General features: G+C 35.0%; 3 protein-coding genes, 1 non-coding gene and 1 pseudogene across 5 annotated transcripts; all 5 read left to right on the plus strand.

Annotated features, from left to right (window-relative positions):
• The first annotated feature begins 13,735 nt into the window (after positions 1-13,735).
• On the plus strand, positions 13,736-17,459 carry UBP21 (ubiquitin-specific protease 21). Of its 2 annotated transcripts, none has more exons than XM_078983036.1 (8): positions 13,736-14,532; positions 14,856-14,976; positions 15,081-15,191; positions 15,322-15,494; positions 15,587-15,925; positions 16,007-16,129; positions 16,225-16,747; positions 16,891-17,459. In XM_078983036.1, the coding sequence occupies exons 1-8, from the start codon at positions 14,041-14,043 to the stop codon at positions 17,181-17,183; spliced, it is 2,175 nt and encodes a 724-aa protein (XP_078839162.1). In that variant the 5' UTR covers positions 13,736-14,040; the 3' UTR covers positions 17,184-17,459. The 2 variants fall into 2 exon arrangements, with proteins under 2 accessions (XP_078839162.1, XP_078839159.1); XM_078983033.1 differs by having other exon boundaries at positions 13,737-14,532; positions 16,888-17,459.
• Positions 17,460-38,156: 20,697 nt separating this feature from the next.
• On the plus strand, positions 38,157-39,469 carry LOC145034593 (uncharacterized). The gene has a single exon (XM_078983038.1). The coding sequence runs from the start codon at positions 38,213-38,215 to the stop codon at positions 39,347-39,349; it is 1,137 nt and encodes a 378-aa protein (XP_078839164.1). The 5' UTR covers positions 38,157-38,212; the 3' UTR covers positions 39,350-39,469.
• Positions 39,470-41,425: 1,956 nt separating this feature from the next.
• On the plus strand, positions 41,426-43,010 carry LOC145034592 (uncharacterized). The gene has a single exon (XM_078983037.1). The coding sequence runs from the start codon at positions 41,485-41,487 to the stop codon at positions 42,811-42,813; it is 1,329 nt and encodes a 442-aa protein (XP_078839163.1). The 5' UTR covers positions 41,426-41,484; the 3' UTR covers positions 42,814-43,010.
• An 863-nt stretch (positions 43,011-43,873) lies between these two features.
• LOC145035219 (uncharacterized) lies at positions 43,874-48,716 on the plus strand (annotated as a pseudogene).
• A 22,989-nt stretch (positions 48,717-71,705) lies between these two features.
• Positions 71,706-71,812, plus strand: LOC145038127 (small nucleolar RNA R71). Its single transcript, XR_013679193.1, has one exon. It is a non-coding gene; the product is annotated as a small nucleolar RNA R71 (small nucleolar RNA).
• Positions 71,813-72,089: the final 277 nt, after the last annotated feature.

The raw sequence follows: 72,089 nt of genomic DNA on the forward strand, positions 1-72,089 counted from the left end.
AAGTGGGTCGGGCTGCGGAGCCTGGTAAGCATATAGAGTTTTCGAACCACAATAAATAAATTTATTAATTTCATCAAATCAAACAAACTCGATTACACGTTCCCGTTATCCTCACTTTACGTCCCTAAAACATCTAATAGAATGGACCTAGCCTAAGGATCATCATCGGGATGAACTCTACTACTGAGGGGATTCCTCGACCATAAATGTTTGTAAGGCAACCATTAGGGGGATGGAGTACACCGGTGAACACATACATGTTGCGATCCTATTAGCGTTCCACTGGACTGTCTATAAAAGTTTGTGGTCGTCATATATACTCCGCTAGATGACTGGAACATTGTCAACGTCGAGGCCTCTCATCATTTTATTTCATCACAAATCAACCATTTCATATACACATGTTTTACCCAACATATTTGTAGATATAATATATATATATATATATATATATATATATATATATATATATATATATATATATATATATATATATATATATATATACACAGTTCAGATATGAAAAACAAAGTTTAAAACTTTCATGTAGCATAAATCTCAAGTAAACAAACAATATATATACACATAGCACATAATTTATATAAAATATTTCATATATATATATATATATATATATATATATATATGTGTGTGTGTGTGTGTGTATGTGTGTGTGTGTAAGATGTAAGTGACTACACACTCACTTCTTAAAGTGGTGATTGAGACAACACTTCGTTTCTTAAAACAATCTTATTTGATGAAACCGTGAGGTTTGCTTAAAAACTGGGTTCTGTGCGGGTAGAGTTATGAATCGAAAAACTATTTTTCTTGGAGAATTAAGGCGCTTCGGGGCTTTCTTCTAGTGCTAGGTAGATTCCCTAGGCTTCGGGGTGAATTAGGGTGGCTATAGAGAGAGAGAGAGAGAGTAGAGAGTGAAAGAAATACTTAATAAGTGAATAATGTGGTTGACCCTCGCATCCTATTTATTTATAGTCCGAGAGGTTGTTGGCTAAGCAGGGCTTAACCTCGGTACGCAGAGCGTACCGTTGTATGCGGCATGGAGGAGCGGGGCGCAGTCTGCGAGGCTCGGACGTGTCATTCTGCGGATGCAGCTATATGGCCAACTCCAGACCAAGCCCTTGTGAACGCGAGGCATTCCTTCTTGCGCGAGGTGTTCCTTAGATAAGCTTCGAATGTGTGCCTCAAAATTCAAAAATTCATAACTTTTGCATATGAGCTTCATTTTCGATGTTCTTTATATCCATGCATGGGACAGAAAAAGTCCGATAAAAATTCATAAATTATTCATACAACATCCGTTTTTGCCTGTCTTTTTATCATTGCAGCCTTTGGAGGTTCCACTGTGGAAGTGAGAGCAGATCACTATGGATTTCATCATAAAATTTTCGAAGACTTTGAGGGGATTTGATGTTTTATGGGTAATAGTTGATCGTTTGATGAACATTTCTAACTTCTTAACCATAAGTGAGGGATCTTGTGACAACCCGTAATTTCAATATTCTAAAAGTCAAACTTATCAAATAAAAGTCAAATGTGTGATTTGATGTAATATTAGGGTTAGATTAATAACCTTTTCATGTTAAACACGTAGTTAAAAGGGATGTGTAAATTTGAAATTTAAACACTCAAAATCTGAGGAGCCTCATAGGAACCGAAAACCCCATTCACAACCGTAAACATCTCGCAACCGAGAAACTCATTCTCGACTGTGAACTCGCTTCTGACTGTAAACGATTTTTAGCCGTAAACTACCCCCTATATGTAACAACCCGAAATCCAGGTAAGCTTTATGACCCTTCTATTTTGGAGAGTTGGCAAATTAGTTCCTTAAAGTTGAATGGTGGATTGGTGAGTACGCTGGGCGTATTGGGGTGTACGTCGTGCGTACTCACGCGCTTAAATTGAACGCGGACTCGCCCGGGTACGCTGGGCGTACCCAGGGGTTACGTTGGGCGTAGCGAGCCCAGATGCAAACCTTAATTTCTGGCTTTTGCACTATAAAAGGAACATGTAGTCCTTTTCCCTAGCCACCATATCCCCTTGAGTGAGTCCTTAGAGAGCTGAGATCCATGCTTTAGCTTGTGTGTGTGTGTGTATGTGTTGAACTTGAAGTTATCTTTTCAAGGTGAAAAAGTAGAAGAAGGAGCCATTATTGGAGCTAGAAGTTGAAGAACAAGTGTAGATCCGAGTTCTACAGTGGTTGGAGATCCTTTATGAGGTAAAAAGCTCAAATCTTTCCTTGTTCTTCATGAGTTTTGCTTTTTGGACCATTTTTAGGGTTTTTGGTTCAAAGTTGGAGACTTTGTGTGCAAAGAGTCTCCATGAGCTTAGATCTGACCTTTTCTAGTGTATAGTGTGTTGAGGATTCATAAAAATCCTGTCTTGGACGTAGATCTTGTGTCATGCATGAGTTATAGTCTCAATATGGAAAGAGGAAAGGTGTTTTGTGCACAAAGTGACCTTTACAGCCATGCAAAGGCTTAAAGGTTTCAACTTTATGGATTAAGTCACATTAGAGGAGTCAGATATGAAGTTTGGATGCAAGTCTTAACCGATTAAGACCTGAATGAGATGGATAAGGAAATTGGGCATTATGTTGGGCGTAATCCCAATACGCACGGTGTAAGGGGTTGCGTACCCTGATTCTGTAAAGGCCCCGGGTATGCCCAGCGTACACGTTTGGTACGCGCAGCGTAACCCGGAGGGTTGACTTTTGTTGAGTTTTAGGGTTTGGTTAACTTTAGTGTAATTGAGCCAAAGTAAGGGGTAAAATGGTCTTTTACCTTCCTGGGAGTGATTAGAGGGAATGGTCTAGCCTAGCGAAATGTGTTGATGTTGAGTGTTATTTCATATGATTAGGAGGAGGCTAGATCTTATCCCACGGAGTCCAAGATTTCTGAGTTACCGAGCTACATGAGGTGAGTCTTCTCACTATACGTTACCTAGAGTGGTATTTATGTGGACCGGAGGGTCTTATGTGTTATGTATGAGATTATGTGAATCTATGTGCTATGTGATATTTGCATGTTATATGATTGTATAGATCGGACCGAAAGGTCCAACGATACAGACCGAACAAGAGGGTCCAACGATTCAGACCGGGTCGGAGGGCCCAACGAGCTACGGGACTGGAGGGTCCCGCTGAGACACATCGACCGGAGGGTCGTACCGCAACCTCGAGTGGCGTATGTGTTGTATGTGGTATTTTGGGGAACTCACTAAGCATTTATGTTTACAGTTGTTGTGTTATGTGTTTCAGATACTAGCGAGGACCGTGGAAAGGCGTCGACGTGACCCGTACACACTAGAGGAGGGATTTGATTTGTGATCTTGGGATATGTTATGTTTTGATAACTATGGTTGAATACTTTTGAGAATATTTTTATATAAATTTGGTTGTTGAAAAATGAAAATTTTATTTTGAAAATTACGTTGTTACACTATATAGACGTTTGATTAAAATAATCCTCGCTTCTACCCTTCTAGCAAAAAACTCAAGCTTTTTCTCTCAAGATCTTCAACCGAAAACCCGTAGTTTTCTCTCAACTATCATCCGATGATCATTTGATTCACCTTCAGATCTTGATAAGAACATCTAGCATTATTCTTTTCATCAATCAGTCAACCTTCATTTATGGGTTTACAACCGTAAACCCTTGAATTATCCTTGGTTTCACCAAGAACACACACTTGGGTTTACAGCTAAAAACACTTGAATCTTCAAGTGTCCATGAATAGTTTGTGTCCGTAAACTCCGAACAGGCACTTGATTTCATTTCTAGCACTTCATTTGTAAGTAAATCGTACATCCTTGGGTGTTTCCTTACCATACTTTCTTATATATTCACTAATTGTACACATATACGCTATGTGAATTATATGTGGGATTTGATTTTGTTACGGTACTTCACTCGTGGAAATAACTACCTATATCAAACCTTCAATCGAATCACTCACACAAGATGAGTTCATACCCTTACAATTTACCTTTTTAAATGCTTTTAGGGGGGATACAAGTATAACATGATTTAATTATGTTAAACATTTACACGTGAAAACAAGCAAAATGATTTCTTATGCTTAAATACTGTCAAAATCATTTTACAAAACTCTTTTAAACTGTATTTAGAATTCTTTATATGTCAAAATCATATTCGTTTATATATTTATGTATAAATATGCTTTAACGGACTTAGGAATATTGCTAAATATCGTAACTCTTGTTTCTTGTTTGGTTGTGGGCTTAGGGTATGATCACTAGTCTGACTGCCGGCTAAATCATAGTTATACTTGCTAAATATATACATGAATATTAAACCCCATTTTCAAAGAACATACTTAACTCATTTGCATATGTTGAGCAATTGAGTCTTTTCTCCAAATCAGTTTCAGTTCAAACAAACACACTAGTAAACTATAATAGGTATAGTTTAGAGGATCAACACATACTATTTTCTAGAACAGAGAAACATACAAGAGTAAATACATACATACTATAACTATTCATTGCAAAGTATTCTATTCGTTTACAAGAACAAAAAGGAACTTACATACTATAACAATAACAAGATGATTAAAATGTGATGATACTATTTCATGGCATTGCAACATTCTTGCTATGTCACATATTATAACTATAGTCACCTGGAGGGAAAGCGTGAGTTTGTGTATAGATCTATATGGGACTAACAATCCCGCACATTGGTTGGTAGCTACAGTTGGGACCGGCAGGTCTACGGGTGACAAATGTCATATCATTTTCAACGCCTGAAGAACATCGTGTTTTACACTAGTCAATCAAGCATTGTTATAACTTTAATCACAATTTAACATTAATTAACCAATTTTGTTTCAAGGTAGTTAATGCATCAGTAGTGTATTTTATACAATACTACTATAAATCTTCATCTTCCATTACATTCATACAGTGATATTCTCACATGAGAAAATAGTATGTGTTGATCCTCTAATAAAGATGGTCTACAAATAAGGAAAACATGCATTTTATACTATTTCAAGTATAAACATACATTTTTCACTATTTTCAATAGAACAGAACATACAAACAGTCTGGTATTGGGTAGAAGACTACTTTTCATTTGAGCATAAAATATAGGATTTTATGGGGTGTATACAAACATTTTCACCAGACATATACAAACATTTTCACCAGACATATACAAACATTTTCGCTGGACAATTTCACTAGACAAATACAAACATTTTCATGAAACAAATGCAAACACTTGACACTAAATTACTTATGAACTCACCAACCTAAATGTCGGTACTATCTTTAAAAATAACTTGTATTCTTAGGGAACTAGTAGACAGGTATATGAGCACAGGTTTTTGTGAAGATGGAGCATGTTCAGACTCGTATTTTATTTTTTATTAACATTTTTGTTGTCATACTACTATACAAAGAACACACATGTATTAACTATTTTATTAATGCAATGGATATTGTTGCTTGTTTTACTATTGTGCATTGTTATGATACTATGCATGACGTCATCCACTCCCGAATGTTTTCGCCATCTTGGGATGGGGGTGTGACAGATCTTCTGCAGAGAAGCTAACTAAGATTTATGTTCGGGAGGTGGTGGGTCGGTATGGGTTGTCGACTTCTATTGTGTCAAATCGGGATGCTCATTTTACTTCCATATTTTGGAAGACGTTTTCACGAAGAGTTGGGCACCCGGTTGCATTTTAGTACTGCCTATCATTCGCAATCTAACGAGCAGAGCGAGCGGACTATTCAGACGCCCAAGGATATATTGCATGCCTGTATCATCGATTTTGGTGAGAGCTAGGATTCCTACCCCCATTTGGCAAAGTTTTCTTATAACAACAGCCATCATGCCAACATTGGCATGCCACCCTTTAAGATTTTGTATGGGAGGAGGTGTCAGATTTTGGGGTGAGGTCGGTTAGAGGGTCACGGGGAGCACTGAGATAGTGCTTAAGATGATCGAGCTTATCCAACAACTCAGTCATAGATTGTTGACGACCCAGAGTTGCCAGAATAGTTGTGCAGGCCGACGATGTTCCGAGTTAGAGTTTCGGGTTGGTGATTTTGTTCTCCTGAAGGTATTGCTTTAGAAATGTGTTATTCGATTCATAAAGAGAGGCAAATTGACCCTTAGGTTTATAGGCCCTTTTAAATTGTTGGCCTGGGTAGGAAAGGTGGCTTACCGGTTGGAGCTATTTGAGGAGTTGAGTTAGATTCATGATACATTCCATGCTTCCCAGGTGATGAAGTGTATAGCCGACGAGACAGCTCTGGTTCCTTCGAAGGAAATCCATGTTGAGGATTGCCTAAATTATATTGAGAGTCCAGTGACGATTTTGGATATGAAAGAATGAAGACCTCGAGGAACAAGGTAGTGAACTTGATCAAAGTTTAGTGGTAACGCCAGAAAGGCTCGGAGTGGACTTGGGAGCCTAAGACTGAGATGCGCGAGCACTACCTTGATCTATTATTTGAGGTTGAGTTCGAGGGTGATGTCTGATTTTAATGGGCAAGAATTGTAACATTTAATTTTCATGTATTTACATTGTTGGTCCTTGTGTCAAGATTTATTACATTCTAGTCGTATGTTGGGCGTATGTGAGGTAAGTTCAGCGTACCTGATCAAGACTTGGAATGCGAGACTCTCCCTAGTACGCTGGGCGTACACGTAGTACGTCGCGCGTACTAGGTCAGGCCATAAACCCTAATTTTTAGGGTTTGTTCCCTATGAAAATAACCTTATACCTCCCTTGGACCTTCCAACGACAACATCCACTCATTCCAAACCCTAATCTCTAGCTTCATCCTTGTGTGTGAAGATTTTGAAGCTTTTTATGATTTTGGTGCTTTCTTGTTGAATAAGAAGGCCATCCAAGAAGACGGTGTTGCACGCAAGTGCATCTTTTGAAGGTATAAAGTCCATACATTGCTGATGTTCTTTCTAGATCTCTTTATATGGGTATCTGTGAGCTTTTTTTCCTTAAAGCTTGGACATTCGTGAGTATGGGGGTACTCCAGAGCATATTGGTTGTCCTTTTAGATGTTTTAGAGTGCCTTGCTTCAAAAAAATGATTGCTTGATCGTTTCCTTTGTCACATGCATGAGTTAAGTGACTTTAAGTGTTGTCTAAGTTAAGGTTTTGTGTTTTGAGCCCTATCTAGCTGTAACACTCGTAGATCCGGGCTAGCCAATTTAGAGACGATAAGCATCAAAAATGACTTTTTGATGGAAGATTATTTAGAAGAATTAATCTTAACTAAATTTTAGTATATGTTACAAGGATTTCGTACATATAAAGAACGCCGAAATCCGAGTTATATCGAAGAAGTTATGATTTGTCGAAGTTTTGCGACAGAACCAACACGACGTTGAATGACATAAAAAGTGAATTTACGTTAGAGTGATATTTAGCCTTAGCGATCTAACCGAAATTCGTAGAGTTCGTTAAACCATGAGCGTGCATAAAAAGAACGTCTGGATCTGACTTCATATAAGGAAGTAATAATTTTTCTAAGTTTCGACTGACTGGTATGCAGCCCGAATACTCGATTTGAGACCGAGGGCTTTTTAGCCGAAACAATGTAAACGAGAATCGAAGATATCATTAATAGTAGTGAAACAATAAAAAGACAGACGGAAATGAACGTTAGATGAAGAAGTTATGAATTTATAACGGAGTTTTCCTGTCCCGGCCTACTAAACTAATATAATAAAAATAAAGTCAAAATTAGCCGACGAAGTCTAAACAAAATTTGTAGATCATGGTCTCATCTACGCGTGGATATAAAGAACATCGAAAACAGAGTTTGTATGAGGAGGATATGAATTTTTGAAGTTTATTAAATAATTAATATTAAATTTAATTATAAATTATGATATTATCCAGGGGGAGTCAGCGATCTTATTCGGGTTACGCCTAGCGTAACTAGAATTTACGTCCAACGTAAATCGAGGATCCAACCCCGTATAAAAGGGAGTCGAGGCTTCCGAGTTTCTTTGCTCAATTCCTATTCTTTATCTCCCGTTTTGCATTGTTTTTCGTGCAAGAAATATCTCGAAGCCCCGGTATCAACCCCGAGACCCGAAGCAAGTCCCGAAGCCCCGAAGATCCCATGAAGTAAAGTTTTCGAGCTGAAGCTCTGCCCGCGAGAAGCCAATTTTTGTGAAGATCTTCCAAATCTACCGAATAATACTACTTCTACAAGTCGTAGTGATGTCCGATCATCTTCTGATCAAGTGAGTGTGTGGTCACTTTCTTCTTACACATAAATATTAAGTATTTGCTATGAAATATGTGTTATATGTGTCTATATTGTTGTTTATTTAAGATGATTGTGGAATGGATGAATTATATAGGTTTTAATCAGGGTCGTCTCAACCGGTTTGGGGGCTCTAAGCAAACCAAAAAATTGGGGCCCCTTGTCAAATATGGAAAACTGAAATCTCAAATTTGTTCCAACAATCCAACTTGATTCACTGATTGTATATATTGTAGTCTTTGTAATCAATGAACAATGGATAAAAAAATTAGATAAATGAAAAAATAAGAACCGAAAAGCATTAACCCATGGAATAAAAAATCAGGTTAAGAAAGATTCATTCCCTTTTGAATCTGCTAAAGAACAAGAGATGTTGTATAGTCAGACAACTCAGAAACGATTTTGATTGAACATGGTCACTACCAATCTACCTTCAATCAGGATTTTTAAAACAAACATGATTTTGATCGAAAAAATGAATTTCGATTCCATTCCAATTCCACAAACCAAAGCCAATAACCCTAATCAGCTTTAAGTATTAACAATAATTAGATAATCAAATGACAAAATGACAGATAATGGAAAAATAAAATTTGAAAAGTGAAAAAATTGCAAATATATTACCGTTTCAGTGATACTGTGAGTATGTGACAACCTTCAATGGAGAATGGAGAAGCCGATAATGGAGAAGAATAGAATGTAATGTATTTTAGCGGTTCCGAATTCAGAGTGTTCAAGACGAGAATGGAGAAGGAAGAAGAAGAGCAGTAAGCGCCACTTGTACAATAAGAAGAACAAAAACTCTTTTGAGACGTTAGGTGTGCAACGATTCCGGAAAAAGGCGTGCGGGGAATTGGATTGTTTTTTTGGAACGGCCAAATAAAATATGGACGTGGTAATCAGACATTGAGTTAAAGTGGGGCCCCTAAGCCCTATCTTTATTTAACACTACATAAGGTTAGCCCTGGTTTTAATGAGTTAAACTGTATATGTATTTTGTATCTACAAATATGTTGGATAGAACATGGGTAGATGAGATTGTTGGTATGAGATAAAAGGATAAAGATGTTAGTTTTAGATCCGAGAGTATGGATTAGATCAAGAGGTTAGTTTTAGATCCGGGAATATGAATTAGGTAATGAGGCAAATTTAAGATCGGAGAGTACGGATGATGTATTTTTGAACTGCGTGTTCATTTGATAAGCTATCATGTGTATAGTCCCTTTTTAGGAATGTGATTTTAATACTAACATTGATTAAAGTTGTGAAATATACATATGTATGTGAATTATATGTTATTATCCGAAATATGGGTTAGATATATTTGATGATATACAACGTGCAAATCATATATGGTTCAATATGTGTTAAGATGTGTATATGTGATATTATTACTTAAAACCTTGTGTTAAGTATACACTAGTTGGCATTGCCTAAACGGAGATAGTATCAAAAAAATATATATAAACATTGTAGGTTTGCCTAGTGATGGGTTGAGACTTAAATGGGATGTTTAGTTCAATTAAGTTTGGACATTGGGTAGTCTCTTATTAAGAGTATGTGCGTTGCGAGATTGATGATCAGTGGAGTACGTCCTACGTATAAAAGTACATTTTATGTACGAAGTCCTTTTCAAAGCTTTGTGTCTTGGGTGCTGCTTGTGCCAGGGTACTATTATGTTCTCGAGTACGAGTCTTTCGCATACCAGAGTACTATAATGTGCCAGAAGTACTATCATGTACAAAGTCTTTTTGACAATTTTGTGTGTCGGTTACGGGAGTGTTCGGGAGTACTCTAGTAGTATTTCCCCATACTTTTATTTTGAGAGAGCTTTGGATTCAACGTTTATTTTATGAAGTGATCGACCGAGCTTCATATGTCAACATTTTCTTTCACGGAGTAATTAAGGGAACTTCGTAGACTGCTTAATAAAGTGTGTCGGTAATAGACCACTGCTAGGTATGTATGGTGTTATATTGCTGGATAGGGTGCGTTTCGGGGTGAAATACCTCATGTATTCAGGCCATTGCTAGGCAAAGATCGATGTTGGATAAGGAGAGTATAGGGGTATAATACCTCATGATAGTCGGACCACGCCTAGGCATTGTTATCTAGATAACTACCCCTGACTTAATTATCTTGTGGTTCTTTCTTTTACGAACAAAGGTTCATGGTTAAACTTATTCCATTCCCCTCGTTTGATGTCATTATTGTATCCTCGTTTGCTTCCAGGGAATTTCTGAAGCAACTTCGTCAGTTTGTGGTTCATATTGATTCCTTAGGCTAGATATCGTAAGATCATTGTATAGGGTTAGTATGTGGGGATCGATGGGATGAGATATATTGTTTTAGAAATATTATTTATATGTGCTTATAATATTAGTGGTTTTGCAGGATCGAGATATACTTTATTATCACATTAGTTGAACTAAGAGCTTTCGTACTATGTGTTCCTTAAGTGATTGGGTTCACCAGGGATATTCGAACTAAGTGTTCATTAGATATTTGATCTTAGTGTTCATCATGGGTATTTGAACTAAGTGTTTATTAAGTGTTTGTGAACTAGGTGTTCATTGGGTAATATTGGAACTAAGTGTTCATTAGGTGTTCTTGAACTAGGTGTTCATTAATTATTGTGAACTGCGTGTTCACCAAAGGTAATCTAAGAACCTTAGTAGCACTAGACTTTATGCCAGTTCCTTAGGGCAATCCTTAGGAATGAATAGGATAAGGGTAATCGTTTCTTATGATAAATCTTTAAGAAATAAAGGAAGATAATGGGGGATGGGTAATTGGATTGATTGTTTGATAAGTGAATATAATAATAATATTATTGTGGGTTGAAAACCCTATATGCTCACCAGGCTCCCAAGCTTGACCCTCTCAGTTTTCTTTGTATTACAAGTTATGGCACGAGAGCATAAGTTGGCTGACATGACGAGAGAATTTGGATTATAGGCCATTAGCTATGAATAATTGTTGTAAGGTCTTTTTTTTTTTTGCTTTCTGTTTATGCTTTTGGTCTGTATTGAACATGACATCCCGATATTTTGTTATATAATGAAAATACATTTCTTTAAATAAATGCTTTGATAAATTCTTATCATATTTTATTTTGGGAACAAATTCCGCAACTGTTTTCTTTAAAATATTTACCTGATTCTAAAAACAAAGCATAAACAAATTGGTATTTTCTGGCCGTGAAATTGGGGATGTCACACTAGCCATAAAAAGGTTTAAAGTTAGTGGCTTTATGGGTTAAGACTTTATATAATGGTCATATGTGAAGTTGGAATAAGCGACTTAAAGGATTAAGACATAAAAGTTGGAATTTTGGGACCATGCAGAGTATGTTGGGCGTACTCCTAACTAAGCCCCATGTAGTTAGGCTCGTCCCCGACTTCACTGATTCGAGATGTACGCCCCGCTTAGGAAGTGTATGGCCCGCATACGGACTAAGAGTGTTGACTTGTTGACATGTGGTCAAAAGATTAAAGGTTTTGGACCATATAACGACAAAATGGTCTTTTTGGCCTTTAGGGGCATAGTTGTGGGATTTTAACTTGTGAGTCGGGGTAACGACATTAATTGATTATGGTTACTTGTTGTGTTTATTAGGCGGAGTCTAGTTCCGACAGTTCGGGAGTGAGATTTATCAGTCATCAATATTAGGTGAATCTCATCGCTTATTCTTACCTGTGTGGTAGAATAATTGTATATATTTACATGTGATGACCAGCTGGGTCTAAGTGTTATTAGTATGTATGTGCTGTTTATATGTGTTGCGACTGCGAGTAGTCTCTAGGGTTGCTGATAATCCACAAGGCGTGTTGTTTCCCCACTAAGATTTCGAGTGGTCTGCATGGTTGCTGATAACCCATATATCTTATTTGTGCTGTATTGTGTGTGGTATTTTGGGGAACTCACTAAGCTTCGTGCTTACATTTGTTGATTATATGTGTTTCAGGTACTTACGAGGATCGCGGGAAAGCAAATGTTTTATTGTACACATTAACTTGGAGATTTTATTACTAGATATTTTGGGACCCTTTGATGTTTGTAGTGTTGATTTGTACTTGATACTTGTGATTTTTTGATGATTCGGTTTTAAGAACAATATTCTGGGTAAATTAAAGATGAAAATATTGGTTTGAAATTTGAGGTGTTACCATTCATCATCACAATCATCCTTAATATCAACCTTTACACCACCCATTATATTTGTCCTGTCAACATAGTCATTATATTAATTTTCATTGCCATCCTTACTATTATCATCCTTCTTTCCTCCAACCTCACTAGTTTCCAATCATTTATCAAATGCCTTTTGTTTCTTGATTTTGGTTGTTTCTATCTCTACCATATTATGCATATATGTTTCCTGATACTCATTCTTATGTGTATTACATAAATGATCAAAATCATCTATTTATAGGCTAATTATTTTACAATTGACATAAACATTTGGAAGCATACAAACGTCATGGTTAACTAACTATCTTTTAGTGGAAGTTTACCACCATCAAAGCCAATTGTTCGTGCACACTAGGATATTTCAGGACGATATAATGCAATTTGATAGGTTATTAATTCATATGAGTTTAATTTCCTACATCAATTTCCTATCTATTGTTTCTTTGAATATTACCAATATTTAATTATGGTTAGACAAGGCTATGAAGGCCTTCAATAAAAACTTTACTTGGCAACATGAAGTAAGTGTTAAACGTAATATTTGCATGTGTAATGTATACATATGAAATCAAAATAATCCACTTTTCCATGGATATAAGACCTTCAAGGTGACTTGCTAAACAACCTAACATGGTGGACCTTCAATATGCGTAAGCTTTAAAATTCAAACTTTCAACATTCTTTCATTAAGTCGGGGTTTAGGTATGATATTTGTTGTATAGTCCACACTATAAGCACCATATTTCACTACTACAAGATGCAACACAACAGAAGGAGATGATCAAGCTCAACAAAGAAGAGAGTAGAGAAGAAGAATAAAGCAATTGATGGTTTTTTAGGAGGACCATATTTGTAATGATGATTAGTCACATTTATGACCTGAGAGTATGAACTAAAATAAGGGAAATGCCCTCACTTCAGAAGCACACCTCACTCATTAACCATACAAGTCTCATGTTTGCTGCCATAAGGACCATTTTTGGAAGTTATTTATTCTTAGGGACCCTTTGTCAATAAATTATTCTCAAGAACCAAACTCTGTACATTTTACCAAACATGTAGACCATTTATGTAATTTTCTCATATTTATGGCATGACACTTAACAAAAAGAAAAGTTTGTATATAACTTTCTTCTATACATGACATTATTTCCAATCCAACTATTTCATATTAAAAAAACAACTAGTGTAGTATGGATAAAAAGAAGTAAACATTTTTATGAGTAGATTTTGGGGTAAGAACTAAGAAATAACTCGCACAATAAGTTGTTGTACGCATTCTACCGCTCTCCCCCCTCTCTCTCTCTCTCTCTTCTGCCTCAAAAAATTTAGAAGGGTGATTGGTGAAATGAAATCCATGGAAATGGCGGCTTGGTTTTCCCTCCCATTTTAAAATCTCAAAACCGTGTTGAAAATCCTTTCAACCACTTTCAACTTCCCCCAAATTTTAATTACCACCAAAGTTTTCCCTCTCTTCCCATCCACCAAATTCAAACCCTAATTCGTTTCTTTCAAAAGCCCTAATTTTCTGTCTCAGTCTAGGGTTTTCCGATGGCTGATCATACAGAGACTTTGGCTCCGCCGTCGGAATCAGTTAGTATATACGCAGATGCGGTTGAATCCTCTTCCCCCAAAGATTCTCGTTCGCCTACACAAACCCTAGATCGATACTCGAGCTCTCGTCGTACTAAAGTCGATGTTCACGCTAGCGCACATATGTTGTTTGATAAAATATCTCAAGAAGAGGAGGAGAAATTGGAGGATTCTAAGCCACCGGAATCGCAAATAAATCCCTTGATGGCAACCGAAGTGCTCGAAGATTCTGAAGAACTGGCGCTATCTCTTTCCGGTGCGGATGCTAATGCTCCCGCTGAGCCCTCAAGTCCCGTGGCTGTTGATGATAACGTTAATGATATCGCCGATGAGACCGATGCGTGGATTTCGTGTAATCGAAGTGAAAACGATGTCTACAAGCCGTTGCCCTCAGTTGCGTCAAGTTCTTCGAGTTGGTACGAAGATGTCTATGAGAAGCCGTCTATGGTGGTATGCTTATTTTTATTATCTATCATATTCATGATACTTTAGAAATTTACTGTTTTATTTAAATCATTTCGATCTTATTTATTGCTACTTTTAGACCGAAAGTTATCTAAATCGATTTGCACTTTCATGGCCACATGACATCACGGCTAGTACCAATTCTCCACCATTTGAGAAATCTCGGTCTAGTTTCTGGAGTGCAGATAGTTAATTCAGTTTATAAAATTGCTTTTGCTTCAGTTGCATCAAGTGCTATGTGTGAAATTCCATCCAACAAGTCCCATTCCTCTCCATAAATCTGTCTTATTTAGTTCCTGAACTTACAGGGTGCAGGACTTGCCAATCTAGGCAACACTTGCTTTTTCAACGCAGTTATGCAGTGCTTCACACACTCTGTGCTACTTGTTCAGGGTCTTTTTTCATCTGCTCATCCAACTCCTTGTGATTGTAAGATCTACAACCTAATCAGTTTTTGTATTTGTTTCATTATCGTTTGTTGTAATAAGACCTGTAGGGAGTATATGATTTATATCTGAAGTGTTGACTTGCAGGTAGCAATGAAAGGTTCTGCTTGATCTGTGTATTGCGGGAGCAAATTGAACTTTCTTTAACATCAACTGGAAAAGTTGTCTCTCCATGGAAATTTGTCGACAACTTGAGTTGTATCCTTCAAATTCATACAAATTACATCTGTTATCTCTTTCTTATCTTCACTCACACATACCTATTTAACATTTATTATATCCAACCAGTTTTTTCAATATTTGTGTTTCTTGACTGGTTGACTATCAGATTTTTCATCATCTTTCCAAAGATACCAGCAGGAAGATGCTCATGAGTTCTTGCAATGCTTTCTAGACAGGCTTGAAAGCTCTTTCAGCAATTTAAAAGTGAAAGATGTTACTCTCTCCTCAGAAACCGAAAACCTAGTCAAGAAAGTCTTTGGAGGTCGTGTTATAAGCAAAGTAAGAATTCAGTTGATACTCCATTGATTTTCCCATATCAACTACTCAACTCCATTATCTATTTTACTCACTCTCGTTTATATAAATCCCAGCTAAGATGTTGCAACTGCAATCACATATCTGACACCTACGAGCCTTCAGTTGACTTAAGCTTGGAGATCGAAGATGCAAAAAGCCTCTCAACTGCCCTTGAGTCATTTACAAAAGTTGAACACATTGAAGATGAAGAAATGAAGTTTACATGTGATCAGTGTAAAGAAAAAGTTTCTGTTGAGAAACAACTTATGCTCGATCAAACTCCTCCTATTTGTGCTTTCCATTTAAAAAGATTCAAAAATGATGGCTCTTATGTTGAGAAAATAGACAAACATGTTGAATTCCCTCTTCAGTTAGACTTGCAGCCTTATACATGTGGCAATCAAAGCAATAATGTGAGTTCTATTCCTTAATTATATCTATACAAACAAAAAAATATATATTTATACATGTTCTTACCTCCATATATCATACAGGAGGAGTTGAAATATGAACTATATGCAGTTGTGGTACATGCAGCTTATACATCTAGCTGTGGTCATTATTACTGTTACATTCGTTCTGCACCTGAAACATGGTGCAAGTTTGACGACTCAAAGGTATACATCATATAGATTCATATCTCAACTTTTTATTTTTTTCTTAAAATTTGTAATATGGAAATCGAGTTAAAAGTTGTTTATGATTTGGATAGGTGACTAGTGTTTCAGAAGCTTATGTGTTATCAGAGGAGGCATATATTCTGTTCTATGCAAGACAAGGGACACCTTGGTTTTCAAACTTTATGGAAACATATAAACCTTCATTAGATCCAAATTTATCAAACACTTCACCAAAATCTGTTCTTGAAAACCTTGATGCCCCAATCATCCATTCCCATGACACCAATGAATCTTGTAGCAGATCAACAGATAACAACAACAACAACAACAAAGTTACAGTTCCTGAAGCTAAAGATCATTGTAGTATCAAATCTGTTGCTGTGGTTCCAAACACTCCAATTTATGTTAAAAAAGAAAACCTTCCATTGACCCTTAAAGAATATGGTTCTAATCGAAGGGTAGTCACCCCAACAAGTCATCATAACAAGATCCACACTGCAAATCCTGAAAGTGATCCCAACAGAAGAAAAACCACATTTGAAATTGAAGACATATTTTCTCCCTCAACTCCACCAAGATCTCCTGGTGTTGATTCCTCTGATGATGAAACTTCAGGTAATGTAATCTGAGATTTATATATATATATATATATATATATATATATATATATATATATATATATATATATATATATATATATATATATATTTTTTTTTTTTATGTGAAGTTATTAAATATGATTTTGTGGTGTATAGAAGTGGTTTTTGCATCAAGGACAAGTCAAATAAAGGTTTTGGAGAAACCATGTTACAAGAGACCAAGAAACAAGGAGGTTGAAAATTATGCAAAAATTGAGGCTTTGAAACATTGTAACAAGACAATGCCTGCTTCAAGAAGAGACATGCTCATGGCTGCTATTAAGAGTGAGAGTGCAGTGAACAACAAAAGAAGCAAGAAAATGGCATCCGATTCGCCTCCAAGAAAGAATTTAAGCAGATCAAGTGAACGCCCGATCCCTCGTAAATTGGCTTCTTCTTCAAGTTTTCGTTGAAGGTAAGTTTAGGGTTTTGAAAGGTTGCGTGAATTTAGGGTTTTTGTTATGAGATATGATCTAATGATATATATATATATATATATGATGGATGGAGGCATGTGAAGCGTTTTGCTTGCCATTCATAGAGTGAAGTTGGTTTTGTGATCTCTAGATATGTTAATGTTAGATTCTTTGTTTTTTTTTTTTTTTGTCAATTATCGATGTGTTTATTTTTAGTAAAAACAATACCAGTTCAGTATCTAATCTAAAGACGTTAACATGCTTTAAATGTTTCGTAGCGTATTTTTTTTAATGCTTGATGAATATGAAATGTATTAGTTAAATGGTGGAAATGTGAAGAGGCGAGATCTTTGTGGTGATTTTGGTGCAAATTTGTTTAGAACTGCAAACCTTTTGTACTTTGATTGTGTGTGGGGTTGTGATAGCCTGTGCTTTCTTGGAGTATTTTTAGTGAGAAAATAGAAATTTGTTAGAATTTATGTTTGATTGGAGTTTTTAAACCATATGTCTGTCATAAGAATTGTATCAGAGCTGTTGAAGCATATTGTCGCACTCACGCATCAAGCTTTCAAAATGCGTTAAAACGGGTTGTGGCTTTCTTTGGGTCTTACACTCTTACGATAGAGATTTATTGATAGGCCAACGAATACTTTCTTCAATAGATCTTAAATTGGATCTTACACTATTGGGCCGATGGATACATATATGGTTCTTGAAATTCGAATAGTAGATCTCGGGTTGGCCCATTCTTTTTCGGTTCTTGACAAATTGGAACGTGATGAGATTGTTTTTGTCTATGTTTAGTCTATTATACTTGATGGATAATTATGGTTCTTGAAATTCCAATAGTAGGTCTTGGGTTGGCCCATTCTTTTTCGGTCCTTGGCAAATTGATTTTTTTTTTTGGTTTGGTTTTATCTCATAACATTAACATATAAGTTATGGATTAACCTGTACCCGATTAAAAGTGATGATATAAACCCATAACTCAACCCTACTTGTGTTATAGATTATTCGGGTTGCCCTTATAAACCTGATTTCATATATAGATACTATTGAACTTGATCTTATTTATCTTACTCGGGTTTTTGTTGGGTCATGTTAATCAGGTTTGGCTTTTTTTGACACCTTAGATGAGGATGGAAAAGAGTTGAATCTTTATTGTTATAAATGGGGTTAAAATATGGTAGCTTATTGAAGTTCTCTTTATTGAGCTTGTTGAAATAAGTTACGAGAGCAGCTATGTAAACTTATATTCTACATCCCCTTACCTTTATCAAAATTTTATGTAACGGGAATAATTATATTAAATTTGTTAAATTTAAATTATAATTTGGATGACCAATTGCTAGGAGGAAATTTGCATCTTCTTTTTTAAGAAAAAGCCATTGATGCCTATAAATCCTTGCCATTCATAAACAAAAATTAAAATGATGTCTGTGTTTGGTATAGAGAAAGAAATTAAAATAGAAAATAGAAATACAAAGAAAAAGCATTAAGATGATGAAAGGGAATTAATTGCACTTTCGAAAAAATAAAGAGTTTACAAGAGAAATTGTACATAAAAATTAATTTCACTATTTAATACAACATGAAAAATATATATAAGAATCAATTCCACTGTTTAGTACAACAAGGAATTAACCTGAGAAATTTTGATACTTGAATATCTATTACAATGAAATTTTGATCTCTTTCTTTTAAAAACAAGAAATAACAACAAACTTTCATTTTTCTCTTTCTCTTACAAAATTGAACTTTTTTCCACTCATATGGGTTATTAACATAAAAGCCCTCAAATTTACTCAAAAAAGTAGGTTATTTTTTTGTGCATAAATTCCTAATATTTGCACATTTATTTTCATATTTTGCATTTAGGAGGTTAACAGATCATTCACTTCTATTAGCTGGTTGCAAAAGTGGTGTGTTTCTACCTATCAAGTAAAAACATGGCTTCAACACCTCACCATCATCAACAATACTTACTTCCCACCATTATCTTCAAAAGGTTTCAATGTTTCATCAGAAAAAAGAAAGGAAAGAAAAAGTAGAATCGAAAGATCTGGGATTCTTCTCGTCTTCTCCACATCAATAGTTATTACCATTGTTCTTGAAGATTTGGATTTGAAATCTGGGTTTAAAGCAACATGAACACAAACAACCATTAAAACACAAATTTGGGTTACCATGGCTAGTTGGAAGATGAACACAAATCTGGGTTTTTTAAGATGAACACAAATTTGACTGTTTGATTATTACAAATTGAATACGTAGTGTGTGTGTGCGCATGTTTTTCTCGTTGACTGATGGGTTGAGATTTAGAGACACACCAAACCTTTTTCAATATAAGAAGAATTCAAACAAGATTTGGGTTTATTCTTGAAAAACACATATACACACACACATTTAAAGGAGTCCTCATAACTCAAACAAGATTTTTAGAAACAACATTTCAGATCTGGGATCGTTTGTTCTTGAAAGATCTAAACCCTAAACCCCTTTAACTATTCATCGTCTTCTCCACCTGCTGCTAATGGATTCATCATACATGCCTGAAATTCTTTGAGTTCAGAATTAAACAATAGTAGGTGGGGCTTGTTGCTCGATTGAATATGTATGTATGTTTGAAGAAAAAACCCAATTGTATGAGTTTTGAATTTTGTTTCCAAAATCTTGTTTTAAGAACAAACCAAGTTGGATGAGTTTTGAATTTCGTTTCCAAAATATCGTTTTAATAACAAACCCAGTTGTTTGAGTTATGAATTTCGTTTCCAAAATCTTGTTTCAAGAACAAACCCAGATCTTCAATCTGAAATCGATGCACACCATGTTTTTTAGTTCTTGTACCTGAAATCCTTTCCTTGTTTGAGTTTGTTCGGAAATCTTGAGTTTGTTCAGAAATCTTCTTTGACTTCTGAATTCTTTCTTGAATGTGTGTGTATGTTTGTGTGTCAGTTATGAAACCATGTGTGGGTTTGAGTGGAGAAGACGATGGTGGTGTGATGATGTAATGCCTTGTTATGAATCGTTTCCTATGCGGGGGTGGTGACCTGAAGACCGAGTATCATCATATTAGGGCCTTTGAGGAAAAGAGATTTAGACCTATTTGGGTGTGGGTAATGTAATTTGGATGATTTGGGAGTTCGATCTGTGTTCTGGCGCCAAGGAGTATTTCGGTAAAGTGTTAGTTCGGGCTTTTATGAATTTTGGATTTTTTTGAAAAGTTTTAAGGAAAGAAAGAGTTGATAGAAGTTTAGAGCTTATCGTTACCTTTTCGTGGATACAAAGAACGTCAAAATTAGAGATAGAACGAACAAGTTATGGCTGTTATAACCGTTTAAAGTTTGGTCGATTTTGGGTTATGCTGAGTATGCTGGGTGTACAGAGGGGGAGTGCGCTGGGTGTAATGAGGCACCCTGAGTATGTTGGTCTTACAATAAGTACGCTAGGTATATGCAATCAGTGCCCAAACCCTATATTCATGGTTTGAGCCCTATTTAAGCTCCTTAGCTCCCCAAACCCACTCTATTATCAGCCTCCACCCCTCCAACACCCCTTAAATGAAACCCTAATCCTAGTAGAGCATTGTGTGCTAAAAGAAGGTGTTTTGGAGTGCTTTGGAGTATGCATGGTACGCCTTGGAGAAGTGTTGGTTGCATTGGTGCTCGTAGATCTGGACTTTTTTCATCTTGATCTTTCTTCTAGAGGTATAAAGTTTGAATCTTGACGATGCATTTGTTAGATCTAACTAGTTTTTGGATGTTATGAGCTTCTGGTCATTTTAGTGGATCAAGGTTAGATATTGAAAGTTTGTGACCTTGTTATGGATAAAGTTGGAAACTTTATCCATTAAAACATCATTTTAATTAAGATCTGGAAGTTGGAGACTTGTACTTAATGGATTAAGTTGAAAAATTTGAACTTTTAGGTCTTTTTGAGACTTAAAGACTAGATCTTGTTTGTTGGGACCATTCAAATAGATAAAATTTGAAACTTTATCCATTATAAAGCTATTATGAACTATAAAAATGTAATCTTGGCCCTTCTATCCCTTCCATGCAAGAGTTGTGATGTCTTATTGGGTTAAGACCTTAGGGTTTTGGACATTAAACACTTTATAGCCATGCAAAGTCATAAAGTTGGAAACTTTATGACTTAGGACATCATTTTGGGCTTGGATTTGAGTTTTGGATGTAAGAACTTAATGAAATAAGCTCTTAATGAAGATTTGGGACTGGGCTGAGTACGCTGGGTGTACCTGGTGGTACGTTGCACGTACGCGGTAAATGCCCCACTATTGGTCAACATGAGAGTACGCTAGGCGTACTCTCTTGGTACGTAAGGCATACTTTGCTGGGAAGACATATTGAATTTTGGACCTTGACCGTTGACTTTGACTTTGACAATGGTTGACCAAGTTTGACCTAAGGGTATTTTGGTTTATGGGGTTAATTATTGATTAAGATTGTATTTATTGTTAGTTGGCGCGAGGTTATCCAGCTCGCAATCCAAGCACTTATTTGATTATCAGTGGATTGATGTGAGTTTCCTCACTGTGTTTAGCGTGTCGAAGGCACCAATGCCGACCTATGATCTGTTATGTTAGAATACTCGTTGTCTGTGTGACACTTGTATGTGTATTTGCTTATATGTTTACTAGGCAGGGCCCGATGGTTATTCTGTATGTCATTACCTGTTATGTTTACATGAATTGTATGTGGGCAGGGCCCGTTATACTCATTAGGCGGGGTTTATTATGTGCTATGTAGGTATGTGGTATTTTGGGGAACCCACTAAGCTTTGTGCTTAGGATTTTCAGTTTATGTTTCAAGCACTTCTGGTTTCAAAGGGACGAGCCAGGGATGATTTTAGAGCTCACACCATTCGTTTCCGCATTTTATGATTTAATTTGATGACAATGATGTATTGATAAAATTTGATTACCTTGTTTTTGTGACAATGATATGGTTTACTGTTTTATTAATTTAAAAATGAAAATTTTTAGTTCTTATTTTTGGGACGTTTCAAGTTGGTATCAAAGCCTTGGTTTGAGGGATTCGAACACACTCTCGGGTGTGTCTGAACTTAAACTGAGGTTTCGGTAAAGTTATTCAAAAAGAAATGCTTTTAAAGAAAAGGTTTTTCTAATACATGAAAAGGTGTGGTGCATGCAATCGACCGAGATCAAGTAAGTTTCTCCCAAAATATCCATACATGTTATCTGATATGACTTGATTTATGAATCTATGATATGTTAGAACAACATGCTAGTGATAGGCTAAGGATCTTTAGGAATTACATAATATAATTGCCTGATTATCTGATGCTTGATAGCCTAGGTTTCTTTCTTATATGAAATTTTCATCATTATTTTAGTTTCGTGGTGTATGCATCATAGTTGTACATAACTAATATTCTATAGCCTAAGAATATTTGGTTTGGCCTTATTTCCTGTTCTTGAGTTTAATCGTTGTAGGGTATGGTCCTTTAGTCGAAGGATTATTTAAGTTTTGTTGCATGTAATTGTATTCATGAAGTGGTTGGATGACATTGATTAGAGCCCTTTAGCAACTGATGGCAGGAGAGGTGGGAAATCCTAGGAGAACCTAGGAAGTATTTTAGTGCAGTTGTTTCGTTGTTGAGTAGGTATCGAAAAGATATTTTTGAGTAGGTTTTAGAGGACCTGAGATGATTCTTGAGGAAAGTATGGATAGGCGTGGAAGGTAGTATTGGGCCCATACTACTAGAAGCACAATATCCATACTCGATCCGGGGAGAGTTTCGGGGATTCTACGGGCTGGTCGGGAGAGATAGCATGGTTTGATACCATAATTTGTGGCGGTAGTTTCGTATTTGTCGATCTTGTGGTAGGGTTGCTTGAGGCCATGCATTCGATTCGCGAAACTTAAGAAGGAAACTGTTGTTATGATTGGCTAGAGGACTGCAACTCGAAGTGAGTGGTTGATTGATGGTTTTGAGAAGGAGTGATCAAGCTTGCAACTTTTAGAGTTAGGATGTAAACCTATCATGGGGTCTGTTGGTCGTGGTGTTTGGTGACAGTATGTCAGTGCAGAAGTACACGTGTGGTTTGATGTGTTATGGATGCTTTGTGATGTAATCAAGGGTCTGTGTTCTTGGGATATAGGCAGGTCACGCACCGGATTGGTGGTTGGGATTTCAGGATAGGAGAGCATGTTTTGGATCATAAGTTGGTGTTGGCTTATGCTCTTGCAAGGAATCCTTAATGTTAAAGCGGCCATGATTGGGGAAATTTCAGAGATCTTCAACTGGAATTCAGGAATTCTCTTGGGATTGTTTGATCCTTATCTGGAAGATCATCCTGCATGTGTTGTTCATTCTAAGGCGGATGATGTTTGTACATGATTAATCTGATTTGAGTTATGGTTTGGTTTCAACACCAATAGGTGGTAGTTCGAACCCTAAGTGAGGGAGAACTAGGTATCCTGCTTGGAGGATCATTGATCTGTTTAGGTTCGTAGTATTGAGAGAATGGTTTGTAGGGATATGCAGTGTGAGCATGTGGGATCTCGGTTCAAGATTTGGTGAACACAGGGGTATATAGTAGGTGAAGATCGAATGTATGTGTTCAGGAGACACATGAGTTGTCCCTAAGCAGGAAGTGGTTGGTCAAAGAGCTCGTTGTAGCTATTGGTTTCCTGTGGGGGTGCCAAAGAATAGATGAGGAGCCGTTGGGACCACTCAGGTTGAGTGTTGGTTGTAGAGGGAATTTTTCAGCTCATTGCATGGATTTATAATTATAGTCTAGATTGTGTAGAGGTTGATTAGGGAATCACTTTCATAATTGGGTGCAATCAACTCTGTGCGGGTTTTAGATCATTTGGTCTAATGTCAATGCATCCTCGATTTTTGGTCGCATCGTTCGTCATTCATCGAAGGTTCTCCGAAAGTTTCAAGTTGTCATAGTTGAAGTTGAATGGATGTGTCAACCTATCATCAAGTTCAGTGTGTTTTATGTTCCTTTGGTCTCTGGGTATGTTTACCCTCAATGATGGTAGTGTGGAATTTTGCTTCATAGCCGGCTTAGGTTTTGGTAGCATTCAGGATCACCTTGGAAGTCTTCATGAGATGGTTGGGGTATTGGCGGAATCTGTTCAGTCTCAACCAAGGTATAGGGTTTTGTTCCGATCATTCATGGGGATATCTTCTGTTAGTGATTGAGGTTTGTCGTTCGATATAAGTCTGTTATTCCTCTCATTTTTGGATGATGTTATGGGTTCTCTATGGATGTGCATTGGGGTAATTTATTATATGTATTGTCGATAGGGGTGTATGCGAATGGACAAGATAATATTGGAGCACTTGGTTCAAATTATATGCATGGTTCTTTTGGGTTATGGCCTTTGAATTGGATCACTAATATGTCTGTTTATCCTATTATCGGGTAGTGTGCGGCCATGATTTTGTCGTATTTTGCATTGATATCAACGTGTTCTGTGAAAGGAATTGTGTGTGGTAAGACCATGGGCGGTGACCATGGCGGGATAGACATGTCGTAAGACCGTAGGGTGGCCATAGCATTCACTGGATTGGCAGATTGTATGGAAGTGTTGTAAGTCTCTGATGGGATCGTAGCATTCACCGAATTTAGGTAGACCATCGTTGGTGTTGTAAGTCTCTGATGGGATCGTAGCATTCACCGAATCTATGTAGAAGGAATATGACCATTGGGGTCCAAGACGTGTTGAGCCTGTGTAGCTCTCGCTGGGTGAGACCCGTAGACAAGGCACATATGATTATGTAAATGCAGGTGAGACCTAGTAAAGACCGGTTAGGTCAAGGAATTGGATTATGGTTTTAGTATGATGATTATGTGGCCAGGGAGTGGCATAAAGTGGTGCATAGGCTAGAATAGCCTTATTTATTGGACTCTTAGGAACCTGGTGGCTGGACTAGGTGCGAGACTAACAGTCTCTGCGGTGGTTTGGGGATTTTATATCCCAGTTCAAGGAATGGTTTCCATGAATCAAAAGAGTTTGGGTGAAACACAAGTGTAAATCCTTGTGTCTCAGGTTATGGGTTGTGTATCGAGTTTTCTCTTGGTTGAGATTCACATCGGGAATCGTTAGTGTATAAGTGCAAAATTAGTATCCCAGCAAGTTATGGATTTAGGAATCTGTGTGCCGGGTTATCTGTTGGAAGGTTCAGGGTCAAAAGGATGTTTCAATTCTGATGGTAGGTAAGATCCTTATGATTATGTTACAAAATGGTTCTACCAGTGCGGAGGCAGACAAGTGATGGGGCTTCAGAATTATCAAAGTAGCATTTTGGATCGACAATTATGGGTTCAATGATTTGTTCAACATTAGAAGGTTTTTTTCAGAACATTGGTTCTTAGGAGGGTGGTAAGAAGTGATTTCGAGGACAAAATCTAATTTAAGTGGGGGGAGTTGTTACGCCCTGTTCCAAATCATTTCCTATGTGGGAGTGGTGACCTGAAGACCAGTATCATTAGGATTATGGCATTTGATGAAAAGAGATTTAGACCCATTTGGGTGTGGATAATGTAATTTTGATGATTCAGGAGTTCGGTCCTTGTTTTGGCGCCAAGGGGTATTTCGGTAAAGTGTTAGATCAGGATTTTATGAAATTTGATTTTTTTTCAAAATGTTTTAAGGAAAGGATGATTCGATAGAAGTGTAAAGCTTCTCTTTACCTTTCCATGTATATAAAGAATGTCAAAATCGGAGTTAGAATGAAGAAGTTATGCCCGTTTGAAGTTTGGTCGGTTTTGGGTTATGCTGAGTACGTTGGGCATACTGAGGCACCCTGAGTACGTCGGGAGTACCAAAAGTACGCTGAGCGTACACAATCAGTTCCTAAAACCTATTTTCATGGTTTGAGCCCTATATAAGCTCCTTAACTCCCCCAAACCCACCCCATTCTCAACCTCTACCCCTCCAACAACCCTTCCATGAAACCATAACCCTAGTTTAGCCTTGTGTGCTTAAAGATGGTGTTTTTAAGTGCTTTGGAGTATGCATGGTGCACCTTCAAGAAGTGTTGGTTGCATTAAAGATTGTAGATCTGTATTTTGTTCACATTGATCTATCTTTTAGAGGTATAATTTTTGAATCTTGACGATACATTTGTTAGATCTAACTAGTTGTGGATGTTGTGAACTTTTGGTCATTTTAGTGCATAAAGTTTAGATATTGAAAGTTTGTGACATTTTTATGGATAAATTTGGAAACTTTATCCATCTAAACATCATTTTGATTCAGATCGGAAAGTTGGAGACTTGTACTTAATGGATTAAGTTCACAAAGATGAACTTTTGGGTCCCTTTGAGACTTAAAGACTAGAACTTGTTTGTTGGGACCAATCAAATGGATAAATTTGGAAACTTTATCCATTATAAAGCTATTATGAACTATAAAAATATGATCTTGGCCCTTTTATCCCTTCCATGCAAGAGTTGTGATGTCTTATTGGGTAAAGACCTTAGGGTTTTAGACATTAAACACTTTATAGCCATGCAAAGTCATAAAGTTGGAAACTTTATGACGTAGGACATCATTTTGGGCTTGGATCTAAGTTTTGGATGTAAGAACTTAATGAAATAGGCTCTTAATGATGTTTTGGGACTGTTCTGAGTACGTTGGGTGTACCTGGTGGTACGCTGCACGTACGTGGTTAGCGCCCTGCAATTGGTCAAAAACAGAGTGCGTTGGGTATACTCTCTTGGTATGCAGGGCGTACTTCGCTTGGAAGAAATATCGACTTTTGGACCTTGATCGTTGACTTTGACTTTAACAAGGGTTGACCAAGTTTGACCTAAGGGTATTTTGGGTTATTGGGTTAATTATTGATTAAAATTATATTTATTGTTAATTGGCGCGAGGTTATCCGGTTCTTGTTTCGAGCAGTTATTTGATTATCAATGATTGAGGTGAGTTTTTAGCGGGTCGAAGGCACCAAAGCCGACCCATGATCTGTAACTTTAGAATACTCGTTGTGTTAATGACACTTGTTTATGTATGTGATTATATGCTTACTGGGTGGGGCCCGATGTGTAACACTCCAAATCAGGTATTACCCTTTGAACCTTTGAAATTTTAAGTATTGCATAATGGTCCCTAAAGTATACTGGGCGTACTTCAGGACTACACTTAGCATACCATGCATGGATGATCCCGAAGGGCTAGAACGTACCTGGGTGTACCAAAGGCTACGCGGGGCGTATGTGACGAATGTTCAAACCCTAATTTCCAGACTTAAGACCCATATAAGCCTAATTATCTCATTTGGGCTTCACCCTAACTAGCCTCCTTCACCCTTAAACGACCTTTAAAACCCTAAAATCATTAGAGTGTATTTTCTTGAGCTTGTGAGTGTTTAAACACCATCCTTTTGGTGTGTTAGCTACAAGGAAGAGGAGGAAGCAAGCTTAAACGAGGAAGAGCTTTTGGATCTTACAGTTTGAGCAACTTAGGAAGCTTGAGGAGGTAAAAAACTTTCACCTTGGTCATCATTTTCATTCCTAGATCTAGGGTTTTCTCTTTAGTCCCTTTTTGTGTTCTTAAACCACATCTTGAGAGTTTGAGCAACTCCAGAGCTTAGGGAGGATATATCTGAAGTCCTATGGTCCATTCATAGCATAAAACTGGAGTCTTGATGGGTGTTTTGACCTCATGCATGGATTAAGACTCTTGGAAAGATCTCAATGGGTTGTTGGGAGTATATGGAACATGCAAATGCATAAAGTTGCCAACTTTATGACTTAGGATGTGTTAATGGACTCAGATCTAAATATTGGACATTGGAACATCAAGTATTAAGCAATTAATGGAAGAAGGTGCTTAATCTGCTTGTATGCTAGGCGTAGTATAGCGTACACAACGCGTACAACTCACGGACTCAGTATGCTAAGCGTACAGGAGTAGTACGCAGGGCGTACGCACTCAGATGGGCTTGGACTTGTTTTGGGATTGTAAGCCCATTAGGCCCTAATCAGTTATTGGACCTGGTCATGTTTTGAGTTAGTGGGCCAATTTATCTGTTTTGGGCCATGATTGCTATGGTTGGGATTTATTGGGCCATGAGACCCATTAATGATTTTTGGACATGGAATTTGGTCTCATTAGCAATGGGGGACTTTTGGGCCATTAGGAAAGGACTTGGGGGCTTGGGTCCTTTAATTTGATTATGTTCAACCCTAACCTTGTTTTAATGGTATTATTGTTCAGCACGGGTGGTCACAGACTGTTAGGAGAGCAGCTTTTGGATTCAGCAGACAGAGGTGAGTCTCCTCACCATAATAATGGGTCGAAGACACCAAGCATGGTCCATTTAGTGATATGTGGAATACTAGATGATATAGTGATATATGGTATGCTAGTTGTTATATGCTATATGTTACATGCCATGTGGTATGCTAGTTGTTTATGTGATACTTGCATGAAAGACCATGGGGGGAGCCCATAACACTTGGATTTCAGACCATGTGGAGGAGCCCACGAGTTTCCAAGTAAAGACCATGAGGGGGGGGGGGGGGGGAGCCCATAACACTTGGATATCAGACCATGTGGTGGAGCCCATGACTTTCCAGGTAAAGACCATGTGGGGGAGCCCATGACATCCTGGAGTAAGACCCTGGGAGGAGCCCACAACATCCTTATATGTTTATATGCATGCCTTATGTGATTGTTATGGAATATATGATTGTGTGGTTATGTGTGGTATGTTCTAGGGAACTCACTAAGAATTAGCTTACAGTTTGTTGATTGTTTCAGGTACTTCAGAGCCTAAGGGCAAGGGCAAGGCTTTATGGCGCGTCATGCAATCTCCAACATTTTATATGGGGACTCTTTGATATTTGAAATAAAATGTTGAAGTTATGGATTTTAAAAACAGTTGTCATTGATATGTCATATTTTATGGGAATGTTTTGATTAATTAAAAATGAAAATTTTATTTGAAAATTTGGGTCATTACACGATGGTTATTCTGTATTCCATTACCTGTTATGTTTATATGAATTATATGTGGCGGTGCCCGTTATGCTAGTTAGGAAGGGGCCCGTTATGTGAGTTAGGGCACGACCCGCTATACTCATTAGGCTGGGACCGTTATGTGCTATGTGTGTATGGTATGTGGTATTTTGGGGAACTCACTAAGCTTTGTGCTTACGGTTTTCAGTTTATGTTTCAGACACTTCTGGTTTCAAAGGGAAGACCTGGGGATGATTTTAGAGCTTACACCATTCGTTTCCACATTTTGTGATTTACTTTGATGACAATGGTGTATTGATAAAATTCGAATACCTTGGTTTTGTGACAATGATATAATTTACTATTTTATTAATTTAAAAATGAAAATTTCCGGGTTTTATTTTTGGGACGTTTTAGATGAACAGTTAGAGTGACCGACTAACAGGTGTGGGGTGACCGACTAACAAGCCTTTGACATGCTAAATGGGAAATATAAAACCAAATGTGTAAATATTAGGCAGTTATGCGAAAAAAATGAACATTGGACATAACCGACTATTTTTTATTGTGTAAATTTGAGGGCTTTTATATCAATAACCCTTTTCATATCATTAAAGCATTTAACTTTCATTTTTTTTTTCTATACAACAATGAATTTTAGATTAAAAATACAAAATAAATACTTTCGATGGAGGGAAGGAGGGAGAGTGATAGGTATTTATAATGAGTTTTTAGTATATGATTTCGATGTTGGGTCGAAAAATGTGCTATGTTCATTACAATCACCCCAAGTCAAAATGTTAACTATGCCAATTACAACGAATGGAAAGAGAGACTTTAAGGTAACATGGGTCTATTTTATAAAAGAATATAATAAAAATTTAAAATAAAATAATATTTAAATTAACCCTTTAAACTAACCCATTAAATTGTTGCTGTTCATGTCAAAGAAAAATGGGTAAATCTGGGTAGAAAGCATAACTAGTGGGTGCAAAATGAAAACTCTAATATATATATATATATATATATATATATATATATATATATATATATATATATATATATATATATATTAATGCATAAGGAAGTTAGCAGTAGTATTCTTTGTGCCCTTAAGGCTTTTGCCATAGGGTTTTGTAACATCCATAAAAATCATGCCAAATTTAATTTTTTTTAAACATTTCAAAACCAATGATGGGACATCTCTAGGGTATGGAGGCTAAGAGTGATGGGAGAAATGAGCTATAAGGATGTTTATATAGCAGCCAACCCTAAATATTAGGATTTGCATCTGACTCGAGTACGCTTAGCGTACACAAGTGTACGCCCAATGTACTAGGGGACGCGTAGTACACTTAGCGTACCTTATGTACGCTTGGCGTACTTGTCTTGTTCTCAAATTTGCAACTTTATCCCTTAGGCTCCTCATGGGTTGACTCTTCTAACCCCAGGGAATACAAATGGCAAAATAATAGCAAAAGAGAGGATTCGGAAATACATGCAAATCTCCGGATGTTACAATTTTTTCATCTTGCCAAATTTAGTCCTAAGCACACTTTCTTTTCAGGTTAGCTTCCCAATGGTTAGATCGGTGCATTGTACACATGTTTTGTTTCTGTCTTCTTTCCATTTCTTAATCGGTATATCCAACTGTTTCATTTTTGTTCTAGATCCCTCCACTGCCTACACCTCCCACTTCAATTACTCTAAAATTGATGGTTTCTACCTCTATTTTTCTTTGTAAATGTGTGTGTGTGTGTTTCGATTCCGTGTGTTGCATCATCAACCATATATTTCACACACCCCCGTATCCCCTGTCTTCCTTTCATCAGCTTCGTGCCCCAATTGATAGAAGCTTCATGGTTTTCCGTCACTGTAGAAAGTTGTACCAAGCCTAATGTTCTTTCAATGATCGATACGTGCAATATGTAAGTCCCAAATCTGCTTGTATATCAATCAGATCCGCTTGATGGTGCGAAATCCCAATCAAGCGGATGATGCCAGATCAAAATAGAGGAGAAGGAGAAGAAGAATAAAATGAATCTTGTTTGAATTGATTAGAATGAAGTTCCTTTACACAAGATTCACACACTTACACACACTTAAGCTCATTTCTCTCTCTCTCTCTCTCTCTCTCTCTCTCTCTCTCTCTCTCTTCTCTCTCTTAGCCGTGAACTCTCTTCTGTTCATCAACCACTCCTCACCCGTAACACACACACACACACACACACACACACACACATATATATATATATATATATATATATATATATATATATATGGAACATGGGCCGTAAACACCCATCATGGCCGTAAACACAACTGCAAAAGCATATTACACGACCAAAAACTATTAACGCCTAGAAAAGTAAAGTATAAACCATCTTTTTGACCCAACACAATGTCCATGTGTCCAAGTAATTAGATGTTAATTTGATTTGATTTTGCTTCTTCCAATTTTCGATAAGCACACTGCAACCTTATTTCATGACGATTTCCCCCACAATCGCCTACACCTTTGCTCACCCCGCCATCTTAGTCGCCGAATTTTGGCTCCTCTTCTCTAGTTTCAGTTACAAAACCAGATGTTGAAGTTTTTTCCCCTTAAACACTAAACTCATCTTTCTCTCTCTGTTCTCTATTTTTTTTTATAGAAAATTAACAACCATCGCCTGATGACTCATGACCACTTCAGATTAAAGCATCAAATCTGAACCTATTCCTTCGTGGAGCCTGTACACGGGGAAAACATTAGATGAAGCAAGGAGATGGAAACCCCTTATCTTTGAAGATGACATATGCTTGGCAGTTTTAAGGTAATTCATTCCCCCACTTTCTTAAATTCTTATTTATTATTTATTGTTAAGTTTTCCAACTTTTAAAATATGATTTAGTTTGATGTTTATGCTGATATGCTCACAAATCGAATTTCAAGATTGGTTTGGTGCGATTAAAATTATGGGTGAACGTCGGTCTGCAAACCCACCTTAGGAGCTAGAAAGTTTTGAACTAGAATCGATGCGACGCTGAGTAGTTCCATGTTTGGAGCCGACCATAATTGGTTTGGTTATTGTTTAAGTTTTGTAGAAATCCAAGAGTGTAAGAGGGTATACGGGAATTTCTATATCAGGTGGTTGGCCTTTGATAATATGATGCATGTCAATGCATCTCTTTTGTTAATGGTCTTATTTTTGCAAATGATCGGATGCAATTGCATATTCAAATATGGTCAATTTCTTAAAAAAAATTGCCAAAGAGAATAACTGGATTTCAGATAGAAGTCAATATACAGTCGTAGTTTTCATATATGTAGGAAAGTTCTTTTTCAAACATTGATGTACTAAATATTATGAAAGTTTATGTTTCCATTATTATGATTCTAAAATTTATAAATTGCCGCCGGTTCTTCACAGGTTTGGCAAAAATTCATTCAAATCAGCGGCGATGCTACTTTAACATAAGTGGGTCCTTTGACCCACCTAAATTTTCAATATTTACTATAATTATGTATCGAAAAAATTAAGACATATCATAAAAAATAAAGGAATAAATGATCTATCTTGTGTTAAACAAAAAAGAAGAAAAAAAAAGAAAGGATATTTTAAAAAATTTCTTTGATTTAGAAGGATACATGTACCACTTATAGTTAGTGCCATATCGACTAACGAAATAAGTGAGAGATGATGTCTTTTAAATAAAACGATGAGAAAAAATTTGAAAGTAATATTGTGTTTGATGACTAGCTGTGACTGAACTAATATTTTAAAAGCCGATTAGTCGGGGAGGTTTTTATTCTAAATTCGTTTTTGCAGTTGTTTTTAAAAATATAATACCTATATTTATAAATATTGTTTTTTTAAGGTCTCATCAGTCTGGTTGGAACGGATTTTTTGGCATTCCTATCGGTTGTCACTTATTGCTAAAAATGAATTTTTTAATAAAAAAACTGGCAACAAGGATGGTTCCTGCTTCAATTGATCGAACCGGCCGGTACCGATCGGTTTTCAAAACCATACTTTTATCTGTCTGATTGAATATGGTTAGGAAACTACGTGAAATTTTATTCTAGACCCACGCCAAGTGCGTAACATATGTATATACACTACAAGAAAGTACAACATTACCGGCGACAGGCGTCGTCGCTAAAAGTGCAGTTTGTCGCCGCTAATACTATTAGCGGCGACGTGTCGTCGCTAAAACGTCGACGCTGATACTTTGTCGCTATTAATTAAGCTGTCGCCGCTAATGCGTGGGTGTCGTCGCTAAAGACTTGTCGCCGCTAATAAGGTCACGTCGCTGCTAAAGACTTGTCGCCGGTAATAACCTATTGTCGCCACTAAAGGCGTCGCGGGTATTGGTGTTTTTCTTTTATATATATATATATATATACATATATATATATATATATATATATATATATATATATTTCACATTAAAATTAAAAAAAAAAAAAAAAACTGGTATGATATTAATTAATCTAATCCTATATCATTCCATTCCAAAATATAATACAATATCCGTTTAAAATTACTCGTCTGATTTAACATATAACAAAATATCGAAAATCCTAGTTTAAAATACTTGCACAAATAAAACATAAAAAAATCCTACAACTATCTACTCGTCATCATCGCTCTCCTCGTTTCCTCCGGTTTCATTTCGTTGTGGCAATGAACGAAACCAATCTTCAAGTGCAGCACTACATGTCGGATCTTTTAACATTGTTTGAAGCATTTCCAACTACAAATAAAACAACATAGTCGTATAAGTTAAAATAGCATTATAACATTCTATATACAAAATATACATTCCACATATTGCGTATAAAACATTATAACATTGTACTATAACTAACAATTACTAAATTTTGAAACTATTACTAAACTAACAATTACCAAAACATGTTAAAGAATTACCAAAATTAAATAGTCTTGTCACCTGTGATTGTGGTGGTGGCTGTGTCAGTGGTTGTTCTTGATCGTACATCGACACAACCGTAGAAGGTTTACGCCCGATGCCTCTGATATGGCCACGTCGAACACCTAATATTTTTTCAAAACAATTTTGTGTATCCTTTGGTGTTAGACCGCTGGCTTCAGAAGATGCTTGAGTTTGTTGACTGATCTCAAAGAGTAAAGCATTCTGTATTTTCAAAAAAGAAATAAATATAATAAAAATTAGATTACTAACTACCCTTTGACGATATAATCACTTATATGATAATAAAAATTAACCACTTACGTATTGTTGCTCGACTACAGGACTACTAAACACCCCTTGGCGATCAGTATTGGCCTTACGAAATGCTTTGATTCGAGCGATGTCCTATTTAACATTAAAAATTAGATTAATTATAATTTAAATAAACAGTTAAATATATCATAGCTTACTTCTTTGAAACATGCATTGCTATACGAGCACGATCCCCCTCGGTTTACAACTTGTTGTTGTGCACGGACTCCTTTGTTTGACGCCGAACGCTTTAGAAATTCAGGAGTTTGAAAATGCTCGACTGCTTGTGCCCAATTTTCACGTGACATACCATCGGGGGGGGGGGGGGGTTGGCTAATGCCCTTGGGATATCTGTAAGCCCCCCGACATTCTCAAAATAAGTATGCGCTTTATTTTTTCGGCCTCTATAAATTCTTTGCAAGGTCGCGTCAATGCTCTGCAACAATTGAGCACGCTCGGGATCCAAGTTAACCTTGTCTAAATCAAACTTATTCTACAAATACAAAAAAGTTAGTTAGTTAAATACCAATTAGAACTAAACTTAAAATATTGTCCAAGTTACCTTTAAATGAACCACTGTGGCATTCCTTAAAGCGGGGGAAACATTATCCCAACCAGATACGTTCAAAGGGATGTTCATCCATATATACTTCCCAATCTCACGGGTAAACCAATTACCATGGTTCCCGACAGGGGAATATGTCAGCTCTCTATCGAAATCCAAATCTACAGGCTTTCCCTTGTTTGCCCTTATTATCTTTGATAGTTGAATGTTTTTTGCTAGGCCTCTTCTTTTTTTAGGGAGCTCAGCTGAAAAATATAATTAAAAATATTAGTCACGATAGCTTATAATAAATGGATAAAAACATCTAACAAATATATCATAATAAGACTTACCATCCTGTTCGTGTTGACCACGACCAAAGCCTACGGGAGGTGGTGGATCCTCGGCTCCATCACCTCCATGTCCTAAACCCATAACATCTGCCATCACGTACAAGAGTATCGCCCAACTAAACCCCATATACAGCCTGCAAAATTACAATATGAATAGAATTATAGCAACATATTTTTTTTTTCATTTTTTTCAACATATCACATACATAAATACATTTTTTTTTCATTTACTCCACATATTACAAACATAAATACACACGTTATATATACAAATACACATAATCTTGTTTTCTACACATACTCATTATAACATCATACTTTTTTTTTTTCTATTATAGCAACCTAACTTTTTTTGATTTTTTTCATACATACAAATTGCATATATAATTTCAAAACTCATACATTACATATATAAATACATTTTTTTTCGATTTTTTCTACATATATACATACATAAATACGTACATTATATATACAAATACACATAAACATGTTTTCTACACATACTCATTATAACATCATACTTTTTTTTTCTATTATAGCAACATATTTTTTTCATTTTTTCCAACACATCACATACATAAATACATTTTTTTTTCATTTATTCCACATATTACAAACATAAATACACACGTTATATATACAAATACACATAATCTTGTTTTCTACACATACTCATTATAACATCATACTTTTTTTTTTTCTATTATAGCAACCTAACTTTTTTTGATTTTTTTCATACATACAAATTGCATATATAATTTCAAAACTCATACATTACATATATAAATATATTTTTTTTCGATTTTTTCTACATATATACATACATAAATACATACATTATATATACATATACACATAAACATGTTGTCTACACATACTCATTATAACATCATACTTTTTTTTTTCTATTATAGCAACCTAATTTTTTTTTTTTGATTTTTTGCATACATACTAATTACATATATAATTTCAAAACTCATACATTACATATATAAATACATTTTTTTTTTCGATTTTTTCTACATATATGCATACATAAATACATACATTATATATACAAATACACATAAACATATTTTCTACACATACTCATTATAACATCATACTTTTTTTCTATTATAGCAACTTAATTTTTTTCATTTTTTTCATACATACAAATTACACATTCACATTCACAAATAAAACACATACAAATAACATACACATACAAAAAAAATACTAATGTAAAAACACACAAATGCATAATACACATATAAACACATTCTATTTATAAAATGAAAGATGAAAAGGAACCTGTGGTAGTCTAATTTCAAAATTTTCCGGCAGAAATTCCACAGTTCCGGCAACAACTCCGGTAACAACTCCAACAGCAACACAACCTTAAATTAAAAGGTTAAACTAAGTAAATAAACATCAAAACATAAGAAGAATCGGAAATAGGGAAGAATTTTGACCTTAAATGGGTAAAAATTCCGGAATTGAGGTAGGATCGTCTCCTCTTGGTCGTCGGTAATGGAAGTCTAGGTCGCCGGTATTGGTAGCAACCGAGGTTTGGATGGCGGTGGTTTGTGCAATGGATGTTTGGACGGCGGCGATTGTGGTGTAAGAAAGACCGGCGAAGTCGATGGAGAGAATGAGAGAAAAGGCAGAAAGAATACGCAGGAAAGAGCGAACTGGAGGGGTTATCTGCGCGGACTTTTAGCGGCGACGTGTGGGTTTAGCGGCGACGTATAGGTATTAGCGGCGACAAGTCTGGAGGGAAAAGTCAGTGCCTTTTTTCACGCCGTTACAACCGTTCGATTGAATACAGATCGAACGGATAGGGTTCATTTGACACGGATCGCTACTGTTGACTATTAGCGGCGACATGTAACGCGTCATTTACATGTCGCCGCTAATGCCTGATGTCGCTGCTAAAGCCGTCGCCGCTAATACTCACATTTCTTGTAGTGATATGCTATATGTACCATATGTATATATGCTATATGTATACGATGGTTCCATTTTTAAGTGGGGTACATGGACCCCTCTAAGTATACATTGCCCTGTGCCACTGATTACATGATTACAACAAACGAAAAGTTTTGTAACATGTTTATAAAAAAAGATTTCACTAAAGTTTGCCCTTGCTAGTTCGATCTCAACAACATCAATGGATTATTTTTTTACAGAGCAAGCAAATAAGAAACAATTAGCAATCAATAATTCAAGATAAAATTAACTAATGAATTCATTGTCTTCTTTTACGCAACAAGCAACTGTTCATATAGAAACTAATGAACTACTTGTGCTTTTCATATTCATTCCACATTTTCCAGCATATTCATACGATTATTATTCAAACTAGTCGCGCAACATCAGGTCCTTTACCCTTGTTGACCATATTTGTCACACTTCTTAAAGCAATGTTCACTAGATTTTGATTATATAACATACATTAATATGTCTTAAGTAATAACACTTTTTTTTTTGGTTTTGTTAAAGGGTTGTGGCTCTTTTAGTTTCGCGCGTTTGGTTTTGTTATGGGTTAAGCCTGTTTTTCTTGGCTTTCGGTATTTGGTTATTTGTTGGTCTAGTTTCTTGCATTAGGGTTTTCTATATTTTTTTTTTTGTACACCTTTAAAAGAAGTCATAAAAACAATAACTACAATTTGAAAATTAAGTTGTAAATTAAACAGAAAGGTGTTGAAAAAATTGTTATGATGATAGATAACATCAAATTCAAATATGTGGGAAACAGCAAAAGCACACCACTTTATTTTGGTATTTCTGCTGGACCACTAAGTGAAGGATTACTCTTGCATGTGCGGGTTAGGCCCGCCACTTGAAGTATTGCTCCTGAAAACCATATATAGCCATTGCCTATATATATGCAACCAACTTCATGAAAATCATCAAAAGCTCACACTCCTTCTATTCACCATGGTTCTTCACAAAGTTTCAAGTGTTGTTTTCTTGGTGTTACTAGGTTTGGGCATTTGTGCGGCGACTAGAGCTCTCTTGACTATAGAAGAGAGCATTCCTTACACTCATGGTGGTTTAGCAGGAGGTGGTGGTGGTGGAGGGGGTAGTGGCGGTGGAGGTGGTGGTGGTATTGGGGCAGAAGGAGGACATGGTGCTGGATATGGAGGTGGAGCTGGAAAAGGTGGAGGTGCGGGGTATGGTGGTGGAGAGGCAGGAGGTGGAGGTGGAGGTGGTGGTATTGGAGGAGGTGGTGGAGGAGGAGGAGGAGAGGCAGGTGCAGGTTATGGTGGAGGAGAAGGAGGTGGGAGTGGCGGTGGACATGGTGGTGGAGCACTTGGAGGTGGAGGTGGAGGCGGTGGTACCGGAGGAGGTGGTGGTGGAGGAGGTGGAGAACATGGTGGGGGTTATGGTGGAGGAGAAGGAAGAGGAGGAGGGATTGGTGGTGGGCATGGCGGTGGAGCACTCGGAGGTGGAGGTGGAGGTGGTGGTATAGGAGGGGGTGGTGGTGGAGGAGCTGGAGCACACGGTGGGGGTTATGGTGGAGGAGAAGGAGGTGGAAGTGGTGGTGGACATGGTGGTGGAGCACTTGGAGGTGGAGGTGGTGGTACCGGAGGAGGTGGTGGCGGAGGAGGTGGAGAACAAGGTGGGGGTTATGGTGGAGGAGAAGGAGGAGGGATTGGTGGTGGGCATGGCGGTGGAGCACTCGGAGGTGGAGGTGGAGGTGGTGGTACAGGAGGTGGTGGTGGTGGAGGAGCTGGAGCACACGGTGGGGGTTATGGTGGAGGAGAAGGAGGTGGGAGTGGCGGTGGATATGGTGGAGCTGGAGGAGTTGGAGGTGGAGGTGGAGGTGGGGGCGGCCATGGTGGTGGTGGCGGAGGAGGAGCTGGCATAGGAGGAGCAGGAGGAAGTGGATATGGTAGTGGAGGCGGAGCTGGAGGGGGTGCCGGGGGATCGTATGGTGGATACGGTGGTGGAGGCGGTTCAGGAGGAGGAGGAGGAGGCGGTGGTAGTGCAGGAGGTGAGCATGGAGCAGGTGGATATGGAGGTGGTAGTGGGAGCGGAGAAGGCGGTGGTCATGGTGGCTATATTCCTTAAGAATGTCCAAAACGGACAATGATCTGTTTTCCTGTACAATAAGAACGTAGATGCATGCAAACAAGCTGCATCAAGTTGTAATCTTATAAGTCATTCAATGAAGCGTGTCTTTATGAATTTTATTACGTGTTCTGCATCATAATCTACATGCATGCATATGATCAAAATAATAAAACTAAACACTAAAGCTACATTTCACGACGTACATCTTATAAATATCTTATGAACCCATTAAAAGCCTACAAAAGAACAAGTTTTATATTTAAATGCAATTTTAAAAACAACAAAAATGTCAAAATGCTAGTGTGCAAAAACGTACGTTACGTTGAAGTCAGTTCTGTGAACTGTCTATCTTTTTATATGATGTTCTCGAGCATCATATAAACCCGATACCTTAAAAATCATGATATCTATACGTGCATTTTCCTTTGTCTTCTCTTGTTAAAAAGTACACGATTTATAGCAAACTAGAAGAAGATAGTTGTATTGCCATATACGTTCGTGTTCGCAGGAAATTTTGTTTGAATACAATAATTTATTAGCTAATTATATAATATTCATAAAGACACTGACATTATATGCTAGGTTGAGTGTATATATATATATATATATATATATATATATATATATATATATATATATATATATATATATATATATATATATATATATATATATATATATATATATGATTATATTTTTGCTGTCAAGAGCTGATCACCATGTTACAAAACGAAGTGAACTCGGGATGTTGATAATTAAGAGTTAACTTTCTAGTTGATTGGGTTTCATAAGGCAGTTTAGGTTTAATCATGGTCGAAGTTTATCTAATTAGACAAATGCCCTTATTTAATTTGAAATAATATATTGTTGTGATTTTATTTTAAAATAATAAATTTACATTCAATTGTAAATATTATAATTATTTTAAATATACACATAAAATAAATACATATTAATACGATAATATCTAAATAGTTCCTATCTAGGGAAAATGACTTAAAAGTCCAACGAAGTTTCCAAACCGTTTAAAAAACCCCAATCATGTTTTGTCTGTTCAAAAAAACCCAACAAACTTAACATTTTGTCTAAAAAGCCCAACTAAGTTACACTTTCTCGAAAGTCAAATAAGAGAAACAGATGACGTGACTTATTACCGTATCAGAAAAATGACTTGTTAGACCAACGAAGTTTCCAAAACGTTTAAAAAACTCTAATCATGTTTTGACTGTTCAAAAAAAACCCAACGAACTTAAAGAAAACAAAATTAGAATTTTCTGAATGGTTTGAAACTTTGTTGGACTTTTTAGATAAAATGTTAAGTTCGTTGGGTTTTCTTGAACAGACAAAACATGATTGAGGTTTTTTGAATGGTTTGGAAACTTCGTTGGGCTTTTAAGTCATTTTCCCTTCCTATCTATGACTTGCACATATAAATAACTTTTTTTTTTATTATTATCTATAGTTATTTTTAATTATATATAGTTATCAATTTGAATAGACATCTTTTATATCGTATCATCTAAATATCATGTATTTATATGTAGCGTTTGACATCCCTACTCTTTCCCTTTGCTCAACATTGATCATTCTGTTATTATTAATGTATAGATCAATGTAGTCAATAATCAATTCCTCAGTTTTCTTTAATTAGAGCGTGTATTAAGCAATTCAATTTTTTTTGCTTTTATTATGGATCAATACTTCAATACCATAATGAAAGGTCGTCTCCTTGCATTTAGTGTTTCAATTTTGGAGCTCCTAGCTAGTTTGTTATTGATATACTGTTTGTTTTGCTCTTCAAAATATGAAAAATAAAAACCTAAACGTTACTGGAAAACCAATGATGAAATAATTAAGTTGTAGAAAACAGCTTCTCACATCAATTGTTAACTCAAAAGACAAGTAGCTGTGTTAGATATGAGTCAATTTAACACTGTTTTTATATTTACTGAAGTGGAGGGGTGTAAATTAATGCTGAAGATGTGGGTAACAGCAAAAAGCACCACTAATATAAACCACCATGTAGGGTCGTAAGTGAAGGAGGTTCTCTTTTTCCGTGGGTTAGGCCACTTAGAGTATCTCTCATATGGAAACGCTAGGCATTGCCTATATATATATATGCAATAACCAATATGCAATTTCATGCACATCACAACAACATGCATTCGTTGTCATTTATCATGCATGCTCACAAAGTTTCAAGTGTTGCTTTTTTGGTGTTACTAGGTTTGGGTATTTGTGCCGCGAGCAGGGCTCTCTTGACTGTTGAAGAGAGCTTTCCTTACACTCATGGTGGTTTAGGAGGAGCTGGTGGTGGTGGAGGGGGTAGTGGTGGTGGAGGGGGTAGTGGTGCATATGGGGCTGAAGGAGGATATGGGGGTGGAGCTGGAAAAGGTGGTGGTTCGGGGTATGATGGTGGAGTGGCAGGAGGCGGAGGTGGAGGTGGTGGAGGTGGTAGTGGAGGAGGTGGTGGAGGAGGAACTGGAGGAGCAGAAGGTGGGGGTTATGGTGGAGGAGAAGGAGGTGGGAGCGGGGGTGGATATGGTGGTGGAGCAGCCGGAGGAGGAGGTGGAGGAGGTGGTAGTGGGGGAGGCGGTGGAGGGGGAGAAGGACCACATGGTGGGGGTTATGGTGGAGGAAAAGGAAGTGGGAGTGGGGGTGGATATGGCGGTGCAATTGGTTATGGTGGTGGAGAAGCCGGAGGAGGAGGTGGAGGCGGTGGTAGTGGGGGAGGCGGTGGAGGGGGAGAAGGACCACATGGTGGGGGTTATGGTGGAGGAAAAGGAGGCGGGAGTGGGGGTGGATATGGCGGTGGAGCAGCCGGAGGAGGAGGTGGAGGCGGTGGTAGTGGGGGAGGTGGTGGAGGGGGAGAAGGACCACATGGTGGGGGTTATGGTGGAGGGAAAGGAGGTGGGAGTGGGGGTGGATATGGCGGTGGAGCAGCCGGAGGAGGAGGTGGAGGCGGTGGTAGTGGGGGAGGTGGTGGAGGGGGAGAAGGACCACATGGTGGGGGTTATGGTGGAGGGAAAGGAGGTGGGAGTGGGGGTGGATATGGCGGTGGAGCAGCCGGAGGAGGAGGTGGAGGCGGTGGTAGCGGGGGAGGTGGTGGAGGGGGAGAAGGACCACATGGTGGGGGTTATGGTGGAGGAAAAGGAGTTGGGAGCGGCGGTGGATTTGGTGGTGCTGGAGGAGCTAGTGGCGGAGGTGGAGGAGGACATGGTGGTGGAGGCGGAGGAGGCACAGGAGGAGGAGGAGGAGCAGGAGGAGGCGGATATGGTAGTGGAGGTGGCGCAGGAGGGGGTGGTGGAGGATCACACTGTGGACACGCTGGAGGAGGCGGTGGTGGTTCGGGAGGAGGAGGAGGCGGTGGTGGTGGTGCAGGAGGTGAACATGGAGCAGGTGGATATGGTGGCGGCGGTGGGAATGGTGAAGGTGGTGGTCATGGTGGCCATATCCCTTAGAGAATATCATGTGTTTCACTGGAGTGTCCAAAATTAAAACGGGCATTTGACTTCTTTTCCTAATAAATTAATATGAATTATAGTGATAATAATAATAAAGACTATTTATCGTGCGGAAAATGGAAATGCTATGCATCCCATCGCTTTGTACCATGTAATCTGATTTGCTTATACAATTATGAGCTTAGAGTTGATCATCCACAGCAGCAGAAGAGTTTTTCTTTTCTTTCTTAACAAATTTGTGTTGAGTCGTGTTATTTTCATGTGAAAATACATGTCATCAACCCAAAAACATTTACGAGAGTTTTATTAATTTGTACGAACCACAATATATAAGTTTTTATATAAATTGATTTCTTAAATCGGATAAATATAAATTAGACCCATGGAAGTGCTTTTTATATATATATATATATATATATATATATATATATATATATATATATATATATATATATATATATATATATATATATATATATATATATATATATATATATTCAAATGTTTCTAACAACTATTGTGTGCCTAAATGCACCAATGAGAATTCAAGAAATAATAAATAATTAAATAAATCATTAAAGGGTATTTTGGACATTTTATATGTTTAATTAAGAAAATCATTTAATTGAAATCCTGCAATTAGGGAAATAAAATAAATATATTTGACCTAGTCTCTCTCTCTTTATTTGTCATCTCCTTCTTATAAACCTAGCCCACCGTGCTCCTACCGTCTTCTCCCATTGTCGAATAATGTCCAACCCCATTGAAATCGATCGTGGTTTATTTCCCCCAACTAATCAGAATTGTAGGGCTTTTTCCAATCTGTTTTTTGTTTGATCGGGAAAAAAGGAAAAGGCACACAACGAGGCGATGAAAGATACATGAAGGAAAGCATGAGGCATAATCTGAGACACCATTCTTTGATGATAGAGAACCTGTAGTTGGAAGTGGATCCCATCATTGACATCGAGTATGCACTGTTCAACTTCAACCTCTTTCCCAATTCCCACCTTTCTTGAATTTTTCTTTATTAACATATTTTTCAATTGCAGTGTTCTAAATATCTCAGAGTTTTGATTTAAATTCTCCATGGCCATGTCACCAACTCAGCGCCCTGTGGGTGTACTCGGGTTTTGGGCTTCCTTGATGACAGCTCTTGGGAACATTAAAAATATGCCAGTAAGTATTTAACTTTTTCCCCAATCTATCATAATCATCCACTTAACAAGAATAATAATGTATGCATGCTGTAATTGCTCATAGATTCTTGTAAATCAAAGATTCCTGGAGAACTTATCTCTAAGACAAAGTGTTCTCATCACAAATGCCATCTCAAACATCACAAAAGATATCCTAAGTCGGCCTCTTCAGCTACTTTCTGGTGTAGACATATTAGGAAACACAAGTAGTGAATTTGGACATATGTCTAAAGGTGTTGCCGCCTTATCAATGGACAAAAAATTCATTCAAAGTCTCCAGAGACAGGTTAGTTTTGTTATTTTCAGTTGTCATAAATGATAGAAGTAGTTATTTATTATTTAAATTAAACACGCGGGAAAACAAAGGGGTTGAAGATTTGGGTGATGTGATCAGAGAAGGTGGAGGGGCATTAGCAAAAGGTCTATTCTGTGGAGTTACTAGCATTCTAACAAAGCCTCTAGAAGGTGCAAAAGCATCTATAGTTGAAGGTTTTGTTTCGGGGGTAGGTAAGGGTATAATAGGCGTTGCAGCACAACCTATAAGTAGAGTCCTTGATTTATTATTAAAAACAACGGAAGGTGCAAACACAATGAGAATGATAAAATACTTCTTGTGACACTTTTTTTTTTAACACAAATGTAGGTTATGCTTCAGCTTGCGGAATCAGGTTCATTCTTTTTGCAAGTGGAATTGTTCAAAGTGTGTGGAAAGTTTGCGTTATCAGATGCTTACGAAGACCATTTCTCACTATATAAAGATAAAATACTTCTTGTGACACATAGAAGAGTCATGATCTTACAGGTATTATTTGTTATTAGTCTTTAAAAAGAGTAAATTACAGCTTTAGTGATCCAGGGACCAAAATTGTTATGAAACATAAAGATAAGGACCAAAGTTGCAAATCGAAGTATTGATGATTCAATCGATGCAGTTTTTTTATTTTTTTTTATTTTTTATTTTTTACCTTTTTCATAAATTTGAGACATCATTCTTTGATGGTAGAGAACTTGTAGCTGGAAGTATTGATGATTCGATCTATGTTTATGATGTTGAAGCAAACAGACTTTCCCTTAGAATTCAAAAACATACGGTAATAGTATTCCCATTATATATATATATATATATATATATATATATATATATATATATATATATTATGTTATAATCAATTGGTAATTACACTTTAGATTATATGATTCGATTAAAATTTGTTTTTTTTTTGTTTTTGTTTTTGTTTTTTTTTTTTTTTTTTTTTTTTTTGTTTTTTTTGTTTTTTTTTTTGTAATAGATGTTTCTCTCGATATACCACTTATTCTGATAGAATATGATATCATGACAATTATTCTCATAAAATGATTTCATGATTCTGGGAATACTTGATTAAGTGACTTAAGTATTACATTATATTAGAATAAATTAGAAGTCTTTAATGTTAAACACATTCTATTAGAATTTATAGTTTATTCTTTTAGAATATACTGAAAGTTATAATATTTTAAAGTTGATCATGTTTTTTTTATTATTTTTTATTTTTTTTATTTTTTATATTTAGGTTTTGAAGTGGCTGTCATTGATGTGAAAAATGAAGAAAACAAAGAGAACGGGAGTATTCTAGCAGAATTTTGTTATTTTTTTAAGAATTTTAATCATTTTTGTTGATATTCTTTTAGAATATGTATTATTATATTAAAATGTATAAGGATTTTAGTTTGTAAGAATATGTATGAATTTGTATTTAAGTTCAGATGTATAAGAATATATTAGAATGTTTGTTATTTTTCAACATCTGATTAAAGAATTTTGTTTTTCTTCAATAATATTCTATTAGAATAAAATTCTGAAATAGCATCATTCTAAGAAAAAATATTCTAATAGAATAAAATCGGTAAAAATTGAAATTGAACTAATTAAAAAATTCAGATTTTTTTTTTTTTTTTTAAAATTAGGAGAATTAATCATCCCTAAAAATCAAAAAATTTCCTTTTATAAATATCGTTAATTGTCCAAAATACCCTTTTGCTAAAAATTGTGTGGTTATATGGTAGATGTTACCCCATTGTAATATCATACACTCTCAAATCATGTCTATTGATTAATTTCATCCGTTGGTCCAGATCTATGCATTCTGGCACACAATACTTAGTAAAAACAAAATAACCTAAGCATATATATATATATATATATATATATATATATATATATATATATATATATATATATATATATATATGGGAAAAATGAATATACCTAAGCTTATCATACTACGTCGTTTTGTATCACAAAATACATTCTAGTTATCCAATGTTTCTATAATTTAACTTCTAATTTGATTACTTCCAAGATTTTTATAATTTACATATTTATCTTCCTCTTACATAATTTCATTTTCAACTATAATATATATAGTGTAGTAGGTGTTCGGCAAAAAGATGTGATGTAAGAGAATGACAATAATGAAATTTCGAATATCTTGAAAGCAAATCAAGATAGGGTTGAAGTTTAAGAATATTATAATGAATATATCAAACAAAACGACGTATTATAGTGTGTTTGGTTACCTAAGATTGTATAACCTTAAGGGTATATTCATTTTTCCATATATATATATATATATATGTTTAGGTTCTATGGAAAACAAAAAACCCTAAAAATAATAAAAATGCATAAAAAATACTTAGAGGTCATAAAACTTTTTTATGAAAAAATCGCAGGTTTTTAAATAAATTCGTTGATTTTTTTTTTAATTTTTTTAAAAAAAATTGGCAAGTTTGGGTCCTCCAACTCAACGATTTGAATAGAAGCTTCATGATTCTTGACACTGACTTGGGGAATACGAGATTTTAATGACCAACTCGTCGAGTTTGGATCTCCAACTCTCCGATTTGTGTCATTTTTCAAAATCTATATATTTGGATCGTTTCTATTCGGAATCTTAACGTTTCCTGGAGGTTATTAGCGACTTTTGGAGGCCTGAGACATTCTCAAGAAGCTTTGGAACTCAGAATTCGACTAGAGGTTAATTTTGAAGAGATCAAAGGCATTTAACCATTACTTTTCTCTTAATTCTTTTTTTGAATCATGTTTGCAACATTAAATTTCGTTTTTATGGTTTTATTTGCTGGTGTTATGGGCTAAAACCCCATACTTTCTTTTAGACTAGATGATCTTATAAATATGGTTTGACTAGTGGCTTTGGATTATATTGATTTGGTTATTTATATTGTTAAGCTTGTTAAAATATCCTTATGTGTTAATGATAATTATTTTCGGTTAGTGACTAAGTATATTGAGTTGTATGAACATCTTCTTGATTACATGAATCTTATGGTTTTGTAAAAACAAGATTGTATGCCTAATGTTGTGAACATAACCTAGGGTTAACTAGAAAATAAGTAAATTAATGTGTGATCATGTGTGATGACCAACCACATATGAGTTAATTGAACCAACCAATTTGATTAGCAATTATTACAAGTCTTACTTGATTCGAACTGAATATTAGGAAACCAGTTAGTTTAATCACTTGATCGATGTTTGAGTTAACTTGTTTGCTAAATTATTAGTAATAGTGAACATGAACCTAATCACATTAGAAATCGGTAACTAATGATATATTACTCTGTTGCACTTGCCATGAAATCAACCATAGGAATAAGTGAATTGAATCTAAATGGAAGTCTCTTTAATCTTATTGAATCTAGTTGTATTTTGATTCTCTTTTAATTGTTAATTGTTCTTTGTGTAAGTGTTTAGAAAATTGCTTAAGTTTTTAGTCTTGAAAAACTAGAGAAAACCCCTTTTTAAATATTGTTTTATTTAGATAATATTACTATCAATTTTAATTGTTTACGGTTCCCAGTGCTTGTGTAACACCTCGTTTATTAAATAAATAAATAAATAAATGAATGTATAGTGGCCCTAGAATAAATAATTATATAGCAAGGTGTTGGTTTTGGGAAGCTAAATGTCATAAGTTGGATTATTTGGGGGTTCAAGTATAAATTTCAGATCCAATTTATAAAGATTCTGAGGGTAGGGGCTAAATGGTAAATTTCAGACTCAATTTGTAAAGAGTTTTGAAGGCTTGGGTTAAAAGGGTAACATATGGACTTTATTTGAGAGTAATTTGTAAAGGAGGGGCTGAATGGTAACCGTGGGTCTAAATATGAAAGGAATTATGTGAGAAGGGGTGGGAAGAGTAAATTATGACCTTGGTTTGAAAGAAAAATAGAAAAGGAGGGCTGATCTTGACATTATGGCACTTAGTTTCCTAGGGCACGGGTATATAGCTATACAAACCCTAACCCTAAGTAAACCCTTTCCAACCGTCACCCCCTTATGTCTCCCATTGGCCACCAACCCTTCTTCACCTCCTGCCACCGCTGCTGTTGAAGCTGGAAACCACTGGGAAGCCTCCATTATCATCTAGCTCCCAACGAAGGCGAAAGGCTGCTATCTTCTATCCTCCTGCCGTTGTCTTCATGTCCGGTGGAGGCAAGTTTTTCAAGCCGACATTGTGGTCGTGAAGACTAATCGAGCAACGTCCTGGAATTACTACCTCTTTTTAGCCGCCACCGCTAGTTAGTTCCGCCTCTGTCACCGCGGTTTCTGTCACACCTTCTCTGCGCCGTGCTACTGTTATTGCCAATGGTGTTGCTGTTGCCATCGCTGCTTTATCTCTTCACCACCAGCCACCATGAGAGGCGGTTGTGAGTTTGTGTGGGTGTGCGACTCTGCTTTCAAGTCCGTGTGGTGTGTGTGGCTGCCTGACTGAGAACTGAAAGAAATCACCGCCACCACCGTGAGGTGGTGGCTGCCATCGTGAAACCGCTGCTACCGTTGCCGTGCGCCACCAGGTGGGTGGCTGGATCCGTTTGCAAGAAAGAAAGCATGTGGGTGTTTGTTTATGTTGTAGTGTGTGTTGTGTGTGTTGTGTGTGTAGTTTGTTTAACTAGAAAATCAAGAACAGTTACCACCACAACCGTGAGGTGGTGGCTGCCACCATGTGTCACCGCCTACCACTACATGGTTGGCTGTGTGTGTGTGTGTGTTTGTATTAGTGTGAGTGTATGTTATTTTGAAATTTTGCATTGTAAACTGTAATAGCATCGAAATAATGAAATGAAAGCTCATAACCACCACCGTGAGGTGGTAGCTGCCTCCTCCTGCCACTACCGGTCGTCGTGTCGGGTGGCGGTGTGCCTCGTTTGTATTGTGACACGTTTGGTATGTTTGGACAAAGGGACTAAAACCCTAATGGGCCTAATGAACCTTAATTGATCAAAAGACCTAGCTAGTGGGCCTATTGGGCTAAGATGGGGTTGGAAATCCTAATTAGGGTTTAGAAAAGCCTAATTTTGGATTTATGGGCTTTGGACTTATTGGGACCCACTTTTGGGCCATTGGAATGGAGTTGTGAATTACACCCAATCACACCATATGACTTATCTAGTAGAGTGATGGACTTAATGTATTAAATCCTTAATGGGTTAAGTGAGAAACTCTTAAACCTAATTGTCATTTTATGTGAAACCCTAATTTCACTTGGGCTTTATGTTGGGCCTTTCTATTGGGCTTTTGTGATTGGGCCAATATTAGGACATCCAAGAACAATCAAATGGACTACAATAATTGAATGGGCTTTAGGGTAAGGCCCATGTAAGGGGTTTGGGCCCAATTTGGAAAATTAGGCCATATATGGGCCATAGTTTGGGCCTTTATGATCATGAGATATAAGGCCTTGGAGTGTGAGTTGGACCTTGGGCTTGGAGCCCAATTATTGATTGGGTATTGTTTGATGTTGGCAGTTCGGGAACCTATCAACCAACAGCTGGAGTTGCATCCGCAGGACTTCAACAGTGCGAGGTGAGTCTTCTCACCATACCCATGGGTCTAAGGCACAAAGTCCAACCCATTATGTGATTATGGTTTATGTGTTAGTCATTTCTGTGATTTGATATGCTATGTGATTGTGTGTTATTGCATGGAAGACCCAGGGGGGAGCCCGTGGCATTGGATGTAAGACCATGTGGGGTAGCCTATGGCATTACTAGGTAAATACAATGTGGGGTAGCCCATGATATTGGATGTAAGACCATATGGGGTAGCCCATGATATTCCTAGGTAATGACCATGTAGGGTAGCCCATGCCACGAAGGTCTAAGACCCTGGGGGAGCCCATGACATCCTTACAGGGTTATGTATGCATGACTTATATGATTGATATGGTTTATGTAACTGTTATAGCTAGTATGTATTATGTGGTTATGTGGATTGCGTGTAGTATGCTCTGGGGAACTCACTAAGCTTCGTGCTTACAATTTTGGTTTATTGTTTCAGGTATCATCGATTTGGAAAAGAAGGGCCCGAATTGATCGCAGTATACACACCCATGTTTTCCGCATTGAATGATTTTGGGATGGACTCTGATAAATGTTTTAATTAATAATGTTTTGGATGTTTGGAAATAATGATATCTATGTTGTGACTATATTAAAAATGAAATTTTTACCCTTGATTTTTGGGTCGTTACAGTTCGATACCCTACTTGCCTAAACTAAAATGCTAATCGATAAGTACACTGCCTTCCATGTGTTTGCTTTTGTGTTTAAGTTAATAGGATTAAAAATAGTACATTCCACACGTACCATGCCACCTGTTGCTGATCCACCACCTATCGTTGATCTGCGGCCTGCAGATCATCAATATCCCACACCATCAAGGCCATATCGTAATAAGTAGTCCACAAAGCCTCTTGACTTTGTCTATTCCTATTACTCACAAGTGTTTGCCTCCTTTAGTGCTAATTTACATCGTCTCTCTAAGCCAACATCCTACAAAGAAGCCGTTCCTGATCCTCTTTGGTAGACCACTATTGTTGAGGAACTTGCAACTATTTATTAGACTCGTACATGGGATTTGGTTCTGCTTCCATTCAGAAAGCACATGATTGGTTGTCGTTGGGTATATAAAATCAAAACAAAGTCTGATGGATCCGTCGATATAAAGCCAGACTTGTTGCGAAAGGGCATACGTAAAAGTATAGTATGGATTATGAGGAGTCCTTTGCTCCTGTTGCAAAAATGACGACTGTTCGCACCTTAATTGTAGTTTCTTCCATTCGCCAAAGGAAGAGTTATCAGATGGATGTCAAGAATGTGTTCTTGAATGATGATCTTCATAGGGAAGTATACAAGTTTCCTCCCCCTGGTATTGCCCACAAACCAGGTGGAGTTTTCGACTTCAGAAGGCACTATATGGCCTCAAACAAGCCCCTCGTGCTTGGTTTGAGAATTTTATGATGATTACTTCGCTTGATTTTCAACCAAGTAACCATGACTCGACTTTATTTGTTCGATGTACGAGTGCATGTAGGATTATTCTTTCCATATATGTCGATGACATGATTATTACTAGTGATGATCAGGATGGTATAAAGTCTTTAAAGCATGATTTGGCTTATCGTTTTGCCATAAACGACTTGGGTTTGCTATGTTATTATTTGGGGATTGAAGTTGCTCAGTTTCAAAAGGGTTATCTTTTATATCAAATGGAATATATTTCAGATTTTTTAAAATGCACATGCCTATAAAGAGTAATGCAAAGTATTCTCCAACTGACGGTGTCCCCTTATCAGATCCAAGCCTTTATCGTACCATTGTAGCGAGTTTGTTTAACCTATCTGTCACTAGAACAAATGTTACTCATGCAGTTTATGTGGTTAGCCAATTTGTCACTGCCCCTACTACTATTTATTGGGGAGCTGGTATTCGTATTTTGAGATATCTTTGTGGTACTCAGCTCCACACCTTTGTGTTTCCATCTACATCATCTCTTAAGCTGCGTGTCTATATTGATGCAAATTAGGATAATGATATTTATGATTATAAGTCCAATACTGGGTATTGTTTTTTCTTGGAGATTCATTGATATCATGGAAGAGCAAGAAACAATATATTGTCTCTCGATTTTCAACAAAATCTGATTACCAAGCCATGGCTATCGCCACTTGTGAGATTGTTTGGTTGAGATGGCTTCTTGTAGATATGGGGCGTTCACATTTCTCAGCCTACCCCTTTGTATTGTGACAATGAGAGTGTGATAATGATTGCCAAGAATTCAATGTTTCATGGGCGCACAAAGCACATTGAGATTGATTGTCATTTCACACGACATCAACTCCAGAAAGGCACTATCTCCCTACCTTATGTTCCTTCCACTTTACAGATTGATGATATTCTTACGAAGCCATTGAATGCTCCTCAATTTCATTTTCTGTCTGACACACTCTCAATGCGTATTGTTGTTGTATTCATGTATTGTGACTTTGAGGGGGGATGGTAGCCTAATAAGATTTTTGGGATTTATTTTGTATTGAGTCTTATGTTGGCTCATTTGCTAGAAAACTATAAATATCTAGTCTATATATTTTGCCTTTTCCTTTCATTGTATCTTGTACTTCTCCTTTGATAATAATATAAAACCCTAGCGCTTCGAAGTCTTGATAGTTTATATTCTGTCTTTTCCTTTCATTGTATCTTGTACTTCTTATTTAATAATAATATAAAAGCATCACCTTTCTATGTCTTGATAGTTTTCATGATTATCATGTTAAATAGTAAATAAGTGTAGAAAAAATAAAAAAGCAAAACTATTAAATCGTGAATGATAAATTTTCATGGTTCATAATATTTTTCTTTTCTAGTTGAATGGATATATATATATATATATATATATATATATATATATATATATATATATATATATATATATATATATAAAGTTTAGGTACCCAAACTCACCATACTACGTCGTTTTGTATCATATATATAGATTGTAATTGTCTAATGTTCTTATAATTCAACTTCCAACTTGATTTCATTCAAAGATTTTTTTATAAATTTCACATTTATTTTCTCTTACATAATTTTCATTTTCAACTATAATATATATAACGTAATTGATGTTCGTAAAAAAGATGTGATGTAAGAGGAAGATAATAATGAAAATTTGAAAATCTTGAAAGTAAATCAAGTTAAGGATTGAAGTTAAAGAACATTATAATAAATATATCAAACAAAAGAACGTATTATGGTGAGTTTGGGTACCTAAGCATATATACCCTTAAAGGGTATATTCACTTTTCCATATATATATATATATATATATATATATATATATATATATATATATATATATATATATATATATATATATATATATATATATCCTTTTAAATGTATGTATGTTTTTATGTGAGCTTGAACTATTTAAAGCAAAGTACGATGGTTTTATTAATGATAGGCACGCTCCAATTATTATTTAAAATATTTTATCCTTTTTGTTAAAATAATTTATACGTATAGATAAATTAGAATATTACATATAGCAAACGCGTCAAACCATATCACACCTTGTGTGCTTGTGTTCGCATAAGAAATAAAGGGATACAACCATTGTATTAGTGCTTGTAAACAAATACTAAATTATGAATGTTATGGAGTAGGTAATAACAAAAGCTATGCATGGATAAACGTAGTGGAGCAAAATTTCAAATCTCTCCACTCACAAAGACGGCAGGTGCATGCCGCGAAGCAATGATTATACAAGACGGTGATCGATCTGGAGCACAAACGTCTGGCTCAATGCTACACTTCGGCAAGGTGTGAAAAGGTGTATAGCAAGCAGATTTTGTTTGTTCGTCACAGCCGTGTTCCATTACATGGGTAAAGCATAATATTTAGATTTGGTTCTATGTGGATTGGCCGATCTCTTTGACAAAAGTTAACGACAATGATTTTTGAAAGTTGAATAATTTTAAGATAAATGTTTCTAAAATGCATTGAATAGATTAGAAGTAAAGTGAGGTCGATTTATATTACATAGTTTAATTTGCTCCTCATAACAATGTGGAAAGTTAATATGAGATTGGTAAAAAATAAAAGAGAAAACTGTAAATGTAAATTTGGTCTTTGTCGTTATTTTTATTTCTTTGGTTTTAGTAAATTTGGTTTCAAAACTTCAAATGTAAATTTGATCTTTGCCGATTTCTTTGGATTTAATCAATTTGGTTTCAAAATTGCAAAATTTATCATTTGTAATAAGTTTTGTTATGATTTTTTCCTTTTTATTTTTAAACCGAAGTGACTAATGTGCCATCATTTTTCTGTATATATTGTAGGTAGATGACATTGACAATTTGTATATCAGTAAAAGATGAAAGAGATGGTGGAGGCAGAGAGGAAGGAGGGTCTTGGAGAGAGAGAGAGAGAGAGAGAGAGAGAGAGAGAGAGAGAGAGAGAGAGAGAGAGAGAGAGAGAGAGAGAGAGAGAGAGAGAGAGAGAGAGAGAGAGAGACCCATTTTGTTTTTTTTTTTTTGTCACAAACAAAATAGAAAAAAACTTAAATAAAGACTCATTAATCATTTGAATTTAAGGAGGAACCAAATCTACAAAGACACATGCTCAAAGAACCAAATATACAATTTTAAAACTACATGCACCAAATTGGCACTTTACTCTAAGAAAATGTTCATCAAATAACTCTTGATCATATATACTCTTATCATATGATATCAAAATAATGTCCAGCATTTTAAGGAAATTTGCAAATGATTTTATCCTCAACCATTTTGACTAAAAAGTTAGATGGAATAAGTTAGTGGCAAAGAGAATTAATATTTTAGCTTAAAGAGTTTGGATCGTAGATTGCAGATTTGCGTCAATTTCATTGAAAGAGGAATAGTCTCATGTTCTTATTTGTGTTCAGTTTGTGGGAGCAGCCAGTCTAAAGAGCATATTTGTGTATGTTGTAGTCTCACAATTGAGACTTGGAGCTCCAATATCGTAAGATGGTGGAAAACCTATCGTAATATTTTTGTATGTTAGTATAATTTCATTCCATTTTCTGCTTTAGAGGCCTCTTGCCTTGATGTCAGTGTCCTTTCTTCCACTTAAGTGCCTTTGGAACTATATGAACACACAAGATCACGAACTTTCAATTGCAAATCATAAATTTATTACAAATGGGATTTAATCTATTACATTTTTTGGATATCTGAAATAAAGAATGGTAATCTGCTAAGTGGGTTGGATTGATTAGTGATATGATCATGCTAAAAGAACGAAAAAGTTATATATATATATATATATATATATATATATATATATATATATATATATATATATATATATATATATATATATATATATATATATTTGTTTTTATAAAATATAACCGAACTTTTTGATCCAAATTAACAAAAAACAAATGATGAAGTTCTTGGCAATATTATTTTAGTAAGTTTGTAAAAGAAACTTTTCAAAAATATTATTGTTAAGGATACGAACATTTTATTTAAATGATTCTAACATTTTTCAAAAAGTAAGACGTAAAAATTTCCGTTCTCCAAATAAAACTTAATTTTAAGGATATATATATATATATATATATATATATATATATATATATATATATATATATATATATATATATATATATATAGATCCGGTAATAATTTTTTTTTGTAGGAAGGTAAAAAGTTTTTTTTCTACATATTTTTTTGACGAACAAAATAAATGAATCACTAGATGATTCATTTGTAAGATGATTCACAAGAAAAAATTCCCAAAAAAACATCTTTATGATTCGTTTTTAAGTAAATTAAGAAAAAATTAATTTTTATGATAATTTTAGTGAATAACAACAAAATCATTGTATAAATGAATCATCGAGATGTTTGTTTGAGAATTTTTTCTTGTTAATCATCTTACAAATGAATCATCTAATGATTTATTTTGTTTGTTCGGGAAAAAAATATGTAGAAAAAAAAACTTCTTACCTTCCTACCAATTTTTTTTTTCTTATTTGATCTTGACTCTATATTTTTTTTTCGCGAACAAACAAAATGAATCATTAAATGATTCATTTGTAAGATGATTAACAAGAAAAAAATCTCAAAAAAACATCTCGATGATTCATTTATATAATGATTTTGTTGTTATTCACTAAAATTGTCATAAAAGTGATTTTTTTTCTTAATTACTTAAAACTGAATCATAAATATGTTTTTTTTGGGAATTTTTTCTTGTGAATCATCTTAAAAATGAATCATCTAGTGATTCATTTATTTTGTTCGTCAAAAAAAAAATATGTAAAAAAACTTCTTACCTTCTTACAAAAAAAAAAAGAGAATATATATATATATATATATATATATATATATATATATGTGTATATATATATATATATATATATATATATATATATATATATATATATATATATATATATATATATATATATAGATCCAGTAAGAATTTTGTTTTTGTAGGAAGGTAAGAAGTTTTTTTTCTACATATTTTTTTGACGAACAAAAAAAATGAATCACTAGATGATTCATTTGTAAGATGATTCGCAAGAAAAAATTCTCAAAAAAACATCTATATGATTCATTTTAAAGTAAATTAAGAAAAAATTCACTTTTATGATAATTTTAGTGAATAACAACAAAATCATTATATAAGTGAATTATCAAGATGTTTTTTTGATAATTTTTTTCTTGTGAATCATCTTACAAATGAATCATCTAATGATTCATTTTGTTTGTTCGCGAAAAAAAGATATAGAAAAAAAACTTTTTACCTTCCTACCAAAAATTTCAATCTTATTTGATCTTGACTCTCCTACTAAATTTTTTTTTACCGGATCTATATATATATATATATATATATATATATATATATATATATATATATATATATATATATATGATTGTGCATTTTATATAGTACCTTGGTTTAAATTTATAATCTTAACCTACTTAACCAACTAATTGCACTTACGTAGTGTATCTAGTCAAAATTTTAGAATAATTTAGATAAGTTGGGTGTCAAACACAAGGATAAATTTAGCTAATAATAAAATTACTAAAATTAATTTAAAAACAATAATCAAAGAAGGAGTTTTTATGTGATTTTACAAGTTCATATTAACTTACAACTAAGCACAAACAATTGTAAACAACATTTAGAAGATACTTCCGTTTAGTTTCGAATCCCCCATTTTTCCTATGTGTAATTTCTAGGTATCTATTTGTTTAGTTACCAATTTAATGGTGTTTTTTTTTGTAATCATAGTTTCATGTTATAATATTTTGTTTATTAAATTTTTAATAATTATTTTAATTGATATATTTATATTTATTAATGTTATATTCTTAGAATTGCTGTTATATTTATTAATATTTTTAAATAATTAATGGTCCTTGATTAATCTTCACCTAGACAATTAATCTCTTTACCTCAGTCAACCGCCGAGCCTACGTCAGTCGTTTTCTGCCCCCCCCCCCCCCACACACACACACACACATATATATATATATATATATATATATATATATATATATATATATATATATATATATATATATATATATATATATATATATATATAGATGAACTCAAATATTGGTAAAAATTGGAAGGACAATTTTTGGTCCAAATATTGAAAAAATAAATGGTCAGTATTTAATTTTATTTATCGTCAAAATCTTTCAAAATGATTTGATATTTTGGTAATTAATTGCGAGATTTTGAAAATTTTCGAAAATGTGTATTATTTTTAAAGTACAATTGACTAAACCAAAAATATTAAAGTGAAAATAAAAAAGAAAAAGAAAATTGGGCCATGTAGCCTCTCCTAGAGCGGACACGTATCCCACGCCAACATGACAAGTGTCACCGGCCTATTTGCTTGTAGTTTTTTTTTCCACTAATTTCGTATTTTAGCTATAATTTTTTTTTTGGAAAGAAAAATTAAAAAATCGAAGTTATTTAAATTTGATTACTACAAAATAGCACAATTATGAAAATTTGAAAAAAAAAATATGGTTTAATTTGTAATTTCTATAAAAATCATTTCTATAAAAATCAGAATAAATTTTCTCCAAATATTATAAAAATTTTAAAAGTATTTCTACTCACTGTAATATTGACCTTTTAAAAATAATTTTTTAAAAGTAAGTTCTTGAAGCGTTTATATTTTAATTTTATGATATATATATATATATATATATATATATATATATATATATATATATATATATATATATATATATATATATTGTTTTTATAAAATATAACCGAACTTTTTTATCCAAATTAACAAAAAACAAATGACGAAGTTCTTGACAATATTATTTTAGTAAGTTTGTAAAAGAAACTTTTCAAAAATATTATTGTTAAGGATACGAACGTTTTATTTAAATGATTCTAACATTTTTCAAAAAATAAGACGTAAAAATTTCCGTTCTCCAAATAAAACTTAATTTTAAGGATATATATATATATATATATATATATATATATATATATATATATATATATATATAAATCCGGTAATAATTTTTTTTGTAGGAAGGTAAGAAGTTTTTTTTTTCTTCTACATATTTTTTTGACGAACAAAATAAATGAATCACTAGATGATTCATTTGTAAGATGATTCACAAGAAAAAATTCCCAAAAAAACATCTTTATGATTTAGTTTTAAGTAAATTAAGAAAAAATTAATTTTTATGATAATTTTAGTGAATAAAACAAAATCATTGTATAAATGAATAATCGAGATGTTTTTTTGAGAATTTTTTCTTGTGAATCATCTTACAAATGAATCATCTAATGATTTATTTTGTTTGTTCGGGAAAAAAATATGTAGAAAAAAAACTTCTTATCTTCCTACCAATTTTTTTTTTCTTATTTCATCTTGACTATATATATTTTTTTCGCGAACAAACAAAATGAATCATTAAATAAGATGATTAACAAGAAAAAAATCTCAAAAAAACATCTCGATGATTCATTTATATAATGATTTTGTTGTTATTCACTAAAATTGTCATAAAAGTGATTTTTTTTCTTAATTTGCTTAAAACTGAATCATAAATATGTTTTTTTGGGAATTTTTTCTTGTGAATCATCTTATAAATGAATCATCTAGTGATTCATTTGTTTCGTTTATCAATAAAATATGTAGAAAAAAAAACTTATTACCTTCCTAGCAGAATTTTTTTTTACCGGATATATATATATATATATATATATATATATATATATATATATATATATATATATATATATATATATATATATATATAGATCCAGTAAGAATTTTTTTTTTGTAGGAAGGTAAGAAGTTTTTTTTTTCTACATATTTTTTTGACGAACAAAATAAATGAATCACTAGATGATTCATTTGTAAGATGATTCACAAGAAAAAATTCTGAAAAAAACATCTATATGATTCATTTTGAAGTAAATTAAGAAAAAATTCACTTTTATGACAATTTTAATGAATAACAACAAAATCATTATATAAATGAATTATCAAGATGTTTTTTTAAGAAGTTTTTCTTGTGAATCATCAACAAAATTATTATATAAATGAATCAACATAACAATTTTTAACTAGATCTAATTTTAGATTATTGTTTCAAATCTTTTTGGTAATTACTATATTCAACCCCCACTCCACACTTAAATGATGCAATGTCCTCATTGTATGCTAAAATAATTAAAGAACATAACATTAAAGAGGAGAACTTGGAACAGACACCCTTGGCTAGATCGAATTCTTGAAACTGCACGGAAAACTAGGACATCTTGAATTTGTACTGGAATTGGACTTGAGCAACTACTCATAAATTTTCCAGATAAAAGTGTGAACCAAAACTCTTATCTTCAAAAAGTGTGGTGTAAGAAACTTCAAAACAATGCACTGTAATGTAGGAAAACATATGCCACATTTTATTAGTATAAAGAGAGCGATGACATGAGTCTAGAATTAATGTCAAAATCATCATAAATCAATCTCACGGCGTGAAGTAGCGAACTCACGTCGTGAGAACTGGGCCAAAGCAGAATGTATGTCTTCTTCAAATTTCTTCATCTTGTGTAAACTCTAATGCCCACTAAAGTCGTTAAGACTTATGTTAAGACCATATTTTCTGCACTCTTTCCTTTCTTCTCTAAAACTGCACATGATTGTCACCACACACTTATCGAAAAGTGTGGTTTTGGTTTTAAAACTCTAATGCTCTCGGCTTCTCTCTTTCTCATCATTTTTTTTATCGGTAAATATAAATTCTACAAACAAAACAAACTCCTAGGTTGCAAAAAGAAAACAAACATTCATCATTCGGTTACATAATTTTTAAACAAACCAAATTAAAAATAAAAGTAATAAAATAAACATTATAACACATCAAAAATAAACTAAGAACAAAAACAATAACTCAAATAAAAGGATAAATGAATCATCATGCATCATCATCATTGTCTCCATGTGCTCCACTACACCCGACCGTGAAATTTTGTCCTGGACACATCTCGTTCCATGCTAGACAAATTGGGTATTGATTTCCTAGTGACGGGGGTTTCGTAACGTTAAGATGTTGCACCATATTTTCCATCGTTCCCCCAATCCAATTCATACTCAACCGCATGCAATCCATATATCCTGCCATCATTGCATCATGAGACGGTCCTCCTCCGATGGGTGCGTGGTGTTGTTGTGGTTGACCTCCCTCTCCTCTCCCCTCATGTTTCTGTGTCCTCATGGTCTCGCCTACTCCTAGGGTTGCTCAAGTGGCACAACTTCATCATTAGCTAGTATACTCCATTGTGTCCCCATATTTACAATAACATTCATTGACTCTAAAAAAACTCAAGGTAAGAACACTTTCCTTGATGCACATCAAAGAACGAGTCAATCTTGGCACGAATAGCTCATATGATTTCGCCAATCGGGTGACAAAGTGCCCACCCGCTATTGGGCTTCCAGGTCTTGAGCTTACTGCTTTCGTCCCTAAATATTGTGCAAGAAAGTATAGGATATTTCTACAAACTTCGGACACAATAATACACTACACGGAAAACAAGTTGAGGCTTGTTACTTTATTCCCATGTTTTTTATTGCTTATGTAAAATGATACTAGGTGGTGGATGGAAGACCGAATGTGGCTTTCTTGTGAGAACCCCGAATGAAATGCCCTATTTGCAATTGTTTTCCAAAAATCATACCTAATTACCCCAACAGAATAATCACGTGCAGTCGTCCTAAAAAATGCATCAAAAATTAGAGATATTGCTTCATGTTGGTCATATAAACCCATTTACCATGCGAACTCGGCTAAGCTACACTCACAATATTGACCTCCAAGATGAAAAATCAAAGCACTTGCATAATGAGGATCCATGGTAGTTGCTTCAAATGAAACTGTTGAGAAAAACTCAAAATAAAACTCTTTGAAAACGAGTTCCTTGATCGAAAATAAGTTTCTCCAACCATTGCATGTAAAAGAGACACCATTTTCATCAAATCTATTTGTGAGGTATGGGTTCAACCTTTCCAAAATCCCGAGTTTATTTAGTTCAGACCAGTCAATGGTGGGAGAAATGGAAAATTCTTTGTTGTAAAGCAATCCAAATTTGGTTGTGTAGTTGTTGTAAATTTCACACGGAAGATCTTCCAGAAAATTATAAAAAGGATGCAGGCTCTTGACATCTCATTAGGACTTCCTAGTAGACGTTTTAGGACCCATTTACCCTGCAAAATAAACATAAAGCAAACCTAATGAAATACCAATGATTTAGCAATTAACCGGAAACACAGAAACTGAGTTACCTAGTTCATACGTCGTGAGCTTTAAAGTTCACATCGTGAGTTCGGTATGACATGAAAACAGGATCGGTCATGGAAGAGACAAATTACAATAAAAATAACCATTGGGGTTTTCTTAGGCTATAAATCTAAGTCCATAAAAAAAACATGCAACAACAATTTCACTAAAAGTAGGACCAATTTTGACATATGTATCTCAAGAACAAGCCCTAACTCCTAAACACTTAAAATAAGTAAAATTAAAGTAATAAAGCATGCGAATCTTACCTAGGTTGAATCATGGAACATGAAATTGAGAAAAGTTTAAGGAAAATCGATGGAACATCGAAGTGTGGGGACCGATGGCTTTTTACGTTCGTGAGTGGTTTTGTAAACAATGGAAGTTAAAGGTAATGAGCTGCTTTAATAGTCTGGTCCCCCATTATTTCTAAAGCTGAAGTCATGAGTTTTTGAGCTCACGTCGTAGGTTTGGTTCTGATTTAAAAAAAACGGGCTTCTTTTATTTACCACACCGTGGGGCTTAATCCCACGTCGTGGTTTCAAGAATTTTGACCAAAAACTATATTTTTCCCTGTAAAATTTTTTACCACACTTGAAATTAATCCCACACTTGATTTTTTTACTTTTCTTTTAAAAGTTAAAGATAACTAAGATGACTTATCCTAGAAAATAAACAAAAATGCAAAACTAAATAAATAAAAGGAAAAAGAAAACCCAAACCGAGATCAGGTTGACTCCTGAGAAGCGCTTCTTTTTGAAGAGTTGTGAGCTGGACTACTTCCCACTCTACATTGTTGCAGGTGGGAGTGGAGTCTCTTGCTGCTCCTTCCATATTCTTTTATCTACTTGAACTCGCCTTAAGTGTGCCCTTTTCAAGTTCTCTTTCTTTCCTTGAGTGGAGTTTTCTTCAAGCTTGCGTTTTAATCCCACGTCTTTCCCTTCTATCTTCTCATCTTCTTTTTGTTCCTCTTTTTCTAACCCGTTCTTGGTAATTAATTGCTCATTTTGTTCTTGCTCAATTTTTGTCTTTCTCATCTATTCTCCTTTTTTTTAACCAACTTTGTGACTTGATCTGGTGGTCATGTAAAAGCAAATACCTCAAAAATCATTGGCGTTGAAATTGGAGGTTTCGAATGATTTTCTTCTTTTTTTATTGCTCTTTGAGTAAAGGCTCCTCCCATTCCTCCCACTCTTTCTATTTAATGCATTCAAATTCATCATGCTTAAGGAACTTTGAGTTTCCTTGTTTCTCCGGATTTGCATTGGCATGAGATAGGTAAAGGGAGGTGGTTGATACGACTTAATTACTAAAAAACCATAATCTTCTTTTATCGCCTAGGACATGACACTATTGCCTCCATGTAGTGGCGACTGTAATGTCCGTGTTTCTAGGCTAAACATTAATATAACGATGTAATAGTTAGGGTCAACAATTGTAACCACTTTGAACTAATAAAGATGAATTATTTGAGTATTATGTGATTTATGTGATTTTGTGTACAATATACTTATTTATACCGACGTAATAAAATAATAATAAAAGCAAGAGTCAAAAAATAAAATAATAGATAGACCCAATATCTATGAAGAAACTTGAAGTAGTCGTAAAAGGGTTTCGGGGATATACTGAAATCTGACTAATAACGAAGAAGTTATGGTTTGTCGAGGTTTTGCGGCAAAATCGGCACGACATCGGGAATCGTAAAAAGTAAGTTTGCGATAAAATAATTTTTAGCATTAACGATCTAAACAAAAGTCGTAGTATACATTAAACAGAGAACGTGCATGAAAAGTACGTCCAAATCTGCAATCGTGTGAGGAAGTTATGATTTTTATAAGATTTAACATAAAAATGCACATCCCAGAATTCGAATTCTATATCGACCGATTTTTAGCCGACACAATCTAAACGAGAATGGAAGATCTCGTTAATAAGAACTCAACGATATAAAGACAGATGAAAACGGACGTCGGATGATAAAGCTATGAATTTTTAACGGACTTTACCTGTCCAGACTTGTTAAAATATAACTTTAAAAATAAAGTCAAAATTAGCTGACGGAGTTTAAATGAAAGTTGTAGATTATGTCTCCACTTACCACTACAAGAAAAATGCAATTTTGCTAGGGAATGTCGCTATGGAATGTATTTTCGTTGTTAATCTGCAATGAATTGTGCTATGGAATGTCGTTCCATAGCAATGTTGCTGTCACATTGTCTATGAATTTTATTTCTGGTAGCGAGAATGAGACTTGCTAGGGAAAATGCTATCGACTCCATATCTGTTGGTATTATGCTATCGATATTTATATGGAACAAAAATTCGTAGCAATTTTCCAACGAAATTTGTTATGAAATCACTTTCCGTTATATTGCTGATATGGAATTACTTATCGTGGTTATTATGCAACGGACTTCGTGACGGAAACCAATTCCATAGTTGATTTGCTATGGAAGTACCATTCGTAGGTATTGGCTAGGGATTTATGCTATGGAAATTGATTTCGTTTGCTTGTTTTGGCATGGAACAAAAAGGCTAGCTAATTTGTGACGACATTTGTTATGAAATTATATTCCATAGCAACGTTGATAAGGAGTAGTTCAATTTCATAGATATTTAGTTATGAAAATTTGTACTTGCAATAAAACTTGTGGAGTCATCAAACTCATAGCTATTTAGAAATGAAAATTTGCAACCTTGAAGGGCCTTAATTTTTTTGTTTGTTTAAAGCCTCCAAATTGGTTGAGCCCCTGTGACAAATGTAATAAATCCTTATAATCATTCGTTGTCTCACTAATTGTTATTGTTTGTCATTATGTTCAAAGTAATTATTGATACAAAAGTTTGTCATGTTTTTATTCTAAGTGATAAAAAATAATATATTATATGTAACACAAATAAGTTAAAAATATGAGATGAAGATTTTTTTTTTGTGATAAATAATATACATTCCATGAGTTTAAATTTGATTCAAAAGTGATATAATTTAACCATATTTAATGAAAACGGTTTGTAGAAAATAAACCAAAAAATTATTTGGAATTAATAATTAAAAGAGGCTTCATTTCCTTATGATAAACTAGTATATATATATATATATATATATATATATATATATATATATATATATATATATATATATATATATATATATATATATATATATATATATATATATATATACACACACTAGTTTATTACCCGTGGAAACTACGGTTATAAAATTAATTAAACTTTAATTTTATAGTAAAATCTTAAAATTATTAATTAATTATTTTAAATAAATTAGTAATTACGATATATTTTTATTAGTTATGTGAAATTATAATCGTTGATTCAAATAAATATATATAATTAATTTTTAATATATATTAGACATTTTTTATTTGTAAATTAATGAAAACAATAATATAAATTTTAAAATTTAAAATGGAAAATGGCAAATAATTACATTGACAAATAACATCACATTAATTAGGAGGTCTAATAAATTTAAAACGGAGAATTAATAGATTGACAAGTGACACCATATTAATTAAGATGTCTATTATAGTGACACATGATAAAAAAATTACTCTTTTATTAGTATAGATATATTATACGAAAATTAGCTCCTAAAAAAAACCCAACAACACCCTACTATGGTTAATACCATTTACAAAAACAAAAAGAGTAACATCCTACTTTTGGTCAATACCAAAAGTAGCTCTTGAAAAAAAAAAAATACAAATATCAACATTTTAGTTTATCTTCGTCATGTGTGCCTTAAGCAACATGTGATGTATACATTTTTCTTCTATTGGTTATCTTTACCATGTGTAGCTTAAGCAACCAAAATATAAATTTACTTTTAGTTCCCTACACAGTCGTTATAGTAAATTGTCCAGATTTGATATTATTTGAAAAATACCAAATTGGCCCTAAGTTCTTCACCATAGTTCCCTAAAATTGTAACAAATTATGAAAATGAAAATTTTAAACTAAATTACATAAATAAAACCACACTAAATAATAAATCGAAGATCAATCATGGAGATTAAAAAAAAAATTGGCTAAGATTTCAATAAGGGAGACAAAATAACCTGATCAAATATGTTTTTTTAACGACGATGATTTTATAAAAACCAAAGGCAGAGTGAGTGAAACCCTAAGAGAGCAAAAACCCGTTATAAGCTTGTGTGTGTGTTCTTAAGCTTGAAAGTGCCATTTTATGGTGGTGAAGGAGAAGAGGAGGCCATTGTGGCAGCTATAAGTTGGAGGACAAGCTTAGATCCGAGTTCTAGAGAGGTTAGTGCTTCATTTGGAGGTAAAAAGCTCAAAGCTTTCCTTGTCATTGTTGATTTGTGCTTTATAGACCCATTTGTAGGGTTTTTGTTTCCAAGGTGGAGACTTTATGAGCATAGAGTCTCCATAAGCTTAGATCTGCCCTATTCCAGTGTAATATGTGTTGTAGGTTCATAAAAATCCAATCTTGGACGTGAATATTAAGTCATGAATGAGATATACGCTTAATGAGGAAAGAGGAAAGGTGTTTAGAGTGATTGGAGACTTTTACAACCATGCAAAGGCTTAAATGTTTCGACTTTATGGATTAAGTGGCATTAGAATAGTCAGATCTGGAATTTGAGCTTATGTCTTAACAGTTTAAGACCAAAAATCAATAAGAGCGTGAAACTGAGACTTACGTTGTGCGTAAATCTCAGAGCACGTCGCGTAAGGGTTTGAGACCCCGATTCTGGATCGCCGGAGTACGCCCTGCATACAAGAGCTGATATGCGCCGCGTACTGCCCTATGATGACTTTCGTTGACTTTTAGGGTTTGGTCAACAATTGGAAATTTGGACCATTGAAGGGGTAAAATGGTCTTCTCCCCCTTCTGAGAGATTATAAAGGGTCTAGTATTGCTTTTGAGAATCATAGTTAATTAGAGGTAAGATACTTTATGTGCTTAGGCGGAGGATAGATCAGTATTTCGAGTTCGAGACTTTCCGAGATTTCCCGAGGTGAGTCTTCTCACTATACTTTACCTAGAGTGATAATTATGTGTGACTGGAAGGTCTTATGTTCTTTGATGAGTATGTGATGCGTGCTGTTATATGATATGAATGTGATATGTTATGTTATGAGCATTATGATATGGTCCGGAAGGTCAAGATGATATGGGCTGGAAAGTCGGAGAAGTGGGATCGGAAGGTCTACCAGGTTTATGGGACGAAAGTCCCCTGAGACATATTGACTGGAAGGTCTTGTAGAGTTATAGCCTTGAGTGGCGTATGTGCGTATGTGGTATTTTAGGGAACGCACTTAGCATTTATGCTTACCGTTTATGTGATATGTGTTTCAGATACCAGCGAGGATCGCGGGAAGGCGCCGGCATGATCCGTACACATTGATGGAGTTTTATGTATTTAAGATCTTGGGAATTGTTTTATTTGGATGACATGTGTTACATTGAGTTTTGATATTTCTTATGAATGAAATTATGTTCTTAAAAATGAAAAATTGTTTTGGAAATTCACGTTGTTACAAGAACTCCAAGGATTTATCACTCCTAGCAACCTAAATCAAATAAGTGAGTGAAGATGTGTTGCAATCCCTAGTTCTATCGACATGAGTGAATCAACAAATTAAACTTCACATAGATGTTAACAGATGGAATACTCAAAGAATAGACAAATTAACACAATAACAGATTTCAATGCAACAAACTTTAGATATTAACACAATAACAAATTCAGTAATCGAGAAATTAAACTTCACAAGAGTAAGAATCTGACTTGATAAAGACTTGTTACAGACTGAACCTCCGATTTAGCGGGTATGGTCTACGATTGAAATGAGATAGCTAATTGTACAAAGATGAGTGACGGGTGAACAACATGGGTTACGACGAATGACAAAGTTATGAATTTTTAACGGACTTTACCTCTCCAGGCATGTTAAAATATAACTTTAAAAATAAATTCAAAATTAGCTGACGGAGTCTAAATGAAAGTTGTAGATTACGACCCCACCTATGCGTAGATATAAAGAGCATCAAAAACGGAGCGTGTATGCGAAATCTACAAAATTTAAAAGGCGGAATAAGCTGGCACGAGGGTACTCATATACACCCCGCGTAGCAAGCATTATGCCCAGCGGTCTCGCATTCGCGATCCAGCAGCCTCCATGTTACCCCATCCAAAGATTGACACTTGCACTTCGTACGTGGAGCATAGCCTTGTACTCGCAATGTACTCCGAGGAATCTACCCAGCGTAAGACCGGAGCAGTCCCTATAAATAGATGTGAGGGCACCTTCAATTCTTCACTCCTTCACCCTTCTTTCTCTCTCAAATATCTCTCTAAACTCCTCCCTTTCCCTAGTTTTTCCTAAGTACTAAGAGGCAACTCCTGGAGCGCCAGAAGGCTCCGAGAAGAAGAGCTTTCGGTTCGGAAATTCTGCCCCCACAGAGCCTGGTTCCTAGCCAAACCCTCTTATAAGTAAGTTATGCTTACCCTACTTTAAGTATAGCTATGTTTAAGTTTATTATCGTATTATGAACTTATAAACAATAATGTATTATAAAATATAATATAAAAGTTATCATAATATCTTTTAACTATTCGCGGTACGGGAAATCTGGTTTGAAGGGCTGCATGGGGTTGTTTGATTTCAGAATAACAATAATGCCAAAATGGTCCTGCTCTCCGGTGTTCCATGTCTGGCCCTGTCTATACATAGTAGTTGAAAAGTATTTTTTAACACTTATAAAACAATATCGCTCGTAAATAGTCACTATAAATATTAGACTAAAATCTAGCGGTAATAATACTAGGTTTCATCGAAGGAAAATAGAATTGTTAGAAGTGAAGTGTTGCCCGAGTTTTGAATCATCACTTTAACAAGTGAGTGTGATGTGTGTGAAATGCACTAGTTTTAATCCTACTAACTTAGACACAAAATAAACATATGAAAGGCAGTGTACCTATCGATTAGTAATATAGTTCAAGCAAGTAGGGTATCGAACACAGGGAACGGTAAACAATTAAAATAAATGTTAATATTATCTAAATAAAACAAATAATAGAAATGGGGTTTTCTCTAGTTTTGCAAAACTAGAAACTTAAGCAATTAAATAACACTTAAACGAAGGCATTTAACAACTAAAGAGAATAGAAGATAACTAGATTCAATAATAAAAGAGACTTCTGTTCAGGTTCGACTCACTTATTTCTATGGTTGATTTTATAGCAAGTGCAATAGATTAATTTGTCATTGGCTACCGATTAATGTGATTAGGTTCATGTTCAATATTACTAATCCTTAGAAAACAAAATAATTCAAGTAATGATCAGTTGATTAAACTAATATGTTTCCTAGATTATTAATTCGGGTTAAGTAAGACTTGTAATTTAGCTAATTAAATTACTAATTCAATTAACTTCTTGTATGGTTGTTCGTCATACAAGCTCACACATTAACTTACCTATTTTCTAGTTAATCTCTAGGTTCATGTTCACTAATACTAGGCATATAATATTGTTTTCACATAAATTATATGAGATAAGTAATTAAGAGGATGTTAATGCAACTTAATATACTTGATAATTAACAGAAAATAGTTGTTGTCAATACATAAGGATCTTAACAAGCTTAACCAAACAAAATTCACCAAATTAAATTAATCCAACCACAAAATCAAACCATATTCATAAATTCATATACCCTAAACAAAAGTTATGAGTGTTTAGCTCACATCTACAACAAATAACAAACTAAAAACAAAATCTAATGATTGAAACATGGTTCATGCAAAAGATTAAGATAAAAGTAATGTGTTATTGCCTTTGATCTTCTTCCAAATTGATATCTAAGTTGAAATCTCGAAAACTACAGCTCTAAGAACCCTTTTAGCATCCAAAAATCGTCCAAAGCTTCCCCAATTAATTAGGGATTGAATGAGAAATGTTTCTATATATAAATTCTGAAAACAGAGCCAACTCGACGAGTTTGTGACCCAACTCGTTGAGTTGATGGCCAACTCGTCGAATCCATTTAGAATCAGCATTTTCTCAAAACATCAAAGTCATCCGAAATTGTGTCTAGTTTTCATAACATTTTTAATCTTGTTAATTGGAGTTATGGTTCATAAGATATGTCCAAAACACTGAAGAGTGGTCAAGCTGTCTAGCAACAACCTTCTTTCTTCAAAATCCAATCTCCAAGCTTCCAATCGTTAGTTCCGCTTCCTTTTCCATCTGAGCATGTCATTGTTGCTGAAAAATGAAATTCTAAACTAATTATGCACCTTTTTTCATTAAATGAGATAAAATCTACATAAAGTATTAACATAATATATAAATTATATGACTAAATATGTCCATATTAGAGTGCATAGTTACTTTCATATTACACATAGATATGTGGTATTTTAATATAAACTACATGCTATTTGTGCATATTATATGTGTTATTGACATCTATGATGGATGAACAAAATATACATGTTTTATTTGATTTTAACTGTATATGTATTTTATACCTATAATTATGATGGGTAAAGATGGGTAGATAAAATAGATGATGAACGATGAATTAAAATGATGAGTGGCCTCGATGTTTAAGATGACTCAGTCATCTAGCGGAGTATAGATGATGATCATGGACTATTCTAGACAATCTAGTGGAATGTTGGAAGGCTCATAACATGTAGGTGTTTGTGAATAATGTGTTCACCGATGTACTCCATCCCCCTCATGGTTGCCTTACTGACATATATTACTGAGGAATCCCTAAGCAGTATTGTCATCCCGATGATGATCCTTAGTCTAGGTCTCTAAATTTAGATACTTTAGATACAGAAAGTGAGAATAACATGAATAGGTAATCGGGTTGATTGATTTGATGAAATGAATAAACTTAATTATTGTGGGTTGAAAACCTTATGTGCTTACTAGGATCCCAAGCCTGACACACTCAGTTTCTTGTATATAGGTACTGGCAAGAAAGTACAGGAGTGATGATCTGGAGAGAGATCAATGGATTATAGTCCACTAGAATAATAGATGTTGTAAGGCCTATGTTCTTTCTGTTTATGCTTTTGATATGTATTGATAATGACATCCCGATGCTTTTAATATAATGAAAATACATTTCTTCGGAAACGATTTGATAATTTATTTATCATATTTTTGGGAACAAATTCCGCAACATATTTCCTTAAAAATATACTTTGATTTTCAAATAAAGCATAAACAAATCAGTCTTTTCTTCTCGAGAAAATGGGGATGTCACAACGACTGGTCAGAAGGACAACTATTTTTTTTATTCTTCTTTTACTTCGAGTGACTAATTAGACTAATCTTCAAGGACTTCCATATGCACTAATTTGTCTTCTTCTTTTGTATAAACGACCATGAATTGAGCGATTTGGATTGACTCAAATTTTCTTGAAGGTGTATCCAATAGCTTTTCTTGCACAAGCTTTGTTAATTACACCGACTTGTGTGTGGATGATCAAATAGATTCTTGTTGTTCTCTAAGTGGTGCATCTGCAGCATCATGTCATTTATTGCTAGCTTCCATGAATCTAAATAGCATTGACTCAAGAGCATATATTTTCTCGGATTGGACTTGTTCTATTTTGTTGAGATCATGCTTTAGTTGTTGAATTTCCTTTGTATCTTGATCTATCTAGTACTCCAATTCACAATACCTTGTAGAATGGGGTCCCCCACAAGCTCCAAATCTATCTTGAATTGATCCAACCAATTTTGTGATCTTTTCTTCCATTGCATCCAACTTTACAATTAGTGAATTGATAGCATCTTGACCTCCATCTTTACTTGATTTCTATTTAGTGAAATCCTCCTTTAGGTTGTGATACTCTCTTGAATGCTTAGCGAATTATTCAATCAAAGCTTTATTTGTTGTCAGATCCTTCCTTGTCATGGGCCCTTACGAGTCTAGAAGTTGGTGAGTACACACATTGACTCCATCATAAAATATTGAGACTTCTTGTTGCACATTAAAGTCATGTTGAGGGCAATGTCGTAACAATCTCTTGTAATGCTCCCAAGCTTCGTAAAGGGATTCCCCTTCTAATTGTTAAAAAATTTATATGTTTCTTTTAAGCTTCACCACTATTGAATGAAGGGAGACTGGTTTATGAACTCAGTCTTAAAATCAGTCCATGCCGTGATTTCTCCAAAAGGAAGTGATTTTAACCATTCCTTAGCTTCACCGTTCAATGCGACTGGCAAAAGTTAAAGAATCACTACATCTTTACTCACGTTTGATGCATGAAAATAGTTAGAAATTTACACCATCTCTTCTATATGCTCATAAGCATCCTCGTGCTCATTCCCTTAAAAATGTAGTTCTTTTAGCATGCCAATAATGTTTCCTAGTAGTT

This window comes from Lactuca saligna, chromosome 3 (genome assembly GCF_052625555.1).
Source record: "Lactuca saligna cultivar CGN05327 chromosome 3, ASM5262555v1, whole genome shotgun sequence".
Lineage (NCBI taxonomy): Eukaryota > Viridiplantae > Streptophyta > Magnoliopsida > Asterales > Asteraceae > Lactuca > Lactuca saligna.

Coding starts and splice junctions, on each gene's coding strand:
- UBP21 (XM_078983033.1), top strand. CDS start 14,041: ATGGCTGATCATACAGAGACTTTGGCTCCGCCGTCGGAATCAGTTAGT. Junction 14,977..15,080: donor TCATCCAACTCCTTGTGATT/GTAAGATCTACA, acceptor GTTGACTTGCAG/GTAGCAATGAAAGGTTCTGC. Junction 15,495..15,586: donor GAGGTCGTGTTATAAGCAAA/GTAAGAATTCAG, acceptor TATAAATCCCAG/CTAAGATGTTGCAACTGCAA.
- LOC145034593 (XM_078983038.1), top strand. CDS start 38,213: ATGGTTCTTCACAAAGTTTCAAGTGTTGTTTTCTTGGTGTTACTAGGT.
- LOC145034592 (XM_078983037.1), top strand. CDS start 41,485: ATGCAATTTCATGCACATCACAACAACATGCATTCGTTGTCATTTATC.